The 70113-nt window shown below is 48.4% G+C and overlaps 3 protein-coding genes and 1 pseudogene across 4 annotated transcripts; 2 read left to right on the plus strand and 2 right to left on the minus strand.

The window, feature by feature from the left end:
• Positions 1-3628: 3628 nt before the first annotated feature.
• Positions 3629-3723, minus strand: LOC134364292 (U6 spliceosomal RNA; annotated as a pseudogene).
• A 17319-nt stretch (positions 3724-21042) lies between these two features.
• On the plus strand, positions 21043-23189 carry RPL8 (ribosomal protein L8). Its single transcript, XM_063079183.1, has 5 exons — positions 21043-21123; positions 21292-21580; positions 21688-21906; positions 22678-22793; positions 22995-23189. Exons 2-5 carry the CDS (start codon positions 21301-21303, stop codon positions 23151-23153), a joined length of 774 nt encoding a protein of 257 aa, XP_062935253.1. The 5' UTR covers positions 21043-21123; positions 21292-21300; the 3' UTR covers positions 23154-23189.
• Positions 23190-25328: 2139 nt separating this feature from the next.
• ZNF34 (zinc finger protein 34) lies at positions 25329-36220 on the plus strand. Of its 2 annotated transcripts, none has more exons than XM_063079181.1 (5): positions 25329-25860; positions 28815-28901; positions 29171-29297; positions 29709-29828; positions 32162-36220. In XM_063079181.1, the coding sequence occupies exons 1-5, from the start codon at positions 25831-25833 to the stop codon at positions 33517-33519; spliced, it is 1722 nt and encodes a 573-aa protein (XP_062935251.1). In that variant the 5' UTR covers positions 25329-25830; the 3' UTR covers positions 33520-36220. The 2 variants fall into 2 exon arrangements, with proteins under 2 accessions (XP_062935251.1, XP_062935252.1); XM_063079182.1 differs by lacking the exon at positions 25329-25860 and adding an exon at positions 28384-28401.
• Positions 36221-43290: 7070 nt separating this feature from the next.
• Positions 43291-66281, minus strand: ZNF250 (zinc finger protein 250). The gene is made up of 7 exons (XM_063079098.1): positions 66229-66281; positions 61665-61823; positions 60891-60978; positions 60534-60660; positions 60172-60282; positions 58264-58323; positions 43291-45214 (listed from the first exon to the last, which is right to left on the minus strand). Exons 3-7 carry the CDS (start codon positions 60930-60932, stop codon positions 43890-43892), a joined length of 1665 nt encoding a protein of 554 aa, XP_062935168.1. The 5' UTR covers positions 60933-60978; positions 61665-61823; positions 66229-66281; the 3' UTR covers positions 43291-43889.
• Between the last annotated feature and the right edge of the window lie 3832 nt (positions 66282-70113).

The raw sequence follows: 70113 nt of genomic DNA on the forward strand, positions 1-70113 counted from the left end.
AGAAAAAAAACAAGCAACCCAATTAAAAAATGGGCAAAAGAGCTAAGTAGGCATTTCTCTAAGGAAGATATCCAAATGGCCAACAGACATATGAAAAAATGCTCAACATCACTCAGCATCCGGGAAATGCAAATCAAAACCACATTGAGATACCATCTAACCCCAGTTAGGATGGCTAAAATCCAAAAGACTCTGAACGATAAATGCTGGCGAGGTTGCGGAGAAAAAGGAACTCTCATACATTGTTGGTGGGACTGCAAAATGGTGCAGCCTCTATGGAAAATGGTATGGAGGTTCCTCAAACAATTGCAGATAGATCTACCATGTGACCCAGCTATCCCACTGCTGGGAATATACCCAGAGGAATGGAAATCATCAAGTCGAAGGTATACCTGTTCCCCAGTGGTCATTGCAGCACTCTTTACAATAGCCAAGAGTTGGAACCAGCCCAAATGTCCATCATCAGATGAGTGGATACGGAAAATGTGGTACATCTACACAATGGAATACTACTCAGCTATAAAAACGAATGAAATACTGCCATTTGCAACAACATGGATGGAACTTGAGACAATTGTATTAAGTGAAACAAGTCAGGCACAGAAAGAGAAATACCACATGTTCTCACTTATTGGTGGGAGCTAAAAATAAATATATAAATTCACACACAAACACACACACACACACACACAAAAGAAAAACTGGGGGGGGAAGAAGATATAACAACCACAATTACTTGAAGTTGATACGACAAGCAAACAGAAAGGACATTGATGGGGGGGAGGGGGGGAGGGAGGAGGGAGGGAGGTTTTGGTGATGGGGAGCAATAATCAGCCACAATGTATATCAACAAAATAAAATTAAAAAAAAAAATTTAATGCCAGAATAAGAAAAGTCAGCAGAACATATTTAATGTAGTTATTCTTCTTAACAGACTGGATTATTGACCAGGTTAAAAAAAAAAAAAAAACAGAAACTTGGTCCCCACTGTGACAGTTAAGAGGGTAGGAAATGGGCCGGCCCGTGGCTTACTTGGGAGATCCGGAGAGCGTGGTGCTGCCAACACCAAGCCAAGGGCTGAGATCCCCTCACTGGTCATCGTTAAAAAAAAAAAAAAAGAGGGTGGGAAATCCTGTTACGGTAATTGAAAGGTGGAGCCTTGAAGAGGTGATTGGGTTGTAGGACCGTGCAGTAGTGAATGGATTAAAAATGGTGGTCAGGGGCGTGGTTCTGAGGGCTTTAAAAGAAGAGAGTCTGTCTCTCTCTCTCTGCTTCCACCATCTTGTAATGTGAGACCCCTGGGTCACTGTCACCACCACCTGATGGACTCTGAACTTCTCAGCCTCAGAAACTGTAAGCAGTAAATTTCGTTTTTCTTTATAAATCACCTAGATCCATGTATTTTGTTATAAGCAACAGAAATGGACTAATACAGGGTGTCTCTAGCAAAGTCTGGATTGTGGCCGAACTTTCAATCATAGATTAAAACCTAACAAGCATAAGTAGCCTTCACAATTGAACTGTTTTGTACCAAAAAAAAAAAAAAAAAAAAAAAGCGCAGTAAGTGTGGAAAAACTGAAGCTCAGTTAGCACTGAAAGCTCACATTGTTTTAGTGCCTATGGAATCCATATAAGAAGGTGATTCATGAATGTGGAAGGTTCCAGTTAAATTTGATCTGTTCAACACCAGAGAATTCCCTGGGGAACAGAATGGACTGGCAGAGTCTCCAGTCAAACCTGAGGACTCCCAGTCAGGGCTGCAGCAACCTGGGAGCGGACTATCCTTCTGAGTAGGATGCGTGAAGTGCATCTGCAGCACGCTCGCTGTGTAATCCAGACTTTGAAAGAACCCTTGCGGGAGAACTTCATGGAAACTGGCCTTGATGAGATGGAGGTTTTTAAGTAATGGTGGAGTTTTATCTTAAATGCATTTTTGGTTGGCTTCAGCTGGAACCTATAGCAAATTGTCCTGTTTTAGGTATATGGTAGATAACATTTCCCTTGGCCAAAGGCAAGCCTGCTAACCTCAGCTTTGGGCTTCGTCAGGGTGGGATGTTGTGGGGACAGTCTTGGTCTGACCCTAGTTCACTGTGGCCTCAGCTGATGCTCTGTGTCTCAGTCCTTCTGTGGAGGCTGCCTGGCTACAAGTTAGTGCATTCACGGAGTCCAGCCTTTCTTTGGCCCATGTTACCACCTTTTAGGTACCTAATTTATCCTCAATTAATTATTAATTATCCTTCAAATAACAATTTGAGAACTTTTAAGTATTCCCTTATTACTTCAGTTATTTTTTCACTCAGAACAGAAAAGATGGGGGCTGGCCCGTGGCTCACTTGGGAGAGTGTGGTGCTGACAACACCAAGGCCACGGGTTCGGATCCCTGTGTAGGGATGGCCGGTTAGCTCACTTGGTGGTGCTGACACCACCAAGTCAAGGGTTAAGATCCCCTCACTGGTCATCTTAAAAAAAAAAAAAAAACAGAAAAGATGGAATCTGACCTTCCTGTTTTGGCTTTGTTTTTCTGTTGGACACCGATGGGAAGGAGGCGGCCAGCCCTGCAGGCCTCTGAGCCTGTGCAGTTGGGCTGTGAACGGGTCTAAGTGGCGGATTTTGGGGCCTCTGTGTGCTGAGGCGTGAGAGCACGAGGTCAGGTCTCAACTGGGGAATCTCCCACAGCAAAGCAAGAGCCCTTCCCAAGGAGGAAGAGTGATACACGTACCCGTCCCTGCAAGACACAGGACCCTGGGGAAACTGAGGCGGCCTTGTTCTTTGCCACACATTCGTGTGATATTGTGGGAGAGGCCCAGGAGAAGTTGTGGGGCAGCATCCTCCAGGACAGGCTGCATGAAGTCCAGGAGACTGCACGTCTGCAGCTGGACAACTGCCAGCTTCTCTGAGAGGCTCCGTTTTCGTGGTGTTTCTGAGGAACCACCCATTAGCTGGAGTCCTGGGGCACAGAAAGGTGAAGAGGTCCTGGCTGGTTGGAGCTGCAGCCATGGACAGGCTGGCAGGTGAAGGCGGAGACAGAAGCATGGAGATGCAGCCCAGCCGGGCTGCTGGTGGCGCGGGCGCTGCTGCGGGTGGAACGAGATGAGACCGTCACGCTGCCCGGGCGTGTGTGCCGCGGGGCGTGCGGCCGTGCGGGGCAACCTCAGGGTTACTTCTTGCCGCTCACCTCTGCACACTCACCCAAGTCCTCTTCACTCTGGATCTTGTGACAGCCCCAAGAAGGCAGGCACGTGGCAGCAGGTCCAGGCCCCTCTCCTGGCTGCTGGGCCTCAGCAGCCTGTCTCCAAAGCTGTGACTGGTAGGGTCCTCAGTTCGGTCAGCTTGGGGTCCAATGTGGGGCTAGCGACTCTGCCCCAGGAGGAGGACATGGGGCAGGAGGGAACCAGTGGTGGGGGTCCTGCTCAGGCCCCCTGTGGAGTGAAGGAATTAGGGGTCACGGGGAGAACTTCAGACAGCCTAAGGCATCGTCCATGTGGCACCCCGAAAACCAGACGTCTTTTTTTTTGTTGTTAAGAGGAGGATTGGGGATGGGTTTGAAGGCAGAAGGGCCCACTATTGGGTAAGTTTTTTTGTCTATGGGGCCTCAGTTTCCCCAACTGTCAACATTAGGAAAGGAAAGCAAAATATGAAACACTTCACAAATTTGCGTGTCACCCCATGCTAGTCTTCTCTGTATCATTCCAACTTTAGTGCATGCGCTGCCAAAGCCAGCACTCTTGTCACTCTGGTGTCTGGGCTCTTAGCCTGAGGACCGCTGACAGGCCAAGGGGGGACTTTCAGACACATTGCTAGAGGGGTGGCTGCTGGCAGCTGGTGTGGCGCGAGGACTTCAGAGCTGATAGAGAAGCACAGCGGGTGGGACGGACACTCTGACCAGGGTGGCAGGGTCTCTGGAGTGGATCCTCTCCATCCTCTGCTCTGTCCCTGCCCCAGGAGGTCACCTGTGTGTACCCTGTCAGTGGGTTTTCATGACCTCTGACCTCCATCTGGGTTTGGCCAATGGGGAGCCCCTGCAGGAGACTGGAGGGGGGAGAGGAGAGAGGCTTGGGACCTGGAATCATCTGGACACTGAGGCTCTGCAAAACCTCTAGCTCTGTGAGAGGACCAGCATCAAAAGCTTTGGGATCTGGCTCTCAAACTTACAGCAAATGTTAACAGCCAGGGTGCCCTGGATTGAGTGTCCCCTCAAAACTTGACCCCCACTGTGACAATGTTAACAGGGTGGGAAATCTCATTATGGTAATGAAAAGGCGGGGCCTTGAAGAGGTGATTAGATTGCAGGACCGCGCCACAGTGAATGGGTTAATAATGGTGGTCAGGGGCGTGGTTCTGAGGGCTTTAAAAGGAGAGCATGTGAGAGTCTCTCTCTCTGCTTCGCCATCTTCTGCCATGTGAGACCCCTGCATTGCTGTAAAGCCACCACTGAAGAAGACCTTCACCAGATGTGTTCTTTGGACTTCAGAGTGCCCAGTCTCAGAAACTGTAAGCAATAAATTTTGTTTTCTTATAAATCACCCACTTACAGGTTATTTTGTTGTAAGCAACAGAAATGGACTAATACAGAAAATTGGCACCAGAGAAGGGGGTGTTGCTTATAACAAGTACTTGAAAATGTGGAAGTGGCTTTGGAACTGGGTGTTGAGAGGCTGGAAGAATCTGGAGGAACAGGCTAGAAAAAGCCCAGCTGCTGGTGGGAGTTTAGAGGACAAAACCAGAGAAAGTTTGGAATGTTTTAGGGACCGGTCAAATGGGGGTGAGCAGAATACTATTAGAAATGCGGACTGTAAAGGCCATACTGAGGAGGTCTCAGATAGGAGGAGCTTATTGGGGCAAAGACCGTCCTTGCTACGAACTAGCAAGAAACATGGCTGGCTTTTGGTCCTGCCCAAAAGTTTTATGAAATGTGGAACTTCAAGGTGCTAAACCAGGGTATTTGGCAGAAGAAATTTCTAAGCAGTAAAGCATTCAGCAAGTTGCATGGCTACTTGCAACAGCCTCCACTGAGTTATGACAGAAAATGCATGAGGTAAAGCCAGAATTTATAATTCAAAAGAAAGCAGGGGACAAAAATTGGAAAAGTTTCAGCCTGGCCACAAAAGCAAGGGTGTAGCCCAGGGACCATTTGCTAAGGACATAAGTACAGAAGAAAAGGAGTATCAACAGGGGAAAAGAGGCCCTGAAGGCACTGCAGAAGGCTCTGGGGCCAATCCTTCCATTATAGGCCCAAAGGCCTGGGGAAACAGAATGGTCTTGGGGGAAGAGGCCTGAGGTGCCCTCCATGGGCTCGCTGCTCAGGGCCACCTTGGGACACTGCTCCCCACACCAGCAGCACAGCTGCTTTGGTTGCTCCATCTGTGACTAAATTGACCCCAGGTGTTGCTGCACCTGCAGCTTTGGAAAATATAAGCCAGAAGCCTTGGCAGCGTCCATGTGATGTTAGGTCTGCAGGCTCACAGAATGCCAGAGCTGTAGAGGCTTAGGAGCCTCCATCCTGATTTCAAAGCACGTGTGGAAAAAGGCTGGGGACCCAGGAAGAGATCTGTCATAGGGGCAGAGTCACCACAGACAGCCTTAACTAGAGTAATGCCGAGCAGAAATGTGGGGTCAGAGTTAGAGCAGACAAACCCCAACAGCGTCACATCTAGTGGAGCCGTGAGAGCGGGACCGCGATGGAGATCCCAGACCTGCGGAGCTACAAGCATGCAACTCCAGCCTGCTAGGGCTGAAGTGTGCACTCAGCCCAGAAAAGCTATAGGAGTGGAGCTGCCCAAGAACTTGGGGACCCAATCCCCGCACCAGCGTGCAGAGAACTCTGAACATGGAGTCAAGGTACCTGATTCGCCCGCTTTGAGATTTAATGCCTGCCCTGCTGGGTTTCAGACTTGTTTGGGACCTGTCTCCCCTTTCTTTTGGCCTATATCTCCCTTTTTGAATGGGAATATGTACCCTATGTTAGTCCCACCGTTGTACCTTGGAAGTAGACAACTTGTTTTGAATTTCACAGATGGGACTTCGAACTTTGGACTTTTGAGTTGAAACAAGTTAAGACGGGGGATGAAATGAATGTATTTGTGTGTGGAAAGTACATGAGTTTGGGGGGTCAGGGGTGGAATGTAGTGGATTGAATTATGTCCCCCCAAAGGTCATTGAGGCTTAATCCCCACTGTAACCATTGGGGCCTTGAAGAGGTGATTAGGTTGCAGGACCGTGTAGTAATGAATGGATTAATAATGGTGGTCAGGGGTGTGGTTCTGAGGGCTTTAAAAGAAGAGGAGTCTGTCTGTCTCTCTCTCTCTCTCCTTCCACCATCATGTAATGTGAGACCCTGGATCACTGTCGCCACCATCATGACCCGCATCAAATGTGTTCCCTAGACTTTGGACTCCCCAGTCTCTGAAAATGTAAGCAATAAATTTTATTTTCTTATAAATTACCCAGTTCTGGGTATTTTGTTATAAGCAACGGAAATGGACTAATACGAAAGTATATCCCCAATTCTGTAAAATAAATATGTGCACACACACATGCGTTAGAAAGGGACACACACCAAACCATCGCCAGAGAGTGGGATAGAGGGGAATGTTTTTCATTTATTTCTTATATAAGTTTCTACATTTTCCAAATGTTCTACAATAATTTTATGTTTAGAAAAAAACATGTAGTTAAAGCGCACATTCCCGGGCCGGCCCGTGGCTCACTCGGGAGAGTGCGGTGCTGATAACACCAAGGCCCCGGGTTCGGATCCCATATACGGATGGCCGGTTTGCTCACTGGCTGAGCGTGGTGCTGACAACACCAAGTCAAGGGTTAAGATCCCCTTACCGGTCATCTTTAAAAATAAATAAATAAATAAATAAAAAATAAAGCGCACATTCCCGCCCGGCCCTGAGCAGGGCTCTGCGGCTCCCTTTCTGGCACACACTTTGTACAGGCTGAGGGAGCCCGTCCGCCTTCCTGGGGATCCCAGGCTGGTGTGGGGGGCCCGACGGTAAGGAGGGGTCACTAAGATTTCCTCATTTGCCAGCAGGCCTTCAGGGGGCTTGTCCCCAGAGGTTCTGGCGGGCATGGGGGAGGCTTCTCCAGTGAGGTCCCCCTGCCCACAGACCCAGGCAAGGCAGGTCTCTGCGGCCACACAGCCTGGCCAGGGCGAGCTTACAGACCCCCAAGTCCCGGCCTTGGCCACCGCCACACTTCCTGCCCCTGGTGTGCAAACGTCGGTCCACCCGTGACTTCCAGATGTCCCCATGACACCCGCCCTCCCACCTAAGGGGCTCTGCCCCGCCCCTTCAAACACGGTCTCGTCTTCTGGCCAATCCTAATAAACGTACAACGAAAAAGTCAATATTTGGAAAACAAATAAGTGCAAAAAGTAAACAAAACTCAGCCACGATCCGCATCTGGTTCGCAGGTTTAGAAGCGCAGCTCTGGCGGGGCGTCCGTGCTCATCTCCCGGCCCCTCCTCTGCTCTCCGCGCCACCGCGCCCCTTCCCTGCGCTCTCACGATGCAGGTTTGGGCCCCTCCGGGGTGGCCGGGCTCCCCGGGGGTCCTCTGCCCTCCTCCCGCCCACGGGGCCCCCTGCCACCGCTGTCCGGTGCTACAGCGGGCGCACAGCCCCGAGCGGGAGGAGCCCAGACCCGAGGCGCCCCCACCCCCAGAAGACATGAAGGGGTGACATGCAGGGGAGCACATCCCCGCCACCCACCAGCCTCTCCCACGCTCGAGGAGCAGCTGCAGCCGGGACCGCTCACTCCTTCCGACGTCACCTTCCCAGGGAGGCCTGCAGCGACCACCCTGTGGAGAGCCGTCCTGCAGGCTCCGAGGGGGTCCGGTGTGTGTGTGGCAGGGCTCCGTGGAAGTCCCTGTTTGTTCACCTTCGGTTGCTTGACAAGGCTTCCCAGAATTAAACAGCCTAACCTTTTGGCTCAGTATGGCTTTGGGAAATTCCCCGGAGTTTCTCAAAGGACATGTTAAAATACGTCAAAATTAACTGGTTTATTTAAAAGATATTGTCAGAGCCAGCCCCGTGGCGCACTCGGGAGAGTGCAGCACTTGGGAGCGCAGTGGTGCTCCTGCCGCGGGTTAGGATCCTATATAGGAATGGCTGGTGCACTCGCTGGCTGAGCATGGTGCGGGCGACACCAAGCTAAGGGTTGCGATCCCCTTACCGGTCACAAAAAAAAAAAACCCCAAAAATAGATATTGTCAGTACTAAAGGTGTTTTTGATGCATGTTCCCGGTATGGGTTGGCTCCATTTAATTTTGTTATTAATCTTCCTTGTTAGTGATGTGTGCATGGACCCACTGTGGCTGTGGTCATGCTCTTGTACGTGTGGAAGGAAGTTATTATGTTGGATTTCTATCCACATCCCCAGGGATACAGTGGGTCCTAGTGCAGTGGTGTTTACAACTAATTGATCACAACCAGTTACGGATTTCTTTGTTTTCCCCACTCCCACAGTTTCACTTGACTTACCAAGAACATGTTCTTTCCTTAGTAATAATAAGAATGATATAGCGTGTTTTTGTTAGTTTGAGTAGGATCATTTAACTTTTCACTTTGTCCCCTGTGCTGTTCCCAGGGTCTATTGGCAGGGAAATAAAAGGTATAAACATTGTGATTTTGATTGTAAATTAAAATGATCAATATAGAGTATAAGCAATATTAAATTGTCAAACATAACTCATCAATGTTATTAAAATTAAGAGTAGTAAGTATAAGTAAGATTAAAAAAGGGTTAAATTGTAAGTTAAGAAGGTTAAGAATTATAGTTTAAACTAAAAGTCTGATGCTCTTTCATGCCAAGCATGCTGCTATTGTATAGTTTCCTGGCCACGAGCCACAGGCTTTGGGGTGAACTATTGATGCATGAGTGGGTGCTTTTGTCATAGCGTGAGTGTTTTGGAACATTCTGATTTTCTTTTTCTATAGAGATGAAATAATAAATGTTTTGATTAAAAGATAAATCATCATGTAAAAGGTTAAGTAAAAAATATAAATAAAACAAGATTCTTGTGGTAGTTGTCCACACTTGCACTAGACATCTGTGCTCTGTCTCTTTCTTTCCTCGCCGACGCCACACCACCTGGTTAAGGTGCAACGAATCCTGCGGAGCTGGTCTCCGGCACCACCCTTTTAAGACTGCGGCCTCCCCTCTTGCCCAGGAATTCCTTATCCTCGCTCCTGGTTATTTTTCCCTACATGGCACTCTACTATCTGACATTAGACAAGTCCCTGCGGCTGCTTCGTGAGACCAGGCCTCCAGCCTGTACCCCCAGGTCTGGAGGCGGGCCTGGCACACAGCATGTGCTCAGTAAGGATTTGTGAAGTGAGTGAAGGGATCCCTGCCACGGGCGACGCTGCAGCCAGTAAAACCATGCTGTGGCACATCAGAAAGCATTCTTGTTACATAACTATGGGGAACAAGCCGACTATAAGCAGAAAAATAAACGAGGCAGCATGTTAACCCTAGTTCTTTCTGGGTCACAGAATTATGGGTGGATCTTGTTTTTCATGTTTCTATTTTTCTAATTTCTTCAAGACTTCTTTGTGTATGTACAAACGTGTATTACCTTTGTGGTTGGGGAAAAGACATTTAAAAACCAGTGATATAATTCTGCTCTGTCCATATGTACAGGGGAGGCATGCGGCCCTGGTCTCCTCAGTCTTCCCCTCGACAGACACTGCAGCTCCTGTGTTTGGGTGGAGGTCTCTGGGGCTCCCCTCTTCCATGGGGCCTGAGCGTCCTAAGTAGCTGCCACATTGTAGAGATGCTCCCCTTTAGGCATCAGTTAACGGATAGTGTGCGGCAAGAAGCACGATGACTGCAGGTGTTAATGCCATGAAGTGACATTTGGCTGCAGAGCCCTTTTGAAGTGTTAGAGTAGGATGGGGGGAGATCTCACAGGCTCGGGGTGTCCCCTGTGCCTGGACAGCATAGACGTCAAATGCACGGAGGACCAGCACCACACCATCCTCGCCCAGCCCCCACTGGGCTCTGTCTCGGGCAGTGTGTGGCAGCACACGCCTGGGCCATTGCTACTGCCACATCTGTTGTCCTACTCACCCCAGAAAGGCAAGCAGAGTATCTCAGGGATGAGGCTGCCAGAAGATGTGACCCGCACCCCTCAACACACCACCCTCCACTGCAGCAGAACTGAGACCCAGGGCTAGGAGGCGAGTAAGTGACCACTGGTTTTTGTTTACTCATATCTGGGGAGTGCATGTCCTCAGGGAGGGGCCGACTGGTTAGAGGGGGTAAAATCTGCTTTTAGTTCTACCTTTAGAACCAGAAAATAAGCTTTTAGTCAGATGATTGGAGCAGGCAGGATGCACGACAAAAGAAGGTCCCGCTCACTGTGCAGAAAATGTATCCAGGGAGGGGGCGCTAATTTAGACGGAGGATCAGGGAGGGCTTCTTGGGGTAAATATTTACCTGGGGCTGGAAGACCAGGAGGAGTCGTTCTTCCCTCCACACTTAGAGCACGAAAGCCCCGTTCCTCAGGGCCTGGGGCACTATGTCCCTGCTCCCCGCACTGCGGCCCCGACAGCCAAGGCCTCTGCTCCCTCCGCCTGGAGGTTTCTGCTCTGGGGTCGGCAAGGCTGCTCCGTCTCAGCCACCAGGTTTCAGGTCACCTCTTCAGAGCAGCCTTCCCTGACCACCCACGGCTACATGGACCCCTCATGTCGCACAGCTGTATCCTCCTGGTGTATTTTCCGCACAGCCCCGTCACAGTGTAGAATCATGTGCGTACTTGTCTATCGTCCCTGCTACGTTACCTGCTGCATGAGGCAGGGGAGCTGTTCTCCGCGGTGCCCGCAGACGCGACAGTCCTCTGGACAGTGTGAGAGCCGCATGGCCACCGACGGAGCGACTGCCGCCCACGCGACGCCTCCACCCGGGGAGGGGGCGCCGCCCACGGCGAGGTAACGGGGCGCGGGGCCGAGGCCGTGCAGGGTCGGGACCCCAGCCCGCGGCTCTCGAGGGGCGTTCTCCACAGACGCCGGCAGGCGCGAGGCCGAGGGGCCCGCACCGCGGACGGAGCCGGCCCTGCGGGAAAGCCCCGCCTCGCCAGGCCTCCGGCCCCGCAGCCTCAGCTCCGCGCGAGGGCCCTGGGGGGCGCCCCGCACGCCTCCCACCCGGCCGGGAGGAAAAGCGACCCGCGCCTCCGTGCGCCCGGACCCCCGTGCAGGCCCAGGCCGAAGGAGAAGCGGAGACGGCAGCGCCGGCTGCGGGTCAGCTCCCCGCCGTGCTCAGCGCGGAGGACCGCGGCCCTCGCTTACCCGCCCCGCAGCCGGCACCGACTCACCCTGGGCCGTCATCCGGGACAGCCCGGAAAGCACCTTAGGGCGCCGGGCGCACGGACCGCCAGGTTCCGGCCTGCCCCGGAAACGGGCCGCAGCGTCCCTCTAGCAGCCTCGGAGGCCCGGCGGCTGGGTGGCGCTCCCTGGCCTCCACGCGGTCTAGCTGCGGAGGGCGGGGCTACGGAGGTGAGGGGCGGGCCTACAGAGGAGCCGTCGGGCGAGGGGCGGGGCTACGGGTGGGGGGCGGGGCCTACAGAGGAGCCGTCGGGCGAGGGGCGGGCGAGGGAGGGGCTACGGGAGGCGAGGGGCGGGGCTACGGGGTGGGGGCGGGGCTATGGGCGAGGGGCGGGGCTACGAAGCATTAAGAGCCACACTTACAAACACGCGAGAGTGAGCTGTGCGACCAGCAGCATGTGCACGTAGTGATTCAGCCTCCCCAATACCGAAAGCAACAGCCGACAGACTGCGACAGCCGTAGCTGGAGGTTTTAACACTCTTCTCAGAAGCCGATCGAGCGGACAAAAGTCAAGAGACAGGTTTGAACCACGCAGTAAGGAGTGTCCAGGCGGCACGAGGGCAGGGTTCCACCACTGTGGGATCGCGTCCAGTGACAGGTTTGTTTCTTCCCCCCTAGCGCTGCTTCACTTGACTTGCCTTTAAAAAAAGTGTTTTTACCTAAACCTCCCTAAGCATCAAAAAATTCATACTGAAACAAAGGCCTGTGAAGGCAGTAAATGTGGAACAGCCTTCAGTGAGAGTGAAGGTCGTAATAAAAATCCAAGACTATCGTGATACCTGTGAATGTGTTGACAGTGGGAAACTCTTCAACCGGAGCTCCTCCGTTATTCGACATGAAATGATTCACACAGGAGAGAAACCATTCAAAAGGAAGGAATGTATGAAAAGCTTCAACAGGAGTTCAAACCTTATAAAACACCAAGAACTTCGTTATCAAGACAAGTTCTGAAAAAGGAAAAAATGCAGGCACACCTTTAGTCAGAATGCAGAACTCATTCAACATCCATAAATTTATGCTGGAGGGATCCCATTAATATAATAAATGTAAGAAAACATGTGTCAGAGAGTATTCTTTAAATGATATGAGAGAATTAATATTGGAGAGAGATCTGTTATTGGATAAAAGTCTGTTTGAGAGAGATTTTCCAGGCTCCCAAATGAAGCCACAGATTTGGAGTTAAACATAATATCACCATACAGGTCTTTGCCTATCGTTATTTTAATACCCTTTAAGCTCACCTTTCTCTAGTTCATAAATGGGACCTAAAGCATACTTACATTCACCTGATTTATTCATGAAGCAGATATTAGGGAGAAGCCAAGCAATACCCTTGAACTTGATATTTAATAAAAACTTAAACTATTAGTCCTCACAAGAAGGTCACAAGAAATCAGGAGCTCTTGAGAGTATAGAAGACCACTTACAAGGAGTGAAATCTCTGAATTCATGTCAAAGACTACAGTGATAGCCAGTTATTCCACCCCTGACAATATCCTTGGCTGTCCTGGTGCTGAATGGGGACTAGAATTAGGAGAAGGTTATCAACTGCAATGGGAGAGGGATGTGTTGTTAATCAAGATGAAGTCAGCATTTTTAAAAGTACTCTTTGGAATCTAGGCTGAAGACACATTTATAGCCTTAGGTCTGTCCTTTATCCCAAACATTATGAGATCAATAAAGTGTCCTTATACTCAGAAAAAAGAAAAAAAAGTGTTTGTACCTAGAGATAATGATCTACACCCCCAAAGCAGGAACACCTTAAAAAAAAAAAAAGATGACCTTGACTTGGTGTTATCAGCACTGCACACTCCCAGGTGAGCCACGGCTGGCCCAGGAACACCTTTTTAAGGACAAAGAGAACATTAGCAATAGCTGAAATCCACTAGCCCACAAAAGCCTAGATATAAAGAAATAAGTTTAGAAGTGACTAGATAGTTTAAATAAATCTTGTATGTTTGAAAACTAAATAGTGTTCTATTAAATAACTCGCACTAAAGAGCAAATCATATACAAGGTACTTAGAATTGAAATAGAATGAAAACACCTTGCAGGATATTTATAGAGAAATAAAATATATAATATTATGTGTGTATATATGTTTATATATACAACTTTCAGCATATATATGTATATGCATCATGCTACTATAAGTATTTGTGGGAAAACCAATTCTGGTTTTTGTTGGTTTAAATGATGTTCTATTTGTTTCAACATTTACATTTTCCTTTTGGTTTTGTTTTGGAGGCAGACATCTATGTCTGTCTAAGACTATATATATATGTTGTCTTAGTCCATTTGTGCTGCTATAACAAAATACCACAGACCGGGTAATTTATAAGTGATAGAAACTTCTTTCTCACAGTTCTGGAGGCTGGAAAGTCCAAGATCAAGGAACTAGAAGGATTGGTGCCTGGTGAGGGTGTTTCTGCTTTTAACAGGGTGCCTTGTTCCTGCATCCTCTGGAGGGGAGGAACATTGTGTCCTCACATGGCAGAAGGACAGAAGGGCAAGGGAGGGCTCCCTTCAGCCTCTAGCCCTTTAATAGGGGTGCTGACCCCATTCATGAGGGCAGAGCCTTCATGACTTAATCACCTCCAAAGGCCACACCTCTTAATACTGTTTCATTGGGTATTGTCAGCATGAAGTTTGGAAGGGACACCATTATTCAAACCATAGTAAACGTAACTTTACCCCAGGTATTACCTGGGTCTGCCTTTTCTCTTTGGAAATATAAGCTTGGACCCCACCATGTTCACAGCTTTTTGAGGTCTGAAGATCTCCCAGTAATTTTTATCAGGCACACTTTTTCTTTTTGGTGTATGTGGGGGGCGGGCTGGGTGGTGCTGGGATTGAATAAGCACACATTTTAAAAACACCTTTTGTAGGGGGCTTCCAGTCAAGATGGTGAAATGGATGGTCCCCAGTGTCACTCTCTCCCACAAATCAACCAATTTACAACTATAAAAATGTAACATCAGCCAAGCTGGGGCTGCTGGAGCTCAGGGGAAGAGGAGGAGAGGCCTACGGAGTTCATGAAGGCGAGAGAAACCATGATGAGAGAAAGAAAAAACTGCTCTGAGCATTTTGGGCCATGGCCTCTTTAAGGCTGAAGCTGCTGAGCACATGGAGCAGGAGCCAGCAGAAGCTGCAGCTGTGCCCTTTGGATAGAGTTACTTGGAGGCAGCAGGGAAGAAGAGGGCCTTGGTGGCCCCCAGGACAGCAAGACCACTAATAGGATTCCCGTGGACCCAAGCAGGAGCGAGGAGACAGAACAGCTGAAGAAGGGGAGCCATTCAGAGGCCAGTGAGTCATCGCAAGGGACCAGCACAGGGCCTGTCCCATGGGACATGTTTGGAGCACAGGTGGTGGGGGAGACGTGCCCACCAGGGGAACACTGGGACACAGCAAGGACAGCTGATCCACCCCCCAATCAGTGCAGGACCACTCAGAGGAGACTGGTTGGGAATGCAGAATTGCATGGGGTGCAGTTTGATGAAAACACTCGGGCCCAGATCAGAGTGTCTATGCAACACAGACCTATCGGTTCTCTGGAGAGCTGGAAGTAGCTATAAGGTCAACCATTAAACCCTGAGCTGCACAAAAAGCCTTCCCTAGGGAAACAGCAGCAAAGCAGCAATTTAGCTCAACCACACAGCTCAAGTACTGGTTCCCACAGGAAGTTCCCCCATTTCAGAAGAAAGCAAAGGACAAAAAATTAGTTCCGGTCCAGGCACGACACCAGTGCCTCAGGGCCTGCCTGGGAACAAGGGGTTTGGAGCTGGGGACTGGACTGCACTCCCACATCCAGGCATATCACCAGCACCTCGGGGCCTGCCCAGGGGCCCAGGGCATAGAGCCAGGGACCAGACATCCTCCCACAACCAGGCACACTGCACCAGCACCATGGGGACCACCCAGGGACCTGAGGTATGGAGAAGGGGACTGGAAACCCCCCACAACCAGGCACACCACTGGTGCCAAGGAGCATGCCAAAAACATCACCTCCACGTGGGTGGCCCACCACAGCCACCACAATAACCATGGCTACTGTGAAAGTGGCCAGGTGTCACAACCACCATGCAGATGGTCCAACAGCCACCGGAGTGCATTGACACAAGGAGAGTCACCAGCAGAGATAAAGAAGAGGATGTTTCTCTCCACAAAGCCCATTCCAGAGTGACAGAAGCAGCATTTGCTCTATGATAATGTTGGGGGACCTGAAAACACCTCTCAGCATTGGACAGATCATCTAGGGAACAAATCAACAGAATAACCATTACTCTTTCAGAAAGAGAAGAAATCTAGGGTAATTAGAGGGGGGAGGGAGAGGAGGAAGGGGAGAGATTGGACAAGGGGAATAAAGAATAATCACGATTTGTAACAATATATACGCCAGTGATATTGATTTAATCAACATATCTCAATGTTGAACCCCCAAAATATGTATAATCAATTTTGATTCAATAAAAAATTTTTAAAAGAAGGCCCTGGGTAAGGGGTAAGAGTCATTCCATATATCAGACGAGAATAAAGTATATTTCTTAGAGACAGGCATTTTCCTTGCTAACTTCTTTTCCTTCTTCCCTTTGTGATTTTTTGGCAAAGTTTGAGGCATCTTGAGATAAGTGACTGTGCATTATTGTTTTCTAAAAATATTCCCTTATATCTCTCATTCCTAAATAAACTTTCTTATTTATCTCAGAAAGTTAAAAAAATAAATTAAAAACACCTATTGTAGGAGTATAACACAAAGACCAAAATTGCAAATACCTTCACATCCAGCATAGCAGTGTGAAGCTTTTAAATTTTTAATGATTTTTTTTACATTCTGAGACGTCGTTGCAGTGGGGTGAAGGGAGTGGGGCGAGAGTGGCCCACAGCTAGCTCCTTCGCTGGCCTGGCTGCCCACAGCGGCGGGGGCAGCACCCCCTCCCCAGGATCCCAGGCGCTACCAGTGGGGGTTCTGTCCTCTCTGGCCTGGGTGCGGCTGGTGGCGGGGGGCTGTGGCTAGCAGGATGAATTTTCACACCCTGAATACACTGAAACTAGCACCAGGTCAAGAGATTTTGGGGGACCTGGAGGCTTCCCTCCTGCTCCTCCTGGTCACTCTCAGGTCACCTCTCCTGTCTGCACCAGAGGGTGGCCCCTCCATGACTTCTAACAGCCCTGGTGATCTTCGCAGGCACACTTCCAGGTCCTTTGTGTGTATTTGCTCACGCAATCCTCACGATAATCCTATGGTACAATACTGTTGTCCCCATGTTAAGGTGAATGGAGCACGGTGTTCCCGTTATTTCCCAAGGTCCCACCTCAGGGAGCCGGGTGTGCTGGGGAACGTGCCCTCACATCTGCACAGCACGTTGCAGGTGGTTTCGCACACACCCTTTGTCTCATGGCCTCTGAATTGTGACCAGACCCTGGGAGGAGGTGTCGGGCTCAGAGGAGGGGAGGGACTTGTCCTTTCCACAGCTGGTCAGGGGCAGGGTCACATGTGAGCATAGGACAGACTGGGAACTATCATTTTTCTTCCTTTTCATGACGACAGGAGGCACCTTGGTCAGGAGGGTGACCTGAGTTGGGGTCTCCATCCTATGTGGGCTCAGCCCAGCACCTGCTGTGGGTGGTGCTGACCTTGTGTGACATCTGCCTCGGTCCTTGTCTCTGGCCTGGATGTCTGGATGTCCCTGGATCCTCAGGCTGCTTGGGGTACCGGGGGTCTCCTGCACTCATGCTGCCGACAGATTTGCTGGGGGGTGAGGCACAGCCTGGGCAAGGGAGAGGTGCTCTGTAGATTCAGGGTCCAGCAGGTGGGACTTGTGGACACTTGCTGTATCCTGACAGCTAAAATGTCCTTGGAGGAGGGACCATGACTCCCCTCAGGGCTGCTGCACACAATTTCACACAATATCGATTTTGTGGTGAACTTAGGTGTCCAACAATTGTGTGTGTGTAAATCCTATGCTAGTCCCTCCTTGAGAAATGGAAGATCTCTGAGCAAACAAAACCACCTTTCTTTCAACTCTGATCATACGTGTGGAGTCCCAGAGCTTTGTCAGGTTGGAATGATGTACTCCACTCCACAGAGGGCAGAGGTCATGGGGACTCAGGGCTCACTAACAAACTGGGCTTCACAGTAGTTCACCTTATAGCCCTCTCAGAAAATTTTAACACATACCTCCAAGCCATCCCCAAACATCTGTAATCCTCATGTGCCCACCTGTTCCAGTGTGCATCTGTCCCGGGGGCCTCCCCTCACCACTCCTGCATGGGAAATGGGGCTCTTATAGAAAATCCCGCCCCCGGCCCCCATCCTGGAGCACACTTCTCCCACCCCGTTGCCCACAGGACAGGAACAATGCTCAGTCTCCTTCCCTGCACCTTTCCTACAGGGTTAGTCCCTTGGGGGCTGAATTCTGGTAGTGTCTGCCTGAGGCAGGACAGTGCTGGGATCTGGGCAAGCAGAGCCATGCCTTGGGCCCCAGCTTTGGGGGCTGCTCAGACTCTCTTCTGATTGCACCTTCCCCAGGGCAGAGGAGTCCCGGGCAGAAGGGAACCATGAAACGCAGATTTACTTGGTGTCCCAGGAACACAGACCTTGGTGTTACAGCAAAGTTCCTTTCAGGGCCCCCATAGGCGCCTGTTCTGGGTCCAGCTCCAGGGTCAGATCTCACTCCAGAGCTGGCTGCTTGTGCAGGTGTAAACCGAGCATGGACATATTTTGCCCTGCTACCGACTAAGCAAACAGGATAGATGAGACCCCAACATGAGATGTTCAGGTACTGAGCATGTACCCCAGACCTGGGACAGGGTCCGTGCATCCTGAATGCAGATGAAAAGGCCAGAAAAGAGAGTGTTCCCTGGGGACAGAGGGATTGGAGGCCAGGTCAGGGCCATGGCTCTGTTGCCCCATGTCAACCCCGAAGTGGCCCTATGCATCCTCTGTCTTAGAAGTGCAGATAAAAGAGGTGGCTGCTCTGCGGACTCACAGGGGAGTTACTGCTGCTGGCCAGACACACCTGCCCAAATCTGTCCTAGAGCAAGTGCTCTGGTCCTTGTAATTCCACTGTGGGAACATCACATAACCCAGGATTCAGGTTCTTGAGGACCTGCCATCACAGGCACCCACCGTATGCCTCTCTCTCCTCTTCCTGCAGTGTGTTTCAGACAGTGTGATGAAGGGTCTGGGGCAGATCCTTCTGATGGCTGCCACCTCCCTCCTGGCCCAGCTCCTTTACTGAGCAAATATCCATTTACTGGCAGCTATGCCAGGATGCGGCCAGGCCCAGGGGAGCTGGACAGGGTGTGCATGGTCTTGGCAGGAGTCTGGAGGTAGGACCCTGGGAACAGGAAAGGGACATTACCAGCTGAGCCATGGCACAGAACAGTGGCACTTCCAGATTAACAGTGGGGTAAATGGGGAAGTGGAAAAAATGGCAACCTGATGGAGCCAGCAAAAATAACCAAAAGGAGACAGAGATGGCATTGTAAAATAAATCATTCATGCAGAGCAGGACAGGAGGAATGGAAAACATCCTCAGCTATCACATGGTGAGAAGACCTGCACTTCCCATGACAAGACAGAGACTCATGAAGAAACCTAGAAAAGTGCTATTTATCCGAAACACATTTAAAACAAAACCACAAAGGAAGGCTAAAAATACAGGAGAGGACAAAAAAGCTGCCAGAAAATGAAGACAGGAAGGAAGCAGGAACAGGGATGGTGCATCACCCAGGACGGGATTTAACACTGGACTTGGCCATCAGGACAGGACTTTACCCGATGTTAAAAAGCACCATCGATGAGGACACAGAGTTCTGAACCCAGAGGCATTAAATGCACATGGGCAAGCGATTTCAGATAAGCATGATGAGATACATTTCATGAGACACAGCTCCAGAGTTATGAGACACGGAATCAGGAAAGCAAAGGGTGCATGATTAATCATTAATACCTGAAAAGTACTTAGAACAGTGCCTGACTCATAAAAAGAGCCCAGTAAATATTATTCCTACTATCATTACTGCACAATCCCACTTCAACCATCTGTGTTGGGGCACCCATATGTGGCATGAGATGATGTGACCTGGGGCACACAAAGGCACATGTCGGTTGTGGTGTTGGGATGAGGGCAGCTGATGCTGGGAATGGAGCCAAGCCAGACAGGGGACCATGGTTACTCACGTTTATTTCAAATTACTCGTGCACGTTTGTGATGAGAAACATTTAAAGAACAATTTTAAGAGAAAATGCAGTACATAAATAACTTCTAAGAGTAAAATTTGAAAAGCAGGGAAGAGATGCCTGCGGATGGCACAAGTGAGGGGTGCCCTGACACCAGCACAAGCACAGGCACCACGTGGGGAAGGAAGACGGCCCCCTCCCTGCCGAAGGCCCAAGAACCCCATGCCCAGTGCTGGCTGAGTTGCCACCATCGTTAAGTGACCCAGATCTGTGGAGCCCCTACTGTGTGCCAGACTGGGTGGCCTCAGAGGGAGGTTAATGCTCAGTTCAGTGAGATGGAGTTGAGTGACAGTCCTCAAGACTGTGTGGGACACCAGCCAGGGCCCTGTCTCTGTAAGTCCTCCAGTAGCCTGGTCAGCCTCCTGGCTGTAACCAAGGTCTTGGTAGCTACCACCAGGGCATACCTCATCCCAGGGACCCATGGGACCATCTTGAGACCCCACAGCCTGGGTGTCCAAATACTCTGACCACGTCTGTCCAACACCTGACTCTCCTTCTGTCCCTCTGAACCTCTGGCTCTATTCTGGGCTGACCCCAGAACCCCTCCCTTTGCTCCTGGAGGTGCAGTCCTGCCTGATGCTCCCCAGCGTCTGGCCCTGCTGTGGGCTGGGCTGCCTCCTGAACCCCCACCTGGCGGCTCCTCCTCGATGCCCTGTCCACCCCAGCTCTGCTGCCACTCACGCGCCAGCCCCTCGCTGCCCTGTGACTTCAGTAGGCGGCCACAGGGCGTCCCTTCCTCCCCTCTCCCGTCCCCTTCTCAGGGGGTCACCCTTACCGCCGCCCCTGCAAGCCTCCCCTGCCCCCGGGACGCCTGCCATCACGTCCCCGCCCTGGCGTCCTCCCGAGGGACCGCTGTCCCACCCGCCTCTCCAGGACAGGGCTCCTCTCAGGGTCTGGTCCAGGTTCCCTTACCTCACGTGACCCCGCCCGCCCCCTCCCGCTTCCCTGACGCTGGGACCCGCGGCTCGACCCTCCTCACTTCCCGGGCCGGCTCTCTCCCCTTCCCCCCGGGGTCTCCCCGTCCCAGCTAGACGCCCCGTCGCCCTCCCTTGGCCCTCCAAGCACAGCCCAGGCCCCGGCTCCTCCCCGACACTGACCTCCCCGAGGCCCAGCAGTGGACAAAGTCCCCGCGTCCAGGAGCGGCAGTGCCCGCGCGAGGCGGCCGCCTGCCCGGTCTTCCCGCTCCGTAACGCACGACGCAGCCCCTCACCCACAGGGAAGCCCGGAGCCCCGGACCCCGCGGCCGGGAGTGGGTCGCTCTGTGTGAGTCTCTCAACCTCTCGGTGCCTCCTAGGATGCTCAGTGGGCAACGCCCGCCCTGCGGACACCCTAGGAGGGCCGCGCCCCCCTCCGGCCTCCTCCCGGCGGCTACCCACGAGGACCCTACGGGCCCGACCTCCCCAGTGCGCCTGCGCGGAGATCCCGGCGGCGGGGAACTACAAGTCCCAGAGTGCACTGCGCCAGGAAGGAGCTGCAGCTCTGGCCCCGCCCCGGAAGATAAGGAGGCCCGCGGGTGCCGCGCTTCCTCTTTCGGCCGCCCCAGTGAGCAGGTAGGACGGGTCCCTGGCCCCGCGGCCCCGCCGCCATCCGCCGCCATCCGCCGCCCTGGGGGCGGCCGGGGACGGGGGTGCGAGCGGGGCCGGGGCCTTGGGAGGGAGGCGCGGCCTTGGGGTCGGCCGGGCCCGGACCGGCCAGCGCTGACCGCGCGCCGCCCGCAGGCCGCCGCCATGGGCCGCGTGATCCGCGGACAGAGGAAGGGGGCCGGCTCGGTGTTCCGCGCGCACGTGAAGCACCGCAAGGGCGCCGCGCGCCTGCGCGCCGTGGATTTCGCCGAGCGGCACGGCTACATCAAGGGCATCGTGAAGGACATCATCCACGACCCCGGCCGCGGCGCGCCCCTCGCCAAGGTGGTCTTCCGGGACCCGTACCGGTTCAAGAAGCGGACGGAGCTGTTCATTGCCGCCGAGGGCATCCACACGGGCCAGTTCGTGTATTGCGGCAAGAAAGGTGCGCGGCGGCCGGGGGGCGGGAGCGGCCGGGGGGCGGCGGGGCGCACGCGGGAGCGGGCGAGGGGTGGCAGGTGCTGCGCTGACGGCTGGCCCCGCCCCCTGCAGCCCAGCTCAACATCGGCAATGTGCTCCCCGTGGGCACCATGCCTGAGGGCACGATAGTGTGCTGTTTGGAGGAGAAGCCCGGGGACCGGGGCAAGCTGGCTCGGGCCTCCGGGAACTACGCCACCGTCATCTCACACAACCCGGAGACCAAGAAGACTCGCGTGAAGCTGCCCTCGGGCTCCAAAAAGGTCATCTCCTCTGCCAACAGGGCTGTGGTCGGTGAGTGTCCAGCGTCGGGCCGTGGGAGGACGGCTGGGCCCGGGCGCGGGACAGCGTGGTCTGCTGTCCTACGCTTGAGTCCGCGCTGTAGTGCGGGTTGTCACAGCTGTGAAATGGGCGCAGTGCTACCTGCAGCACCGGTGCTTTGGGGTTGATGAGGTTGCGATTAAGCCATCTGGGACTTGTCAGACGGGCGGTGTGCTCTGAGATGACCTGGGCTGCTTGATTCGTGCTTTTGGGTACAGTTGGTAAACAGCCTTTTTAGAGAAAGATAGGTTAGAGGTTTGTGGTCTTCTCAAAGATGCCTAGCAAGTGAGTGTAAAGTGTGAGAAGGCAGGTTTGTTTATCCACGGCTTGGCAACACCATCAACCCCTGTGTCAAACCCAGCCCCCCACAGGAGAGGCTCTGAAGGTGTGTTCGTGGGATAAGCAAAGCTGAGATGGGGAGGTTGGGTCAGACGTCTTGGGGGTGGGTTGGAGGTTGAGCGGCCTGCCCAGTGTCTCAGACATGTGAAGTTGGAGTGCTTCCCTGCAGAAGCTGGAGCTCAGCCAGCATCCTAGGTGACGTGGGTGAGGGTCTTGGCTTGCCTGTCCAGTGGAGCTTGAAGACACTTGATGTCTACTCCCAGGGAGTAGGGGGCTCCCTAGGGTGGAGGCTGCTTGGTGGTTGTAGGCAGTACTGTGGCTGTTGGGTGACAGTGTGTGACTAAGAGTGCTAAGAGGGTGATTAAGACACTGGCATATCCCTGAGGTGTCTGACCTCTTTCACAGGTGTGGTGGCTGGAGGTGGCCGAATTGACAAACCCATCCTGAAGGCTGGCCGTGCATACCACAAGTATAAGGCAAAGAGAAACTGCTGGCCACGTGTGAGGGGTGTAGCCATGAATGTAAGTACCCTAGAAACGGGTCGGGGGATTTACAGTAGACAAGTCCCATGCAGGGTTGTTCTATTCTACTCTATGGCAGGGGGAATCTGCAGTGGAAGGCCTGGGTGGTGGCTTGTAGTCACAGGACTGTTAGTCCTGTCCCAGTCCTCCTGAAGTAGTTGGGGTCACCCCCACTCTAATGCCATCTCCCTCTACCTGCAGCCCGTGGAGCATCCTTTTGGAGGTGGCAACCACCAGCACATCGGCAAACCCTCCACCATCCGCAGAGATGCCCCTGCCGGCCGCAAAGTGGGTCTCATCGCTGCCCGCCGGACTGGGCGTCTCCGGGGAACCAAGACTGTGCAAGAGAAAGAGAACTAGGGTTGAGGGGCTCAATAAAATTTGTCTTTTTGCCAAGTAGGCTGTGCACACCTTTGTTTTTAGAGGGAGGGGTCCCTTCTGGGAGGACTGCCATGGGAGCCCTATAGTACAGGGAGGAAGAAGATGCAGTAGGCCACTAGTGAGTGGTGGAAGCTTTGAAGGGGAGGGAAGTCTTCAGTTGGCAGGAGGAGGTGTAAGTGCCCTGGGCCTGGGAGGTGACTCAGTCCTACAACTTGCATTGCTTGGATGGAAGAACCCATTTCTGAAATTAGGGACAGGAAAGGATTAGGACCCAGTCCTGAGCCCAGTGCTCTGGGCCAGACGTTCACTCTGCCTTGGTATGGAGACTCACCAGGTGTGACCCAGCCTTCCTGGTGACTCCTACTGGGCTCACTGCTGACTTCCTAGCTCCTGGAAGCTCTCCTGTGTCCATTTCCCTCTCCAAATGGTGTTTCCAGCCCTGACCTCAATGTGTCACTGCTTGGAGTACTCAGCTTGCAGGTGCCAACCCGATAGGGGCCAGCCTGGGAAAGAACTTGGGGTGTGGGCACCAGAGGTAAGTGGGACAGATACCCTGTCCACAGATGAGGAGACCAGGCCTGGTCTGGCCTGACTATCCCACTCCCCTGCAGGCCACCAGGAGCAGGCATGAGTGCTCTGCATACGGCTGTTACCCTGGTACTGTGGTGAGTAAGTCACTACCAGAGTGGAGGTCCTTGTCACCTCTTCCTTTGTCCTTATGCTCTCCTGCCTTTTATTCTAGCCTGGCAGCAACAGGGAAGGTTGAGGCTAGTGATTGTGTTTGTGGGGTCCCAGGTCTCTGTGCACAATGGGATTGCTGACCTCCTTGCTGAACAAGGGGATGAGCTCGTGTTGCATGTACTGTGGGTCCCAGGCCACCTGAGGCTGCCCACCTGCCAGGAGTCCCAGACTGGACAGGAAGGAGCTGGCACCTAGTTCCTACAGTAGGTCAATCCACTCCTTGACTTCTGGAACCACCCCCAGACCCACACCACCCAGCACGTGGTCCTCCCTGCACTGGAGCAGGGAAGCCCACCAGGAAGGAACTTGTTTTGGGCACTTAAGAGAATGTGGGTGTATGTTGGATGTGACCTCTCCTGCTGTCTATCGGTGAGTGGTGCTCCTGGCAAACCACAGGTTAGAAAGTTCAGGGAAGCTAACTTGCCATGGGAAGACAGACCAGTTTCCACCACAGAATAGAACGAACAGGCTTCCTGTGGGCCATATCCCAGGGCATCTTGTGTGTCAGCCACCTCAGGCTGGGCAGATCCTGGGGCAGCATTAGAGGGGAAACTGTCGGTGCTTTCAGACCTGGAAGCCCCCTTACACTAGTGAATGCAGGAGCTTCAGACCACTGACTGGCAATTTGGGGACAACCTTGTGCAGGGGTGGGTGGCAGGATGCTCCCATCCTGCAGACTGGGTGGACGGGTACTGGTGGAAGGTAGCTGTGGGGTCGCAAGCAGGGCACCTCAGTGGCTGCCAGGTGACTTCTCTCAATCCACGCCTGTCTCTGGTGTGCCCCTTACGCACATTTCTCGGTCTTGCTTTCCCAGTCCTGCTCGTGGGGGCTCCACCTGCCCTTGAGCACCCACCACGCGTAGGCAGTGACCTGAGCCGGGACCTGGTCCCGATCCTCTGTCGAGGGCAGGGCCGGCCCCAGGGTCCCAGGTTCCAGGTAGAGAAAGCAGGAGGGCTGCGCGTCCTCCTGAAGGGTGGAGGGGCCGGACGCCACAATCGCCGCAGTCGCCGCTGCCTTTCCGCCCCTCCTGGGCAAAGTGGGTCAGGAAGGGCCCGCTGCAGCCCCGGGAAGACCCCGTCTCCGGAGCTGGCGCGGTGGGTGAGCCCTGGAGACAGGCGGCTTTGGCCGGTAGCGTCCCCCCGGCCGAGGAAGAGCGCGGCCTGATCCTCGGTGGCGCCTTGTGGCCCAAGCTCCTGTCACGCGTTAACCTTCGAGCAGGTGACCACGGCCTTTCACCCAGGCCTGGGGTCGCGGCTGCAGACCAATGCCGGGCGGCGGCGGCCTCCGGGACCCGAGCCCTGGGGGGCGGGCAGCCGAGACGCGGCGCCCCGCTGTCTAGAGCGGCCCGCAGCGGACGCGGCCCGGTGGACGTCACTTCCGGCCCAGCCTCGGCCTGCGGCCTGTGCGCGGCGCCGCAGTGAGTGCGGGCGCGGCCCCGGCGACCCCCGCCCGGCCTCTCCTGCCCCGCGGCCGGTCTCGCCGCCGGCGCCCCGATTTCCGAGGTCCGAGGGCTCTGTTAGTGCCGCCGTCTCGCGCTCCTCAGAGTCGTTCCGGAGGATTCTGAAGTGAGGGGTGCGGAGAGCGGCCGGCGGGCGGGGCTGTCGCCTCAGGGCCGCTACGTGCCCTGCCCCGCTCTGTGTCCGGCTCCGGCGCGGGGCTGTCGCCTCAGGGCCGCTACGTGCCCTGCCCCGCTCTGTGTTCGGCTCCGGCGCGCTGGCGTCGGTGACACCCGGAGCCGGGTCCAGGTCCCTGCCGGCCCGCCGCCCCTCCCACCCCCGAAATAGAGAAGTGAAGTGGACGCGTCGCACTGGATGTTCGTACCTGACGGTTCTGCTCGACCTCCCAGCGTCGCGCTGTCTCCTCAACGTCGCGCGGTTCACTCCTCTCGGCCACCGTGACCTTGCCCGTTCCCCCGATGGACGTTCAGGTTTCTTCTTGTACACAGGCATGTGCTGACATTCCCGTGCGTGTTAGCAGGAGTTTCTGCAGGGCCCGTTCTTAGAATTCGGTCTCAGCTCTGCTGGGTGGTGCCAGAGCGGCTCCCAGACCCACCACCGGCTCACAGTCCTGGGCTCCGAGTCTCCACGGTTCCCCGTGTCCTCAGCACTTGACGTTACGAAGCATGTTATGTTTTCCTCAATCTGTAGGGAGAGGTCTTGTTTTACTTTGCATTTCCCTAATTCTTAATGACATTGAAAATCTTTTTTAGATGTTTATTGCACAGTTTGATTTCTTCATCCGTGATTTACCATGTATATCCTGTGTCCGTTTTTTAAAAATTAAGTGGCCTTTTTCTTTTTAAAAATTTTCAATATTCTGTATATCCTTTGTTACGTATGTTTGCAAATGCCTTCTTTCACTCTGCAGCTTGTCTTTTAATTTTGTGGTGTCTTGTACAGAAGGCTTTTTCTTTTTCTTTCTTTTTTTTTTTTTTTTTTTGATGGATGGAATCAAATTAAACAATCTTTTTCTTTATGGGTTAAAAAAAATTTAGTTCTTCAACCCACCTGAAATATATATTTGTGTACTGTAGAAGACAGGGATCTAACTGTATTTTCCTAGAGAAAGCCAGTGTGCCAACACTATTTATTGAATAGTAAGTACGTCCTCGTTGGGGGGAAAGCATTGACATGTGCATGAGTCGCTTCCACTGTCGCTCCTGTGTTTACACCTCCTTTCCGTCACCACAGCCTAAGTCTTGATGTCTGGCAGGACACACCCCTGCCTCCCTCGGTTCTTTTTTGGCATCGCCTTGGTTAATATTGGATCATTATTCATTCATGTGACATGAAGTCATTGGACAGAATTCATATGTCCTTTCGAAATTTTTAGGGAGAATTGACATCTTTATGATATTGAGTCTTCCTATTTATAGATACTGCCTGTTTCTCCATTGGTCTTTTTAAAGTCCTTCAGTGGCGTTTTATAATTTTGTTCATAAAGTACACATTTTTTGTTAGGTTTTTTACATACCATATACAAGAGTACTTCAAAACATTCGTGGAGAAATAGAATTCAAAGATAATACTAGTCTTTTCATGAACTTTTTGAAGTACCTTTGTTTTTGTAGCTGCTGTGAACATCGGTTTTTGTTTGCTGATTGCTCCTGCATAGGAGTGCTATTGCTTGGTCTATATTGACCTTGTATATGACGGTGCTGTTGAACTCTTTATTATCCCAACAGTGGATTGATACTCTTGGATTTTCTATGTAGTTATCATTCTTAAATAATGGTGACTTTGCCTTTTTTTCTTCTGATCTTTGTAGTTTGTATTTCCTTTTTCTGGCTTATTGCATTGGCTAGGATGTTGATTAGCAGCAGGGAGAGGGAACATCCCTGTCTTGTCATTTGACTCTTCTGCTGATGCTTCTGGTATGTCATCTTAGTGTTATGAACAGACTTGAGTGCAGGGAACCCGATGGTCCCTGGGCCACACTCTGAGAACTACTGCTGTGTGGTATCTAACTTTTTGTTCTTAATACTATTTCCTTTCCTGTCTCTTTTCCTTACCTTGATGGGACTTGCCATGCTTGTGTGTTATTAACAGTTTCAAAGAACCAATATCAAGGTTGTTTTCTATTTCTTTCAATTGTGTTTTCTTTATTTTCTTTCCTTGAATTACTTTTTTTTTTTTTTGGCAGCTAGTGGGTACAGGTATCCAAATGGTCCACTTGTTTCTGAGGGATGTGTGTTAAAAAATCTCTCATTCCGCCTTGGTTAGAGCAAGGTCTTATATCACCAAGGTCAAGGGTTCGGATCCCTGTACCAGCCAGGCGCCTACCCCCCCGCCCAATCTGTCATTCCACAGGAGGATTTGCCAGTTTCTCTTTGGTAGATAACATACATGTTTGTAACTATTTTCTTTTGGTGGATTTTTTCCTTTTATTAATATGTAGTGTCTGTTTTTGTTTCTGTTAATGATTTTTGCTTTCAGTTCTGTTTTGATTGGTATAAATAGAGCTAAACCACGTGCAGCAGTGGGTGTGAAGCTCACAAACACCCCACTGAGGGGAAGAAGCCAGGCACAGAGGAGAATGGACTGATAATCTGTCTGCATAAAGTTCTACATAGGCACAGCTGATCTGTGCTGTTGGAAGTCAGGACAGAGGTTAACCTTTCAGAGGTTGGGGTTGGAAGTAGTGACAGCAGGGGCAGGAGGGCATCTAGGGGCAGGTCCCGCTCTTTCTTGTCCCTGGTGCTCGTTCTGTGGCGTGCGCACTTTGTGATTGTCCACTGAGCGTGTACTTAGGATTTGTTGACTTTTCTACTGTATTTCAGTAAAAAGCTTTCGAGATTCGGAAAAGGTATATAGCTGCAACAGCTTTTCTTTAAGTGGTGTTTGTCTTGTCTGTCTTTACTGTATTCAGCCTTTCTGTGTTATTTTATTTTTTTGGTGGCTGGCCGGTACGGGGGTCTGAACCCTTGACCTTGGGCCAAGCAGGTGCATCGTGTGTGTTTAATCGGAGAGTCTCCTGCATTCAGTAGGTGAGTTTAATCTTATTTCTTACCACCATTCATCTATTTAGGCTTCTTTCTACTAGTTTTGTGTTTTTATGTTCTCTGCATGGTGTTTCCATGCCTTCTGTTGTTTTTTCAAAATCTTTTCATCCTCAACCCTTAACATTCTGTCCTTATTCCTCCACGTAAAATGAATGAGTGTTGTCCTCCTGAGCAAGTCACCTCAGTGTGCCAGCAAGGAGGACGAGGACCGACAGCCCGAGGGGTTGTTCACGTGGGCAGGGGGCAGAGTCTGCATGGGAGGCCAGTGGTGCCCACAGGGATGGGTGGGGGCCCTGGCCAGCGAGGGGACAGGCAGGGCTGTTTACGGCACCACTGGCGGCCTGGGTTGTAGAAGAAGGGCCAGGCGGGACCTCCATGTGTTCCTTTTCTTCCCTCAGCACCCGAGTGACAGGCTTCTGCTCACTGCCCCCAGGAATCCCAGGGCACAGGCAATGGCGGCCTCGTTCCCGTCTGCCCTGCCCCAGGTGAGTGTCTTTCCTCCTGGGAGGTGCGAGGTCTCCACCCAGGGCTTTCCTTGGCAAACTCTGTCAGGTTTCTCTGGTTTGGGGTGCTGACTTCAGAGGAGGGGTGACCCTGGGACCCCTACAGCCACGTGTCAGGACGCAGTAGCTGGCTCAGTGGTAAAAGGTTCGGTCACCGTGTACTGCTGTCCTCAGCATGCTTCAGCTGTCCTCCTCCCCGCCGGTGCCACCCTGGGCCACACCTGTGCTGCAGCAGGGCCCTGTTGTTCCAGGCCGAGGTGACCTTTGATGATGTTGCCGTGCTCCTCTCTCGGGAGGAGTGGGGCCGTCTGGGCCCTGCTCAGAGGGGCCTCTACAGAGACGTGATGCTGGAGACCTATGGGAACCTGGTCTCACTGGGTAAGGCCTTTGCTGGGACTCAGCTCTGGGAACAGCCCCAGGGACTGAGGGTCAGCAGGGGCTGGGCTGGGGGCCTCACTGCCTGGATCCAGAGAGGGTGATACTGACCCTGGTCCCAGGAAGGCCTGGTCTGAGAAGAGCAGTGTACGGGCAGTGTGGGGACCCTTCTGAGTCAGATCCTCCTTCCTCTGAGCTTTCAGAGGAGACAGGCCTCCTGCCCAGGCCCTGAGCTCGTGTTCCCTGTACTGAGACCTGCATGTTCATGACCACCCCCAGCCCAGTCTCAGTCCCTCAGGGTGTCTAGGCTTCCATCACTCCTCTGCCTCTCTCCCTCTCACCTGCCGCCCCACGGTGGCGCTCGGTGCAGCTCTGCATCCTGGGTGCCAACCCCGGGCCCTGTCTCCTTCCCAGGAGCAGGACTTGCGGGTCCCAAGCCTGGGGTGATCTCGCAGCTGGAGCGAGGGGATGAGCCATGGGTCCTGGATGTGCAGGGCGCCAAAGGGAGAGAGCGTCTGAGAGTCAACGGCTCAGGTGCGTGGGGGGAGCTGCTCCCCCGACTCAGGTGCTGAACAAGCATTTGTTGGGGTCCAAGGTATCTGGGTTAATGACTCAGGAGTTTGGGGGAAGATGCATCAGGGGTGGCATGGGAGGTCCTGGGCACCTCGGTGGGGAGATTTGTGAGCAGAGTCTTCCAGGAACGTGGAGGGAAGGGAACAGTGCTTCGGAGGGGAATAGGAAGGGCCTTCCAGGCAGAGCAGGTTTAGAGGGGTGCGTGGGTGCAGAATAGGAGTGCGGTGATGGGAGGCTGGGGCCTGTGGGACCCCATGGAGCCCTGCCCTCCAGAGCTCATACCCTGTGAGGAGGGTCAGACGAGGGCGGAGTGATGGAAACCATCGCTTCCTTCCCCTCTTCTAAATAACCCACGTGGAGATTACGGGCCTTTATGGGAGAGTGAGCAAATACATGTCACCTGAGTCTCACTGCTCAGACTTGGCCGTGTTCTGGTGCACTGCCTGCTGTTCCTTTCTGGCACTGGCTTTTCCACACCCACATACCGACACTGCTTCCCAACAAGGGCGACGTGTGTGTTCTGCCGAAGGTATTTCTGCTTCTGTGCACATGAGTTGCAGTCGTGCTTTCAGTGGAAGTGCCAGCCGCGGGGTTGTCTAGTTTCACTGCCATTGACAGCTCTGATGATCATCTTTTTGCATATGTCTGATGATGTCCTAGGAAGCAACTGCTAGCTCAAAAGACAGAATTTTCCTTTTGTAAATTTGTTTACTTGAAAATAAATACTTGTACAAATGGGACAAGCCCTAAGTTTACAGGTTGGTGAATTTTTATGAAAAACCATTCTCCAGATCAAAATGTAGAATGTTTCCAGCTGCCTGGGAGCCCTCGGGCTTCTTCCCTCATATCCTGCTGCTCCCCACAGGGGCCTTCTTTCTGATTCTGTCACGAGGGCCGCTTTGCCCCTTTGGATTCGTGTCTGGACTCATGAGGGCATCTTTTGCTGAACATCATGAGAGTTGCCCGTGTTTCATGGAGCAGGAGTTCAGTCTGTTTTGCTGTTGTACAGCGTTCTGCTGTGTGAACACACCACAATTTATTTTCCTTTCTACTTGTGGAGGACACTTAGTTGTCCCGCATTTGGGGTTGTTGTGCAGGAACTCCTATGGACATCCTTGTGTGTGTAGAGTATGTTTCTGGTGGGTGTGTATCTGGGGTGGCGTCGTTGGAAAGTAGGATGTGCAGAGGTCACCTTTAGACTATGCTGCAGCACTGAGGGAGCTCTGTGGCTGCAGTCCTGGTGCGCACTGGTACCCAGCACCTGTGCATGTGCAGTGGAGGGGCCGGAGGGAGGGAGGACTGGGAAGGGAGCAGTGCTGAATGTGGCTGGCTCAAGCTGCATGTGTCTGAGTCCCACTGTGCTGGACGCAGAGCTGAGTGCTTGATGGTCCATCTGTTTACCTCCATGTCACTCTCATGGCAGTGCCATACAGTAGCAGCTGGCATGAACCGTGTTTTTCAGATGGGGAAACCAAGGGTCAGAAAGGTAGGTAAGTTGCCTCAGGTCACTGAGCTGGCAAGGGGGGGCCAGGACTGATCAATCCTCAGTGTGGCTGTTGGTGTCAGTTTCTGAAGGGCCCGAGGGGCCATGTGGTAGGGTCCCACTTGGGTGCTTGTCACTGTCCCCTGTTGGAGAGTGGCCATCCAGGAGGAGCTTGGCGTGCAAGTGTCAAATCAAGGAAGGAAGGAATGGAGGGTTGAAGGCATCAGGAAGCATTCTGTGGGGGTGTCTTGAGTTGAAGGAGCTTGTGGCTCACCCAGGTGGCTCCTCAGGCCCCAAGGGAGAGCCCTGGGAGTGGATGTGGCCTGCTAGGGAGAGCCAAGGGGGTATGGCCTGTGCGTGCTCCACTTTCCTCCTGCAGGTTTGGCATGAGCTTGGCCCTCTGCCCTATCAGGAAGGAAGCTGGTTTTCTTGCCATGGATTTTGGGGTGGCCTTACACTTGCTTGGACTTAGCTTCTTTGTCAGATGTCCTCTGTGACTTTTGGGGTCCCTCCTTGCTCTGGTTTCCATGGTGTGGTGAAGGCTCTGTGTTCTATCCTTTTGTCAGGAGTGAAGATGGGCAGTTCACAGCCCATTCAGGCAGGCGGGAGGGACCTGGGTTTAAATGCTTGCACAACTGCATGACTATCCCTGGGGAGGCCCTTAAGCCTCGGAGCTCCAGGCTCTCACCTCTGCAAGGCTGTTGTGACTTTGGAGATGATCACATTATGCTCCCCAGGTGGTCAGCACTGTCTCATTCCTTCCTCCAGAGTCAGAGCAGGTGATCCTCAGATGTTCTGTTTGTTGTTTCAGCTCATGGAACCAGGACTGAGTACAAGGAGTTGACCTCAGCGGAAACATTTGATGGGGAAGAACTGGACCAACTCAGGGGGACTTTTCCCCAGGCACCTGAGCCAGGAGGAGCACATGTCAGGGAGCCAGAGGGGAGCCTGGACAAGCCAGTGGGACAGACAGGCCCCAGGCCAGACACACGGAGCAACAAGGAGAGTGGCTGGGAGCCTGGCGAGAGCCTCAGCTTGGGGTCAAGCCCTGTCCCCGATCAGAGACCTCACAAATGCGATGTATGTGAGCAAAGTTTTGAACAGAGATCATACCTCAACAACCACAAGCGTGTGCACAGGTCCCGGAAAACAAGTGTAGTGCGTGATTCTGGGGAAGTCTTCAATGTAAACATAGATGTTAACGAAGATCAAAAAATTCCTACTGGGAAAAAGTTGCATTGCTGTGCTCACTGTGGGAAAACGTTCAGGTACAGTGCTAACCTTGTCAAGCACCAGCGGCTTCACAGTGAAGAGAAGCCCTACAAGTGTGCTGAGTGTGGGAAAGCCTTCAGTCAGAGCTGCGAGTTCATCAATCACCGAAGGATGCACTCGGGGGAGATCCCCTACCGGTGTGATGAGTGTGGGAAGACGTTCAATCGGAGGCCCAATCTCATGAAGCACCAAAGGATTCACACCGGGGAGAAGCCCTACAAGTGTGGCGAGTGCGGGAAACACTTTAGTGCCTACTCTTCCCTTATTTATCACCAGAGAATCCACACTGGAGAGAAACCCTATAAATGCAACCACTGTGGGAAGGCATTCAGTGATGGCTCAATCCTCATCCGACACCGTCGGACTCACACTGGAGAGAAGCCATTTGTGTGTAAAGAATGTGGCAAAGGCTTTACCCAAAGTTCTAACCTTATCCAGCATCAGAGAATTCACACTGGAGAGAAACCCTATAAATGTAATGAATGTGAGAAAGCCTTCATCCAAAAAACCAAACTTGTTGAGCATCAGAGAAGCCACACTGGAGAGAAGCCCTATGAGTGTAATGACTGTGGCAAAGTTTTCAGCCAGAGCACACACCTTATCCAACATCAGAGGATCCACACAGGAGAGAAGCCCTACAAGTGCAGTGAGTGTGGGAAGGCCTTCCACAACAGTTCCAGGCTCATTCACCACCAAAGATCGCACCACGGGGAAAAGCCGTACAAATGCAGTCATTGCAAGAAAGCGTTCAGCCAGAGCACTTACCTGGTTCAGCACCAGAGGATCCACACCGGAGAGAAGCCCTACAAGTGCAGTGAGTGCGGGAAGGCCTTCCGGCACAGCTCCAACATGTCTCAGCATCAGAGGATTCACCTCCGGGAAGACTTCTCCGTGTGACTGCAGAGGAGGGTCCACGAGTGCTGAGTCCTGTTGTCCACTTCCACCACGTGCCCCAACCCTGCCCTGCCCTTATTTATTGTCCACACTGTTTTCACAGGGTGAAAGGGTATTTCTGTCTAATTAAAATCTTAAATTAAAAGCAGTGCATGTTCATTTTAGAGAAATTGAGAGAAAAGAGCAAAAAAGAAACTCCTATAATCTCCCCACTTAGAAAGAAAGAATTCATTGCTGCTGATTTAGTGTTTCCCTTCAGACACACTGGAGAGCATTTAAAAAGGAAGATACTGTTACGCTTGTCTTTGCAGCACTTACGATCGTCACCTTTGCTATTTTCTCAGTATGAGAAAATTCATGCTGGAGAGAACTCCACTTATTGTTATATTTTTACATATTGTACATAAAAAATTAACATATCATTCATACTTTTCTACATCACTTAATAGAGTTGAAATTGCCTTTTTATTGTGATAAAATATACATAATGTAAAATTTAAAATTTTAACTGTTTTTAAGTGTACAACTCAGTGGCATTAAGTACGTTTATAGTGTTGTGTAGCCATCACCACTATGTCCAGAACTGTTTTATTATCTCAGACAGAAACTCTGTACCTGTTAAACAATGACTCCCCATTTTCCCCTTCTCCCTGTTGCTGGTAACCTCAATACTGTTGTCTGTCTCTATGCATTTGCCTATTTTAGGCAACTCATGAGTGGAATCAAAATATGTGTCCTTTTGTGTCTGGCTTAGTTCATGTAGCATAATGTTTTTAAGTTTTGTCCAGGTTATGGCCTGTATCAGAACTCCATTTCTTTTTATGGTTGAATAATATTCCATTGTATGGATATATTACGTTTTGTTTATCTGTTCATCTGTTGAACACTTGGGGTTTCCACCTTTTGATTATTACAGGTAATGCAGGTATGAACATTGGCATACAAGTATGTGTTTGAGTCCCTACTTTAAGTACTTCTAGGTATGTACCTAGGAGTGAAATTGCTGGGTCATACGGTAATTATTTGCTTAACCTTTTGAGAAATGGCCAAACTGTTTTCTATAGCAGCTCCACTATTTTAAATCTCCACCAACAGTACACAAGGGTTCCAGTATTTCTACATCCTCACCCATGTTTGTTATTTTTTGCTTCTTTGATAATAGCCATCCAAATGGATGTGAAGTGGCGTCTCATTGTGGTTTTGATTTGCATTTCCCTGATGACTAATGATGTTGAGCACCTTTTCAAGTGCTTATTGACCATTTGTATATTTTCTTTGGAGAAATGTTTGTTCAAGTCCTTTCTCATTTTTGAATTTGGGTTCTTTGTTTTATGTTGTTGAGTTATAGGAGTTCTCTATATACAAGACGTCTTTAAAAAGTTCATGGAAGGATTCATATTAATTCTATTTTTCCATAAACTTTCATAGGTACTTCAAAAAATTCATGGAATTAAAAGATAATATACACCCTTCCATGAACTTTTTGAAGACCTCTCGTGGTTTGGATATTAATCCCTTATCAGATAATATGATTTGCAAATATTTTCTTCCATTCTGTGGGTTCTTTTCACTCTCATGACAGTGTCCTGTAATGCACAAGAGTCGCCTTTGATAAAGTTCAGTCTGTCTATTTTTCCTTTGTTGCCTGTGCTTTGGGTGTCATGTGCAAGAAATCATTGCTAAGTCCAAGGCCATGAAGCTTTTCCGCTATGTCTTCTTCTAAGAGTTTTATAGTTTTAGGTCTTAAATTTTGGTGTTTGATCTGATGTTGAGCTAATTTTTGTATGTGGTGTAAGGTGAGGGTCCATCTTCATTCTTTTGCTTGTGGATATCCAGTTTTCCCAGCAATATTTGTCTCCCTTCCCAACTGGATGCAGTACTATTCAGCTTGAACTGCCAAAACAAAACACCACGGACTGGGCAACTGAAGTGTGTTTCTCACAGCTCTGGAGGCTGGGACGTCCAAGACCAAGGTGCTGGCCTATTTGGTTCATGGCGAGGGTTCTCTTCTTGCCTTGCAGATGGCCCCCTTCTCACTGTATCTTCACATAGAAGAGAGAGATCTCTGGTGTCTCTGACTCTCATAAAGGCACCAGCCCTATTGGATTAGGGACCCGCCCTTATGACATTTAACCTTTATCACCTCCTCATAGGCCCTGTCTCCAAATACAGTCACATTGGGTTTTAGGGCTTTAACATGAATTTTGGGGGAACATAGTCCATAACAAATGGTCTTGGCATCCTTTGTGGGAACCAATTGATCATATATGTGAGGGTTTATTTCTGGGCTCTCTATTATATCCCATTTTATATGTCTATCCTTAATGCCAGTACCACACAGTTTTGATAGTGTGCATTTGTAGTAAGTTTTGAAATCAGGAAATGTAAGTCTTCCAACTTTGTTCTTTTTGAAGATTGTTTTGGCTGTTTGAAGTCATCTTAGATTCCATATGAAGTTCAGTTTCTTTATCTGCAAAAAATACCATTGTGATTTTGATAGGTAATACATGGAATCTGTAGCTCACTTTGGGTAGTAGTGTCACCTTAACAATGTAATATTGTCTCCCACTCACTGAACGCAGGTGTATTTCCACTTACTTATGTCTTTAGCTTCTTTCAGTGATCTTTTGTAGTTTTCAGTGTACAAGTCTTTTGCTTCTTGGTTAAATTTATTCCTAAATATTTTATTCATTTTAATGCTTTTGTGAATGGAATTGTTTTCTAATTTTATTGTATTTTTTTATGTATTGAAATGCAACTGATTTTTGTGTCTTGATTTTGTATCCTGTGTCAACCACAGAGCAGGATGAGAAGATAGGTACACAGGGGAGGTGTCGATGCAGTGTCTGGTGTGTGAGAGGCATTCTGCCATGGCCCTGGGTGTCCCTGCACCTTCTTGCAGGGTATGCCAAGAATGCCAAGACCACTTTACCTGGGCCACTTAGCTCATGTGTGCAGCCAGCAGTCTTGAGTGATGAGGTAATGTGTTCCTCAGGGACAAAGAGCAGGCTGGCTTACTGCTTTGTATAAAAGAGGTGTATTCCCCAAGCTCCACATTCTTCAGCTGTGCTGCAGGCCCACTGCAAGCCCAATATCCACTGGGGCCAAGTTGCATCACCCTTGTGGGACTTGGGGGCAAGAGGAACCCATGCAAATGTGTCGATGCTCAAGCTGCTTGCCATGCCATGAGCAGTAGGTCCTTTGTTTCTGACCCAGCAGTTTTGTCTTCTTCCAGCATCCATGAAACAGAGTAGGCTAGCTTATTAGCTTGCAAGTAGGATAAAATCAAATCCTAGACTTGACAACAAGCTGCTTGACGGGATGACTGAGAACAGGCTGACCACTTCAGGATAGCAGGGTTGTGCAGGGAAGGCAGCTGTGCTGGGCTACTGGCACATGGCAGGCAGAATCAGTTTTGAATGAAAGTCTTCACGTTCCTCCATCAACTTAGCTGGTAGCTACTGTCCCTAGAGCAACCAGAGGCCCAATTGAAGAGCACCAGCAGGGGATTCACCTTTGTGAATCTCCTTGGGGTGGCCACCCCATCAGGGGTCAGGTTGCAGGCATGGCTTCAGTGACACAACCACAGTGTGAAAGTTCCAAGAGTTTTTAGTACTTACAGACCCTGGGGAGAGTGTGGGGGTACACAGCATGCCTGGAGGCCACATACATTGGGCTCAGCGAGGGGGGGCAGCAATGGGCCAACACTTTTGCTGTTTCCAGTGCATTATCCAAACAGGTTTCATGTGGGAGCTTTAGTTGGTGGGTTTAAAGCAAGCAGGCACAAGTTTCGGAAGGTCATGCTGCGACTGAGAGGTGGTCCCTGTGGCGTATCTGCATAGTCCATTTGGGGTGTGGGGTCAGTGGGGCGAGGTAAGCAGGCTGTATCTAGCGATCCCATAGGGATGTGGTCATAGGAGGAGGATGTATGAGGCAGGTGTCTGGATCGACCAAGTGAAGAACTGGGAGAAGGTGGAACTGGAACTGTTGGGGTGACAGGCCTGCTTTTGGTGTGAGAAAATCCAGCTATTTCCACAGTGGGTGCTGAGGCAGGTTGGATGGCAAGAATTGACTACAGAATTCCCTTCCTTCTGCCAAGTCCTCAGCCCAGCTTTAGCTCAACCAGTGTATTAAGGGCAGTGGTGAGGGTGTAAGAAGACCTGAGTTGCCATGAACTAGGCACTGGTCTGGACATCCTGCAGTGATTTCATCTAATTCCCCCAGTAATTCAATGACATGGATGGCATTATCTTCTACAGATGAGAGCCTGAGGCTCAGGAAGGATATGTGACTTCACCGAGCTCATAGAGCGTTTGGAGGCAGCTCTGGGCTCTGACCTACTTGTGACCACCTGTGCAGAAAGGATTAACCTGACCCAAGAAAGGACTGGCCTTTGCCCTCTTCTCCTGGGTGGTTAGACTGTTGTGCCTAAGAGTGTCTTTGTTCACCAGATCATCTATGCTAACAACGTGATTTATGGCCATGTGGTATTAGCTTGACCTCTGGAGAGGCTGAAGACTAAGCCATGCAGTTGGCTAACCAGTCTATTTGACTGAACCCCAATAAAAGCGCTGGATGCAGAGGCTCAGGTGAGCATCCCTCCCTCGTTGGCAGTACTCTGTGCAATCATCATGCAGCAGTGCCATAACCATGTCAGCTTTCAATGTGAGTTCTCATAGCAAATTATTAAACCTGGGGTGATCTTGGGAACCCCTGCACTTGCAAGTGGTACCAGCAGTGAGAGCAGTCTTGGGGACTGAACTTCACATCACCTCACTTGAGTTTCTCAGCTTGGGAACTTACAAGCATAAAACCAAAAGTGCTCCCAAGATTCACCCAGATGGGCAAGTACAGACTCCCAGCATGCTGCTCTCCTGCTACCCCCAAAGGTTTCCCTCAGCCCCAGGGCAGACCCAACTCTAAGACAAGATCCTTCTGGCCTCCGCCACAAGCCCCTCTGTATACTGAGTTACCGCTGGTGGCCTGAGTTTGTCCAGCCTGTCTGCTAGAAGTGCCACTCTCTCCCTTGGGCCTGTCCAGCATCTGCCACACTGTCATCTTCCTCCAGAGAAGGGATAGGTCACACCAGCACATCCTCACACTTGACACAGGCTGGGCACAGCATAAGCCACTTTGTGGCCCAGAGAAAAATTATATATAGCCATTAGATTTCTTTTCTTTTTTTTTTTTTTTTTTGGTAGCTGGCTGGTATGGGGATCCAAACCCTTGACTTTGGTGTTGTGACACCATACTCTAACCAGCCAGCCCCAGACTTCTACTTTTGTTTAATAAAGTTTGCATGTTATGTAGGCAAAAAGGATTGTATTAATTGATAATGTCATGAGCAATGCATGAAGTCACCTATTTTCCCACACCTGCACAGCCGTGGGAGTTACAGGATTATCTTTACTGATTAGGAGGAAGTGTCATGTTTTCGTTTTGGAATTCACACATTTCAGCCATTTCCAAGCTTCCATGTTTGTATTTTCCCATATTGGGAGTTGCCCGCTCATGTCCTATGGTCACTGATTTGTAGGAGATCTTTATGTCAAAGTTATTGATTTCCCTTGACCCCAAATACTTGTTCCAGTCACTGCTATTTTATTGGAAAATATCAGACTGTACACAGTACACAGAAATAAATTCCAGGTGGACTAAAATGTTTTCCAAAATAATAGAAAACCTTGAGGAGAATTAAGCATCAAATTATCGGTAGCCATTAGGAGAAATAATGTAAAGATTTAAATATATAAAATGTAAAGACTTCTGAATAAAAATTAAAAATCCAAAATAAGTGGAATGCTCCTGACAGGTGAGAGCTAGGAGGTAAGGGCTGAGAAGGCTGTTATTAGCATGAAGGGGACCCTGAAGGTCATTTTAGCCTCTGATGTCATGTACCAAAAAGGCAAACTGCCCGGTGTTGCAGTAGGTCATGTGCTGCCTCCTGCTGCTTGGAGAGGAGGTGAGTGGCAAGAATGCACAGCTGGGACTCCTGCTGGGGACAGGGGTGCTGCAGCCACTGCCCGGGGGGACAGGGGTGCTGCAGCTGCTGCCCGGGGGGACAGGGGTGCTGCAGCCGCTGCCCAGCTCCACAGACACCGAGCTGGACGCTCACCAACGGATCAGCAAGAATAGGCAGAACGATATTAAGCACATCGTGTTGAAGGTAGGAAGGCAAACTATACATTACGGTAATATTTCCCTGAAAATGCTAGGTTATTTGGCAATCCAGAATAACTTGGGGCCGGCCCATGGCTCACCTGGGAGAGCGTGGTGTTGACAACACCAAGTCAAGGGTTAAGACCCCCTTACCAGTGATCTTAAAAAAACCAAAAACTTGTACTTCAAAAAGTTCCTGGAAAAATAGAATTGACGGTTAATACAAATCTTTCCGTGAACTTTTTGAAGCACCATCATACATAGTCTTTCTAAACAAATACTCCTGTGTATTGAATTTAATTGAACTCTTATTCTCATGTTGATTGCAACATGACTTCGTCTCTAATTCTGCCAAATGATTAGAAATCGTGGCCTGAGTGGCAGTGGGCTCTGAGCAGCAGCCACGGAGTCAGATGCCAGCTGTGGACTCAACAGCACAGGTTGGTAGCTTGCTTTTGTGGGGACTTTATGAGATAATACTGCACTGGTTTGATTTCCCCTCTGAAGTAATGTCCCAGCCCCCTCAGCTTCCTGGACTTTCACCTCAGTGGTCTCAAATTCTCTGATGTAACACCTTAGTGACCTCAGCCCCTTCTGAGGTCACGACTCAGTGATCTCAGCTCCCTCTGAATTATCAATTCAGCAACCTCTGCTCCATGCTGAAGTGACATCCCAGTGATCACAGCTCCTCTCTGCAGTAACCTCTGTCTAATGCATCACACCCGGCGATGACAACCTCTCTCTGAAGAATGACCTCAGTGACCTCAGCCATTTCTGGAGGAAGACCGGTGTGATCTCAGTTCCAGTGAGGTGACTCCTCAGTCACCTTATCTCCTCTATAGAGTAGCACCTTAGTGATCTCGCTGGGTCCTGGCTGTGCTGCTTCATTCTCTGTTCACTGTGCAGAGGCGGCTGCCTGGGCCTGCTGGCTGGAGCTCCTTCTTGGCCACGCCTGGCTCCTCCCCACTGCTGGGGAGGGTGCAGGGACGGCCAGCCCCAAAGAACGAGGACCCCGGAGCAGGCACCGGAGCCCACAGCCCTGGGGTCTTGGTGCCCTGGCTGCACCCATGATGCAGGTCCCAGCCCTCCAACCCTGCTGATTGCACCTGGCGCCAGCTGTGTCTGTTTTCATTTTTCAAGAAACAATTCAAATTGTTGCTTGGATTTTGAAATTTACTTTGACAGTGTAGGAACTATGTTGGGATCCTGTTTCATTTTTACACCAACTTGGTAGAACTGCTCTTGATGCACCAGCCTCCCCAAGACTCCCCAAGGCTCCCCACAGTTAAACTATATGTGAGCTCTGGGGGAAAAACAACGTAGTGATTTCACCTCCCTGATGAAATGACACTCCAGTGGCCTCCATTCCTCTGGGGTTTCACATCAGTCATTTCAGCTCCTCTGAAGAAACACCAAAGTCATCTAACTTCTCCAAAGCAGCACCTCAGTGAGCCCAGCTCCTCTGCAGTGCGCAGTAGTGACGTCGGTTTCCTTCAGAAGTAACACCCAGTGACCTCATCTCCTCTCTGATGTGACACCTCAGCATACCCAGGTTGTCTCTGAAGTAACACCACGGTTACCTCATGTTCTTTCTCGAGTAACACCTCAGAAGCATAGGCTTCTCCTCGGTGGGGACCCACTTGCGGTCCATCTGGTGGAGAGGTGGCTCAAGGTCTTCCCGCACCCACTGCACTCAGAGGGCTTCTCCCCATTGTGCACGTTGTGGTGCTGAAGGAGGACCGAGTGGTCACAGTGATCCAGCTCTTCTCCAAAGTGACACTTAGTGGTCTTGTCTTCTCTGAAGTTAACACCTCAGTTATCTCAGATGTCTGAAGTTTCATTTCAGTGATTTGTCTTTTGGAAGTGACACCTCAGTGATGTTAGTTCCACTGGAGTTTCAGTTCAGTCATTTCAGCTGCTCAGCTGTAAATCAGCAGTGACCTCAGCTCCTTTCTCCAGTTGATACACAGGTGGCCAGTTCCCCTCTGAAGTCAAGACCTCAGTGTCATCACCTCCTGTATTAGTCCATTTCTGTTACTTATAACAAAATAACCTGGAACTGGGTGACTTATAAAGAAAACAAAATTTATTGCTTACAGTTTCCAAGGCTGGGAAGTCCAAAGTCCAGGGAACACATCTGGTGAGGGTCTTCTTCAGTGGTGGCTTTACAGCAATGTCGGGGTCTCACACGGCAGAAAATGGTGGAGCAGAGAAAGAGACTCTCAGGTGCTCTCTCTCTTCTTTTAAAGCCCCCAGAACCACGCCCCTGACCACCATTGTTAACCCATTCACTACAGCACGGTCCTCACAATCCAATCACCTCTTCAAGGCTCCACCTTTCAATTACCATAATAGGATTTCCCACCCTCAGCAGTTACACTGGTTATTAATCTTCCAACATATGAACTTTGGGGGACACAGTTCAATCAATCCACAGCAGCTCCTCTCACCAGTGTCTGCATAGACAGCAGGGAACAAGCTTTAGTCTGCTTCATGGTGTATTGCTGTAACTGAAGGGTCAATGCTCTAATGCCTATTTTCTCCAAGGAGCTGATAAATGTTGAGAGAGAGGAACAACCGTTCTCCATCAGGCACTTAACAGTTAGGATTTGAAGTGGCTTGAGTCTCATACGTTTGTTTCCTCTGCAGCTGGCTGCTGCTAGAAATGGCTCTGATAAAATTTAAATACATATTTACATACTGATTACCACATTCATCACATCATTTTGTTTTAGCCTATATTTGAATTATTTATTCCATTTGCTTTGTTTTCATATTGTCTTCATTTTATATTTTGTTGTTACTCTATTATATTTGAAGGCCATCAAATTAGAATTCATTGTGCAGAAGAAACTGATTTGGTACTTAAACTGTACAAAGGTAACTGGAAAGTTTTTCCTTTTGTCTCATTTAAGGAAGTTAGCTTTCTGGACCTTAGCCTTTGATTTTCTTGATCAACCCAACTATATCATGAAAGAGTTAGAATTTCTGTAAAAGAAGAAACATTAAGAGTTCCTGAAGTTTACCTGGTATATGGATAGGCTTATATTCAAAACATCTTAGTCACATAGCTATAACTTCAAAGCGGGATCACTAAGTAGTTTTCACTGAATTTGTAATATGACTGCAGCTGGGTATCAAACAGAAGACAAATGCTGTTCAAGGAAAGAAGAAACTGACAAGCTTAAGGTTAAACAAAAATAAAATTACTTTTCATTTGTCCTAAAAAAAAAAATCCCTCAAATACAGGAATGGAAATATTAAGTCAAGAAGCTCTACCTGAATTTGAGAATTTTATGTCTTTTATTTCTTAAAAATATGCACTAAAGAAATTTTTCATAATTTTTTTTGAAACACCATACAGTGTAAAGAGGCACCCACTTGGTACAGAGCTCTGAGGTCTGCTCTGAGTGTGGATCTTCCCTCCTATGCCTGCGTGGGACCTACAGGTCCAAGACATCCCACAATCTTTGGGGCACAGGTCCTGCAGGTCATAAGAACAGGTTTTAAGGACAATACCCATCTCTGAGTTGAATTTTTACTAAAGAGTTAGGACAACCCTTTTGATCTTGAATAAAGTTAAACCACCAGATAAAAGAATTTTCTAAATATACATCATTTCTCACTAATGGATCTTGACTTTCTTCCTTTTTTTCATACATAACAGGTGTTTCCACACACGAGATTTCCAGCCATTTTACATGATGATGCTTAATGACAATCTTCTTTTTGTATCACTTTATCCACACAGCACTTCAGTGTTTTAACAGAATACTGAAAATAGTCCAACATTCTAAGTGCAATAATTAGAACGGTCAATTGTATTTAGGAAAGGCAAGTAGTGTTCTAAGAAAAAGAACTTTATTTGGAATGTAACAAAGTTTTATAGGGACAATAGTCCTTATGCCTTTTGCTCACTTCAAATAAGCTAACGTTAATGAAAGAATTATAGCTGTCTTTACCAAAATTCACTACAATTGTATGACTACTCTCTAATACAACTGCAAGATGTCGAGGAACATAAATCAGGCATTCCCTGAAGTTTTTGCACAGGAAGAACACGCCCAGTGCTTCTCTTTGGAGTTATTTTGTGACACTGAACCACCAAATAAGGGCTTCCTGTACAACTGACAGAAGCATCTCCTGGGCTGAAGGCTGCCTGTGGCCCCATGTGCAGAGTTTCTGTGAGTATGGATTCTCATGGCGGCCGCAAGTCACAACTTCCTGTGCACTTTCTGGTGCTGGATCAGGTGCCCGTGCTGGTTGAAGGCACGCCCACACTCCCCACACTCGTAGGGCTTCTCGCCCGTGTGGATCCGCTGGTGCTGGATAAGCACTGAATACTGGCTGAAGGCCTTCCCGCAGCTGTTGCACTCGTAGGGCTTCTCGCCCGTGTGGGTCCTTAGGTGCACAATCAGAGTTGCTTTCAGGCTGAAGGCTTTGCCACACTCCGTGCACTGGAAGGGCTTCTCGCCTGTGTGGATTCTCTCATGCTGGATCAGGGACCGGCGTGCGCTGAAAGCATGCCCGCACTCACCACACACATAGGGCTTCTCCCCAGTGTGGACCCTCTGGTGCTGGATCAGGTGTGAGTGCTGAACAAAGGCCTTTCCACACTCGTAGCATGCATAGGGCTTCTCCTCAGTGTGGATCCGCTCGTGGTTCATCAGGGTGGAACGGTGGCTGAAGGTCTTCCCGCACTCGCTGCACTCGTAGGGCTTCTCCCCGGTGTGCACATTGTGGTGCTGAATGAGGACTGAGCGATCGCTGAAGGCCTTCCCACACTCGCTACAAGCATAGGGCTTTTCCCCAGTGTGGATTCTCTGGTGCTGTAGTAGTGTCCTCTTCACACTGAAGGTTTTCCCACACTCGCTGCACCCGTGAGGCTTCTCCCCAGTGTGCACCCTCTGGTGGCTCCGCAGGACGGTGCTGTGGTTGAAGGCTTTCCCACACAATGGACACACATATGGCCTCTCTCCTGTGTGGATCCGCTGGTGCTGAATGAGATGCGAGAGCTGAGTGAAGGCTTTCCGACACTCCAGGCATTCATGAGGCTTCTCTCCTGTGTGTATCTTGTGATGCTGTGCAAGATCCGAGCTCACTCTAAAGGCTTTTCCACACTCGTTACACTCGTAGGGCTTCTCGCCTGTGTGGATTCTCTTATGTTTACTAAGGACTGAGCTCTGGCTGAAGGCCTTCCCACATATACCACACACGTAGGGCTTCTCTCCAGTGTGGATTCGCTGATGCTGAAGGAGATGGGAGCTCCTACCAAAGCACTTCCCACACTCGATGCACATGTAAGGTCTATGTCTGCTGGGAACCGCTTGGTGTTGAATGAGTGGCACACTCTGGCTCAAGACTTGAACCTCCTGGTGGCCAACAGGGTTTGGACTCATACAGAAGCTTTCCTTTGTTTCATTATTTTCTTGATCAGTCATCCCTAAGGGTGTTTCCCCTAGAATCACTGTTATTTTCTCTGAAATCAATGGCTTCAGACTGAAGTGTGTATTTTGGTTCTCTCCTTTGGTTTCACATTCTGAAACAACAAATCCAAATGAAAACATTAACACTACTTAAAATTACTGCAGAGAAAGTGCACCCCTGAGACCGGCTTTGCTGATGAAGGTGCAGTCTCTGAATACATTTGGCTGTGAGCTGCAGAGAAACGGAACTCCACAACCGTGTCAAACAACTAGAAGAGAAAGGAGTAAACTGTAGTCTGAGGTCACACCCCTGTGTGGAGCACACACAAGGCACATGGCAGTGGGGAAACATCCTGGTGCTGCCTGTGCCCTGCCCTCCCGGGAGTCCTCTTGTGGACTGAGCTTCCAAAGGCCACGTGGGGCAGGCACAAATGCAGGCCCATGGCTGTCGGAACCCACAGGGCAGACAGCAAGCAGCACAGGCTGGTGGGGAGAGGTGTGAACTTGTGAGAATAAGTAGGGCGTGTCATCCTGGAGCCAAAAGGCTTGTACGTGGCGGGTGGTGCTGCAACCTCTTTGTGGAAAATAACTTCATGTGGAGAAGGCACTGGGTGGGGGTGGGGAACCTGGAGATGCAGAGGAACATGACAGGGATTTGCTGCCAGGCCTAGTCCAGAGACGAGGCCTACAGAGGTGGCTGTGTGGATGGGTGGAAAGGCTGGGGTGGAGACACTTCTCTTCAAGTCAAGGGCTGTCAGCTGACTGTGTGAATGGGGAGGCAGGGGGTGCTGAGAAGACAAGCTGCCACTCAGATCAAGACCTGAGGTGGGGACAGGTGCTGTGTTGGGAGGACGGCTGTGGTCAGGCACCTCAGTTAGTCTGCTGACCTGCCCCACCTCAGGGCAGAGCAAGGGGCTGACTCTGCAGGGAAGCAGGACATGTGCTAGGCCCTCCAGGGGTGCTCCTGTGGCACAAATGACGGCCAGGCCTCCCAGGGCCAAAGTGTTCAGTCTCAGCACTGGGGCTTCTGATGCCAGCCCCACCCTGATGCTTTACCACTGTCTCCTAAAGGCCTCTGCTGGGCACTGCTCTGAATGCACAAGAAGCCCCAAGGCACAAAAAAATCTGAGAAGTGAATTCTCACTTTTCTCTTGTTGAAGGACACTCCCAGGGTCTGCAGCAGGTGCCAGTAGGGTCAGCAACCCCTGGGGGAGAGTGCAGATTTGGCGAACTCTGACCCAGAGATGCCAAGAGCTCATGGCTGGGACAGCATCAAAGTGCATGTGTTTGGTAACAGCTATAATGAGATATAAGCTTTAGGGCTGGCCCCGTGGCTCAACTGGGAGAGTGTGGTGCTAATAACACCAAGGCCACAGGTTCGGATCCCTATATAGGGATGGCTGGTTAGCTCACTTGGGAGAGTGTGGTGCTGACACCACCAAGTCAAGATCCCCTTACCGGTCATCTTTAAAGAAAAAAAAAAAAAAGAGAGATATAAGCTTTAATTCTTAACTGGTTCAGAACTTGGCTTGGGAAGACAGGCACTGTCTAATGGGCCTCCTGAAACCCAAACAAGAAAACTTGAAAAATAAGAGACTCTGAATCTAAAAGGTCCATCCATAATGCCAAGAGACCTTCTAAGATAGGCACGAACATCTATTAAGTGTTTTATGACTGAGGTGTCTCGAGAAAGATTTGAGCAAAGGTGGCAAGTATATAAAACATGTGCTTGATTTGATGTGTGATGTCTTTTGACATCTGAGGAAGTTACCTCGGAGAGACTAATGCATACCACATGCTAACATTTCCTGCAAAACAAGCAAGTGTGGGGGTGGAGAGACTCCCTCAAGGATACCCCCCCAAAATAACACTGAGGATGAGGGGTCCCATGGTAGTGGTGCCGAGGCTGGGTCCCTTTCCAGGCCTGATTAACCTGTTCCACCATAGCCACCCTGAGCTTCAGGGGCCCTCTCAACATGTAGACACCAGACTGTTCTTCAGGGGTCAGTGGGTCCTCTGCCAGGACCTCTCTTTCTGGAAGGAACTCAGCTCTTCCCTCCTGCCGTGGCCAGTGGGCCTTCAGAATTTGTGTCTCTCTTCTGATTCCTTATCTTTCTCTTTTCCCACACCAGCATCCAAGCCCTTGTTCCTGTCACCAGGCCCACAGCACACTGTTGTCAATCCTGACATTACCTGGTCACTCACAGGCACTGGATGGCCCTTCACCACGACCAACAGAGGCACACAACCCTCAGCCTGGCATGCAAAGCCAGGGTAGACCAGCCAGTCCAGCTGCATATCCTGTATCTCTTTTATTATTATTATCTTCAGTACCCCACAAATATACATAATCAATTATGCTTTAATAAAAACTACAACAAACAAAAAGAAAGTAAAATAAATAACTAAAAACCAAAACAAACAAATGAACAAAAAACAATGAAGAGAATTCACAATCACCAAATCTGCACTACAAGTTATGTTAAAGGGCGTTCTTCAGACAGGAGAAATATGATACTTGACAGAAACTTGCATTTACACAAAGAGATGAAGATCTTTGGAAATGGTTAAAATGGTAACCATTTTAAATATAGGAAAATATAAAAGACTATGAAAAAATGTTCTACATCACTCTACAAGATAATTGTCTAAAGTAAAAATAGCAGTAATATATTTATTGTGACTTTACAGCATATGCAAGAGAAAAATATGACAATATCATGGAATCTGGGGTAGAGGGATAGGGAGGTTGTTAAGATCTAAATGCCTGTGTTCCACCACCCCACCACCCCCAGATCATATGTTGAAGCCCTAACCCAGCATGATGGTATTTGGGGATGGGGACTTTGGGAGGTAATTAGGGTTAGATGAGGTCTCAGTGCTCTCAAAAGAGACAACAGAGAGTTTGTTCTCTCCTCCCCCTCCACATGTGTACAAAGAGGTCATGTGAGCATGTAGCAAGAAAGTGGCTCTCTGCGAGCCACGAAGAGAGCACTGACCAGAAAGGCTAAATTGGCCAGCACCTTTATCTTGGACTTCCCAGCCTCCAGAACTGTGAGAAACAATCTCATGTTTAGGCCACCCAGTCTGTGGTATTTTGTTACGGCAGCCTGAACAGACTAAGACACGAGTATATCGTTGTAAGACTTACACTACATATAAAGTGGTAATACTATCTGAAGGTAGACTACAGTTAGGGACATATATTGTAAGCCCTTAGAGAAGCCACTAAGTGTTCTTAAAAAAAAAGAGGTATACGGTGCCAAGAACATCAAGGTCCAGGGTTCTATCACTGTACAGGCCAACTGCCAAAAACAAACAAACAAAAACAAAACAAACAAACAAACAAACAAAAAAAGAGGCATAAATGACAAGCCAATAGCAAACATAAAAGTAATCAATAATCATAAAAGTACTCAATCCAAAAACAGGCAGAAAAGTAGGACGAGAAACAAAAAGGAGATGAAACCACCAGAAAATCAGCCAGAAGACAGGTTTTAATTCAGTGGTATCAATAATTACTTTCACTGTAAATGGCCTAATCACATACTAAAACTTCAGTCAAAGAGAGCTTTGACTCATTACTTTCTACATACCACTGGAGCTGGACTTAAGCCTTACAGATTTACTACATCTAGAACCAGAGGATTCCAAATGGCAGGTTTTAAAGTTTGACAGCAGAAGCTGCAAGGTAACAGGTGCTGGGACAATGAGCTCATAGTCTCCCTGAGCTGTGTACAAAAATACGCTCCTAGATAATGGTGGTTACAACAATGGCAGCAGTCTTCTCTCCTTATCAGTGCCCACAGGACACAGTACTGATCATGTTTTCTATACCTTACTGCCAAACCTGACAATACTGTAAGGAACATGTTATTATCCCTGTTTTGGAGAAGAGATGGGGGCTGAAAGGCTCAGTAACAGGGCTGAGGCTGGAGCAGGCATTTGGACCACATCCACAGAGCTCCAAACCCATCTTCAGCCATCACATTTCAAGGCAGGAAAACTATCCTCCTACAACTTGCAGGTACAGCAGGCCACGACAAATCTATAGCAACAGATTTAAAGTTAAAATGTGCTTTCACAATGGCTGGCACAGGATCTGTGGGAGCTGGGAGAGCCCATGTATGCAACGCTTGCTGTAGCCTGTTTCCACTCCCAATCTCATGCCTGCCTGTCTCTTTCTCCACCACCTGCTGGATCTTCTAGGTGTGAACTGGGTCATCTTCCTCACTGCCTTCAACCCTTGTGGCTCACCCTTCACCCAGCCTATCACCGAACTCTCACATCCCCCAATTCTACTTGCAAACACTGCATCCATTCTTCAAGGCATACTGCAAACGCCATCTCTTCACACTGTCCTCTCCCAGACTCATGGGGCAGCTTCTTAGTAACCCCAGAATATTTTGCTGGTACTATTTTTATGGTATTTTGGCTTTAAGTCAGTAGGTATGAAAAACTATTTTCAAAATACATGTAAGATATAAGGGATATGGAAACAACCCAAACGTCCACCAACTAATGAATGGATAAATAAAATGTGAAGTCATAAAATGGAACATTATCAGGCAATTAAAAGGACTGAAGTATTGATAAATGCTACAACTTGAATCAACCTTGAAAATAGCACGCTAAGTGAGAGAAGCCAGTCACAAAAGGCCACATATTGTTTAATTTTATTTATATGAAATCTCCAGAATAAGTAAATCTATACAGAAAGTAGATTATAGTGGTTGCCTGGAGCTGGGGTGCTAATGGGTCTAAGGTTTCTCTGAGGGGTCATGAAAATGTTGTAAAATTGATTGTGGTGATGGTTGTACGGCTCTGAATATACTAAAAACCATTTAATTGTACACTTTACATGGATGAATTATATGACATGTGAATTATATTTTAATAAAGCAGTTTAAAACAGATATAAAGAATGAAAGAATGACTACTCATGTGCCCAGTTTAAGAAAAAGAATGGCTCACCTACTACCAAGAATAGGGTAGAGAAAAAAAAAAAACCAAAAAACCAAAAACGTTACTACTAGCTTGGACATCCTGTGTGCCTCTATACCCCAAACCGTATTCCTTGACCCTCAGAGGCAACCACTACCCCAATCTTATTCATTACTTGTTTTTATAATATTGTCTTCCAGAAAGTGTCTTTTCACTCTATCAATAATGTCTTTCAAAGTGCAGGAGTTCTTAATTTTGGAAAAGTTCAATTTATCAGTTTATAAAATAGATTGTGCTTTTGGCATCTTATTTATAAAATCTTTGCCTAACACAAAATCACAAAAAATTTTTTTCCCACTGATCTTCTAAAAGTTTTACAGTCTTAGGTTTTATACTGAGGTCTATGAACCACTTCAAGTTAATTCTTATGGTGCAGGGTATGAATCAAAATTCATTTTTGGGGGGGCATAGGGATATCCAGCAGGATTTGTTGAAAAGAACATCCTTTCTTCACTGAATTGCCTTTGTGCCTTTGTCAAAAATCAGTTTTTGACTATGTGTGAATCTATTTCTGGACTCTTCGTTCATTCCATTGTTAAAATGTTCGATTTTGATTTCAATACCATACTGTCTTGATTGGTGTAGCTTTATAACAAGTTATGATGTTATGTACCGTGTACCCTACATTTTTTTTCAAAGTTTTTTAGACTATTCTAGGTACTCTGCATTTCCATGTGAATTTTAGAATCAGATTATCAATTTTTACAAAAAAGCCTGCTGGAATTTTAACTGGATTTCTACTGAATCCAGAGATCAATTTGGGGATGACATCTTAGCAGTAATGAATTCTGATCCACGAACATGATGTATTTTAAATTTATTTAATTACTTAATTTCTCTCAGGAATGAATGTTTTGTGGCTTTCACTATATAGGCCTCCCACACCTTTTGCCATATTTTTTCCTAAGTATTTTTTACTTTTTGACAGTATTATAAATGATAATACTTTCTCTTTTTTTCCCTGTTGTTTTAAGTTTCAATTTCTGATTGTTCACTGATAGTATATAGAAATACAATTGATTTTTGTATATTGATCTTATATCCTGCAAATTTGCTAAACTCACTTATTCTAGTAGCTTTTTTGTAGATTCCACAGAATCTTCTATGTAGATGATTATGACCTTTGCAAATAGAGATAGTTTTACTTCGTCCTTTACAACCCGGATGCCTTTTTTTCTCCTTTCCTTATTGCTCTGGGTAGAACCTCCAGTATAGTGGTTGAACAGAAGTGGGGAGAGCACATATTGTTGCCTTGTTCCTCATTTTAAGGAGAAAGCACTCAACCTTTCACCATTAAGTACGATGTTAGTTGTAGGTATTTTGTAGATGCCTTTTTACCATGTTGACGAAGTATCCTTCTAATAGTAGTTTGCTGAGTTTTAATCAGGAATGGATGTTGGATTTTGTGAAATGCTTTTTCTGTGGTAACTGAGATAATGATACGGATTTTCTTTTTTAGTCTGTTAACATAGTAAATTGCATTGATTTTTTTAAAAGTAAATTCTTAAAAACATTAGAAACTTTTTTGGTTGTACATATTTGTGGCAAACATTTTATTTTGGAATAATTCTAAATTTACAGAAAAGTTGCAAGAATAGTACAAAAAATTTCCTTGTACCTCTCGCCCAGTTTCCCATATTGTTAATATCTTACATTACCAAGGTATATTTGTCAATGGTAAGAAATCAACACTGGTATAGTACTATTAACTAAATTTCACACTTTATCTGGATTTTGCAGTTTTTCCAGGTACCACACTGCATTTAGTTGTCATGTATCCTTAGTCTCCTCTTCTTTCTGATAGTATCTCAGTTTTTCCATGTTTATTGTGACTTGACAGTTTGGGGAGTACTGGTCAGGCATTTTCTAGTATGTCCCTCATTTTGGGTTTGCTTGTCTTTCCACATGCTATTCTGTGGATATGAATCACTAAGTCTAGCTCATTCTCAAGGGGGAATGGATTAGGTTCCACTTTCTGTAGAGAGGAGCTATCTACATATATTTCTTGAAATTCTTCTGTAAGATTTGTCTCTTTTCACTAGTATATTTTAGCATAAAATAATTTATTTTTATCAGTATGGACTCATGTATATTTTATACTTTGGGTTAATAGTGCAAGATGATGTTATTTACTTTGTTGTTTAAATTGTTCCAGCTTTGACTCTTAGCTGCATATCACAAATTTTGATATGTTTTCATTTTATCCAGTTCAAAATTCCTTTTAATTTCTTCTTTACTCTCATGAGTTATTTAGAAGTTTGTATCGAATTTCCAAATATTTTGGAGTTTTCCAAAGATCATTCTGATACTGATTTCTAATTTAGTTCCATTTTTGTCAGAGAACATACTTTGTATGATGATGCTTTTAAATATAATGGGAGGGCTGGCTGGTTAGCTCAGTTGGTTAGAGCATGGTGTCGATAACACCAATGTTCAGGGTTCATCCTTATACTGACCAGGAACCAAAAAAAAAATCAATGGGACTTTCTTTTTATGGCCCACAATATTTTCTTAATAAATGTTCATGTGCTATAAATGCCAATCAAGTCAGGTTGGTTGATGTTGTTGTTTGATTTCACTACACCCTTGATTTTCTTCCTCCTTGTTCTATGAATTATTGAGAGAAGAATGTTGAAATCTCTAATGATACTTATGGATTTGTCTATTTCTCTTCGCAGTTCCTTCTGTTTTTGTTTCATGGATTTTAAAGTTTTGTACTTAGGTGCATAAATGTTTATTATTGTTATATTCCCTTGATTAACTAGGCACTTTGTCATTATATAAAGACATTCTTTGTCACTGTTAATATTCTTAGTTCTGCAATCTACTTTGTCTGAGATTAGTCATTATAGGATTCTTTTCATTAGTGCTAGCAAAAATCTTTTTCCATTTTGTAACTTTTAACCTATTCATATCTTTATATTTAAAGTGTATTTCCTGTAAGCAGCACGAGGTTTTTTTTTTTTTTAATTCGATCTGGCAATCTCTTCTTCTTTTCTTTTCTTTTTTGGTACATGAATTTAACACTGGATGTTGGTGTTACCAGCATCATGCTCTAACCAATGAGCTAACCAGCCAGCCCTCTCTGTCCTTTAATGAGGGGTTTAGATCACTTGCATTTTAATGCAATTGTTCACACAGTTTAGTCATTGTCCCTGTCCTTTGTTCCATTGTCTCTTTCTTGATTAGGTATTTTAGTTGTTCTTGGTATCTCAGCTATAACTCTTTGTTTTTTAATTTTAGTAGTGGCTGTGGATTGAATGTACCCCCCTCAAATGCAATAAAGCTTAAACTATGTCCCCCAAAGTTCTAGGTATTGGAAACTTGGCCCCCACAGTGACAAGTAGTAAGAAGGTGGGAAATCCTATTATGGTAACTGAAAGGTGGGGCCTTGAAAAGGTGATTTAGTTGATGGTTTAATGGTGGTCAGGGGCATGGTTCTGAGAGCTTTAAAAGGAGAGTGCATGAGGAGCTATTTCTCTCTTTGTTCTGCCATGTGAGACCCCTGCATTGTTGTAAAGCCACCACCATAGAAGACCCTCACCAGATGTGTTCACTGAACTTTAGACCTCCCAGCCTCTGAAACTGTAAGCAATAAATTTTGTTTTTTTTTACTAATTACCCAGTTCCATGTATTTTGTTATAAGCAACAGAAATAGACTAATACAGTAGTTTTAGGGTTTATTGTATGCATCTTTGACTCATTACAGTCTACCTTTGAATAATTCTATACTATTTTGCACATAGGATAAGAAACTTACACCACACTTCTATTCTTCCCTCCCAGCCTTTATGCTAATGTTGTCATACATTTTATTTTTACATGTGGCATAAACCCCAAAACACGACATCATTATTTTTGTTTGAGCAGTCACTTATCTTTGAAAGGGATCTAAATAATATTAATAACAAAATCTTGTTTACCCACATAGTTACCATTTGGGGACTCTGTTCCTTTGCACAGATCCAGATTTCCATTTCATATGAATTCCTTTCTGCCTGAAAAACTTTAACATTTTGGGTTGTCCGGGTCTTCTGGTGATGAATTCTCTTACCTTATGTATGTCTGAAAGTGTATTTTGACTTTACTTTTGAATGATATTCTTACTGGGAATAAAATTCTAGTTGACAAGTGTTTTTTCCTTCAGTACTTTAAAGGTGTTCCACTGTCTTCTCATTTGTACTGTTTCCAACAAGAAATCAGCTGTCATCCTGTGTTCCTCTGTATGTGGTATGTTTTTCTTTGGATGCTTTAAAAATGTTCTTTTCTTTATCACTGGTTTTGAGCAATTTGATTATCATCTGATTTAGTGTAATTTTCATCATGTTTATTATGCATAGGGTCCATTGAGGTTCTTGGATGTGGGTTTATAGTTTTCATTGATTATGGAAAAATTTCAACCATTAGTTCTTTTTTTTTTCTCCCCCCTGCAGCTGGGCAGTGTGGTGATCTGAAGGCTGACCTTGGTGTTGTAAGGCTGCATTGTAACCAACTGAGCTAGCTGGCTAGCTCTGCAATCATTAATTCTTATAATATTTTTTCTGACTCTCCTGCCCCTGCTTTGTTGGCTCCAATTACATGTCTATTAGGCCACTTCAGGTTGTCCCACAGCTCACTCATCTCTAGTCTTTTCAGTCTTCTGTTTCCTTTTCCATAGTTTCTATTGCTTTGTCTTCAAACTCATTAATCTTATGTAATGTCTAATCTGTCATTAATTCCTTCTAGTGACTTTTCTATCTCAGCATCATTTTCATCTCCAGAAATTAGATTTGGTTCTTGTAGTGGATTGAATTGTCTCCCCAAAACTCCTTGAAGCTTGAATTGTGTCCCCCAAATTTTACATATTAGAAACTTGGCCCCCACTGTGACTATTAATAGGGTGGGAAATCCTATTATGGTAATTGAAAGGTGAAGGCTTGAAGAGGTGATTAAATTGTACGACTGTGCCATAGTGAATGGATTAAAAATGGTGGTCAGGGACGTGGTTCTGAGGGCTTTAAAAGAAGAGGAGAGTCTGTCTTGTTGTCTCTTCTCTCTCTGCTTCCAACATCTTGCAATATGAGACCCCTCGGTTGCTGTTGCTACCACCAGATGGACTTTGGACTTCCCAGCCTCAGAAACTGTAAGCAATAAGTTTCATTTTCTTTATCAATTACCCAGTTCCTGGTATCCCATTAGAGCAACACAAAACAGACTAATACAGGTCTTTTAAAATGTCTTCCATACCTTTGCTTAGTAAGTCCAGTATTTCCTCTAGCTTCTTGAACATATGGAATAAATTTACTCTGTTTCAGTATCCTTACATTCTATCATCTGTGTCACTTCTGGTCAGGCTCACTTGACTAATTAGAAGTTTTTCTTCTAATTACGGTTGTAATTTTTTATTAGATGCCAGACAATGTAAACTTTATTTTGCTTGGTGTTGGGTATTTTTATATTCCTACAAATACTCTTATACTCTGTTGTGATATGAGGTTAAGATACTAGGAAGAAGCATTATTCTTTTGGGTCTTGCCTTTATAAGCTTTGTTAGTGGGCCAGAGTAGTGTTAGAGGCTGTTTTTGCCCACTATTGAGGCAAGATCCTTCTCAGTACTCTAATGCCTTGTGAATTATGAGGTTTTCCACTCTGGCTGTAGGGAACAGATAGTATTCCCAGCCTTGTGTAAGCACTGAGCACTGAGCACTGTATTAATTTGCTATTGCTGTGTTACAATTATGACAAATTTAGCAGCTTAAAACAACACTCACTTTTTAGGTCATAGTTCTGCAGGCCAGAATTTCCCATGGCATGGCTGGGTTCTCTGCTGAGGTTATCACAAAACTGAAAAAAGCGTCGGCCAATCTAAGTTCCTGTGTGGTGGCTCAGGAGATAAATCTACTTCTAAGCTCATTTTTATTGTTGTCAAAGTTTAGCTGCTTGTAGCTTTAGAACCCAGGTGACTGTTTCCTTGCTGGATTCCAGCTGGGGACCACTCTCAGCTTCTGCATTCCTTGCCATGTGGTCCCTTCCATCTTCAAGGTGGCAATGGTGTATCAAATCTTTCCCATGCTTTGAATCTCTGACTCCTCCTACTGACCTCTAGAACCAGATTTAAAGGACTCTCCATTCTTTAAAGGCAACAGTGCCTTATAACATAATCTAATAATGAGAGTGAAACCCATTCTATTTACAGTCCTGGGGAGTATGCAAGGTGGGCATCTTAAATTCTGGCACCACAGTTACTACTCCCTCTGATTTTTTCTGATGGCTCTTTCCTGGCTTTGAGCAATTTCCTCACATGCATGTACTAATCAGTACTCAGCTGAATACTCAAGGGGGATTCTCAGCAGATCTCTAGAATTCTCTGTGAAACTGATTCCTCTTTGTTACTCTTCCATGTGACTTCCAGTAACCTTGGCTTCCCTGGACTCCCAGATGTCTCAATTCAGGGAGACCAAGGAGCTCTGCCAGGGTTCCCCCTCCTTGCATCCTGACCTTCTCTAAGCTGTGAGTTGGGGCAATTGTAGGGGTCCTCTGTTTCCTGTTTCTCAGGGCTCATTTTCTTTTGTTGTCTGATTTCCAATGACAGACTGATGTCCAACATCTTGAGAGCTGTGTTTTCATATATCTTGTCCAGTTTTTCAGTTGTTTCGAGTGGCAGGGTACCTCTGGTCCCTTTTACTCCATCTTGATTGAAACTGGAAGCCTTCTCACTTTTTTTTTTTAAAACAGTTTTACTTTAGAAGTTTGCATCTCTAAACACTAATTTAGTTTCTGAGCTTTCTATAATTCCATGCTGCAGTCTTCTGCAACTTGCTGTCCCCTCTTGGCATTATGTTCCTGACATTCATCATGTTGTTTCATAGCAGTTATTCAATCATTTTCACTGTGGTATATTACACTGTATTAAAATATCATAGTTTATCTGTCATTCTACTGTGGATAGACATTTGGGTTATTTTCAGTTTTTTCAATCATGAAGCATGCTTTTATGAAGATTCTTGTATGCTTCCTGGTACTTACAAATGTCCTTACTGTGTGCATGCAGGAGTGGAGACCGTGAACATATTCATTATTTTCAACTTCATTTGATAATGCTAAACTGATTCCAAAGTGGCTGTGTGAATTAATACATCCCCATTAACTGCTCCACATCCACACCATTAACTGCTCCACATCCACACCATTAACTGCTCCACACCACACTTGAGATTGTCAGATCTATCTTTTTTTCATTCTGAAGATGTTACATGATATACCATGGTGGTTTTGATTTCCATTCTACTGATGAATAATGAGGCTGAGCACGTTTTCTTTTTTTTTTTCCTCTTTGGTTTTCCTCTTCCATCATGAACTTTTTTTTAAGTCCACTTTTCTTTCTGTGTATTTCTGTGCCTTTTTCTTCTTTTCAGAGCAATTTATCTGTTAAGTGTGTTCTGTATTGATAAATTAAAACAGTGAGGATTTAACAGATTCTTCATTTAAAAAATCTGAATTCACTGTCATCTGTTTAACAAGATTTTAACATATCTTATTTTAGAAAGTTATATTATGTGTTTTTTAAACTGATAGACACCAAGTTTTAGTTGTTGATTTTTTTTTTTTACCTATTTCATCTTCACAGAAGAAAAGCCTGTAGGCCAAAGAAATAATTCCTCATTTGTATTGAAAAGTATCATTTCCATTGTTTGAAGTTTCTTGAATGGGTGGCTTCTGACTTGATGCCAGAGTAACAAGAGCAAAATGACTTTAACAATAAAAAATAAATCGCACATGAGGTTACTCACTTAATAATTCATGGCATAAAAGCATTAGATGATTGCGAGACAGACTCAAGCTGCTGTGAAGACTGCCAATACGCCACACCCGCTAGCACCTTGCATCCACACTGAGCAGACACTGTCCAGAAGCCACCTGCTTTTGGAATGATGGCTTCAGTTGTCTTGAGTACAGGGTAGGCAAGTATGTTTTAAGTGTGACAAAGCAAGTAAAGGGGAAAATAAGTGATCCCACTAAAACAAAATTTTAATCAAAAAAAACCCTCCCTGGTATTTTGTAGGGAATTGTATAATGAGCTTCATAGCACCCTGAGGAATTTCTTTTCATCCTGGTGAAACATGAACTTTAAAACCTTCAGGGATTGTACTGAATTAAAAAGATCAGACATACACTTACCCCATGGACAAAACCTGTCTTGCTGCATATAGGTTGTAGTGCGGTCACGTTTGAGGTTGTCTATAAAAGGAACAGAGAGTTGAAGTGATAACAAAACACTTCCCTGTTACAACATGTAAGTGCAATTTACTGAGTTAAAACAGCAGGTGTGGGGCTGGGCAGGCACACACACTTATTCATTCTAAGGAACTGCTAGGGCAAGGCACTGGTGCACTCTGCTCCTCACTGGCTCTGATGCCTATGGCAGTGACCCAGGCTGTGGCAGGTGGCTTCTGCTTCTATGCACATCATTTATCTAAAACTCACTCAGTCCCATCCTTCTCTGTAGCCTGTGCCAGAGGCAGAGCAACCAGGAGCTTCTGTGCAAAAATTTGTCATCTTCAACCTCCCACACACTTTGAGACTTTCACAGTCTCTTCAGCATCAAGTTCAAAAGGTTCTCAAAGGGAGTCTAAAATCTCCATCAGGTGAGAGCACAGGCAGCCCAGGGAGCTCAGGTCTGGTTTGGCAGTGGTGGCTAAACTCCCTCCCTGTTTTCTTGCCTCCTATGGTAGCAGTCAGCAAACAGTCTAAAGTTCTGTGCAAGATTTCCATGACTAATGTTGTCTTCTTGTTTACAGTCGCTGGAAAATTAAATTCCTGTGAGGCTGGCAGATCAATTGTTCCTCAGAGACATTTGAGTTTGCAGGCTGATAACAGGCAGATTGCCTGTAATACCTAGTGCCCTGAACACAGAGTGTCTAGAAATAAGGAATAGCTTTCAAGAGTAAAACCACCACACCTGAGATGCTGATGCCAATTAGTCCATGGAAGTATTGCCTGTGCTGTCCCGAATCACCCCAGGGGGACACATCTTGACAGGACAGGCTGACTGAAGTTTTCCCCAAGACTCAGACCTTGCAGGCAGCGGTTGTTGCCTAAAGCAACTGTGAACATGGCCTTCAGGGTTGGATCTGTCTGTATCTACACCATCTTCCCTTTTATAATTTTACCTATAAAAGTCTTGTACATCTTTTGTTATATTAATTACTGGATACTTTACACTTCTGATGCTATTATAAATGTTATCTTTTTAAAAATTACCCCACTGTTTGTTGCCGACAAATAGAAATACAACTGGTTTTGTATTCAGCAGCACTGGTAGATTCTCTTCTGAATTCTAATCAATCTTTCGCCAAGTTGACAATCACATGAAGTGCAAACACTTTTCTTTTTCCTTTCCAATTCTTATGGCTTTAGTTTTATTGTTGTTTTAATTTGCCTTATTTTGCACATGGGACCCTCAGTACAATGGACATGGGAGGGCTGGCCAGTTAGCTCAGTTGGTTAGAACATGGTGTTTTAACACCAAAGTTGAGGGTCTGGATCCTTGTATGGCCAGCCACCAAAAAAAAAAAAAAAAAAAAGGAGGACACAGGAATAGTCGGCTCCTTTATCTTCCTCTTGACATCAAACAGTGAGCTTTCGGCCCTACTACGAGTGCCAGGTTCAGAAACTTCCCTTTTATGTTTAGGGACTTCATTCTTTTCTAAATCAACCAGGTAACCCTCAAAACCTGAACTTCCCATTAGGACTAGACCTGGCTAACCAGTCTGTCCCTCTGGGCAGGGACAGAATCACTACATCTTGCCCCAACCTTGCTTTTACAAGGCTTTGCATGTCTGTCCTTCTATCTTTGCACCCAGCTCTACCATACTGTCTGGATTCACTGCCATGCTCACTTTCTGCCATGGACTGCTACCTGGCCCAGCAACCATAGACAGCAGACTCCTTTGCCAGGTAAGGCCTGACATGTCTTGCCCTGGGTGGAAGCCACTCCTGCCAGTGGCTCAGTCTCAAATAAGCCTACAGCTATGTTTGGGATCTGCTTAGCCCTCAAGGAAGAAGGGGCCGGCTCCCCTTACTCACCTGAGTGGCCAATCCCCAGGCCCCAGCTCTCAGCCCACTGCTTGTCCAGGACCCATGGGTCTTCCCCTCGCTCCAGCTGGGAGATCACGTCAGGCTTGGATCCTGGAAGTCCTGCTCGTGGAGAGGGAAGTCCTTTGTTTAGACAACACTTACTGAGCCACCCTCCCCCTGCCCATGCCACCTGAGGACATGGAGAAGGATGGGACCAACCTCCTGCTGGACCTGAGCACCCAGGGTGATAGAGTGAGCCTCCAGGACCAGCCTGCTCTGAGGCCTCCACCCCACAGCCGCCTTTCCTGGGAAGCCCCTACCCCAGTCCAACACATATAGACACAGAGACAAGGCCTGCTGAGGGGCCTTACCCAGTGAGACCACGTTCCCGTAGGTCTCCATCATCACATTTCGGTAGAGGCCCCTTTGAGCAGGGCACAGGTGGTTCCACTCCTCCTGAGAAAGGAGCACAGCCACATCCTCGAAAGTCACCTTGGCCTGGAAAGACAGGGACTGATGCAAGTAAGACCAAATATTGACACGTGATTGGGAGTGGGTGCAGGCCACACTGGTGGTTGGAGGGAAGGGGACCTGTGAGCTGAGGGGAGTGATGGGAATGAGCCCTAGAGTTCGGGGGATGCAGTAAGGGCCAGGCTGCTGCCAGGAGCCTGGGCATGAAAAGAACCTCAGGGCCTGGGGACACTGTAAAGGCCTTGGGGACAGCTCACCTGGGGTACTGCCGGCAGTGGCAGGAGCCTGGCCGCTGCCATCGCCGAGTGTTCTGGGGCCTCTGAGGAGGATGGAAATGGAAGAAGCCTGTGGGGCAGAGGAAGAGGGAACACATGAAGGGCCCGGCCTTGACCCCGGCAGACCCTAATTTCCTGGGGGAGTCTCAGGGGGTCCCTGGTCCTCATGCAAAGAGTCAGTGAGGTACATGCCAAGATGAGGCCTAAGGAGCCGTGGCCTCTACAACCCTGCTCTTTCCTGTCATGAACTCTGATCCTATAGTTCAGGAGCCTTTCCTGGCCCTAAATAAACACATGGTTCCTGAGTTGGCGGTGGGCCCAGGAAGGTCCCATTTAACAAGTGCCTGGTGTCTCTGATCACCAGGTGCAGGGAACATGTTGCCCCCCCGCCTCAAGGGCTCAGGGTCCTAAGCCTTCACTCTCCAGAATCCCGGGTCTGCGTAGTTGTCCAATCACATGTCTGCATGGGGGAGCCGATAAAGGCCCTGGGTGTCTGCCCGGCTCACCTTGGCCCCACCCCATGGTTCTGCACATATACAAGGTCAGTAGCTCATCAGGGCCCTGCATGTTCTACAGCTGAGGCACACACAGGTAGGATGTCAGCAGGTCAGAGGAGGTCTACAGGCGTCAGGCCAAGTTGCCTCCCAAAACATCTTCCGAACAAGGAGAGGTTCAGTAACCAGGGTGGGAACTGGATGGTTTTGCTTGATGCCCACATTCCTGTGGGGACCCCACCCCCCAGGCCCTCAGTCACACCTGAATATCCTCTGGCAGCTCTGGTGCTCCAATGAGGCAGGGGCTCTCAACTTTGTGGCTTGTCAAGGGTGTTGGCAGCAGAGGCATGAGAAGTGGTCAGTTCTGGGTGAATTGAGTCCAAAGTGACTTAGAGATCTGGTCTCAGCACCGAAGGAAGACCTGCCATCAAGTGAGAAGGGGAGGCCTGGGGGTGGGTGGGTGCTGGGGACACACCAGAACAAGGAAGCTGAGGTGTCTGACACATACCCAAATGGCTGGGAAAATGGTGGGCGGGGGGACGATCGAGAGCTCTCCTGACACATTTGGTCCTATAGAGGATAGGGTTCAGATTTCCGGAACATTCAAGGGGAGTATGCATCAGGGATACAGAAACCCAACAGGTGACCAAGGCAGTAGATCATTCCAGAAAAAACGTGATACAAGAATACAATCAACCCTCTTATGCACTTGGCTCAGCTGGGCACCACGACAAAGAGGCTGCTTCAAGAGTGAAACAGTGGGTATCATGGGTCACCAGGAGGAAACAGCCAGAGGGCAGGCAGTCAGGGACATCATAACCCCATTTTCTTTAGAAAACATCAGATATGTGTTTATATATGCATAGGCAATTTTTGGGAAGATAACACAATAAACTAATAACAGCTGCCTCTCAAGAACAGGACAGAGAGACTCAAGATGGAGAAAAGCTGACTCAACCTCACCCATCCTGTTCTCCAAAAATGCCCAATCCCCCTAATGTATGTTTGTGCATTTCTCTGTAAGAACAATGCAATTCTAGTTAGAATTCCAACAGGAGTCTTTGAAAGGAGTGAATAAAACTACCTTAGAATTCATATGAACAGATGCTGGAGAACAGGCAAGAAGGGAATTTAGAAGAACAGGGATTGTGGCCCGCCTTGCCAGGTGTCAAAACCAACAATAGGAAGCTGGAAGCCAGTCACACAGATATATGTGGGAATTTAAAAGATGACAGAAGTTGTAAATTTCATTTCAGTGGGAAACTGATCGTCCACTTTAACTTATATGTATCTAGAGGGGATATGCAATAATCAGTTTCAGATTAAGTAAAGATTAGGTGTGAGTAGTAATGGCCTCATGTGCTGTCTCCTGCCCTCCCTGTCCCCATATCTGGCACTGGCCCCCCTCAAGGAGCAGCAGCACCTTCTCTCCTGCTACAACCTGTCCTTTCTGTGGGTCTCCACCAGCACACAGACCTGCCATCTCTTCTCATAGTTCAGTCATGCTCCTGGGGACTACACCCTTGTCAAGCTACCACCCCATGGGAGCAGACGCTCCCTTGATGGTCTCTGTTCCCTTCTCCTCCTCCAGGGGGAATACCATCTTCACAGGGTGTCATCCTCTCCTGGCCCAGAAGTGGCCGTGGTCAGGGTCTCCTTTGATCTGCCAAATCCAATGTCAATCCTTGGTCTTTGTCTACTGTCTGCAGTAGGGACACGGTTGGCTTCCTGGGTGCTACTCTCTCAGAGGGGCCTTCTCTTGTGTGTCCCTCTACTACTCCCTCCTTGTGTACCTAGGAACTGACCTTGGCATATTGCCAAGTAAAAAAAGCATATTGCAAAGTATGGCTGTATTCTGGTAAAAAATGAACAAAATAAATTTATAAAGTGGCATTAATAGTTTAAAATTTTTCATTGCTTGCACTTTGGCAGATAAAGGTCTGGATGTTCTGGAACAAGCCTGCTGCAGCATGCAAAGACAGGCAAATAACGCATGCCTCAACCTAAATCTAACAGATTCACAAGTTAGGGAAACAGAACTATCTGGGGTGCTGGGAAATGGCTTTTAAGTAGCCACCTCTTTTGCCTCCCAGATTCTGAGGCCCAATTCCAGGTTTTGTTCAACTGGAACACAGGAGTTTAGGTGTGAAAGGAGAATGGTGTGAACAGTTTTTTAAAAATTAAAAGATTGGCTCATAACAAGTCCTGAACAGATGTTGGGCACCAGGGCTGGGAATCACCATCAGAGTATCAGAAAGGGTACTTGGGGTACCTAACACTTGGGCAAATCCAAACAGCACCCACTCAAGGTGCTGCCTGTCCATGCAGAGCCTTGGGCGAGCAACAATCCCACCCACCCACCAGTCACACAGTGGGCAGCATGAAGGGTTCATTCTTCAGAATCAGGAATTTCCTTCTTGGAAATCTCCCTAGGGAATAATCCAAAACAAAACCAAGAATAGAGTGGTGTTCTCAGCAGCAATGAGCACTTAAGAAGGGAAGAAGCCACACTGCAGTGAGACACTCTCTGCCAAGCAGCGGGGAAAGGGGAGTCTGGCTCTCATGACCACTGTGAGGCAGGATCTAAAAAAGGGACCACAATGACAGAGATTCAAATCGAAAATTTATTTATTTACTTATTTTGTAAGCTAACCTTTAGAAACCTATCACTCTTTTTGGAATTCCTGATGATCTTGATGTGACAAAGCAAGCGTACCTGTCCTTTCAAAGGACCCTGCACATGGTAATATGCTGTGACAGGCACTTACCTAGTCCCTTGATCTGAGATGAGCTGCCAGGATCCGCCCCCCAGAGCCACCGCCCTCCCTTCCTCCTCACCATCCTCAGTCCCTTGGCTTCCTGCTAGCAAACCCTGCTCTCTCTTCATCTCCACCTCACCATCCAGGGTGGAGGTAACTTCAGAAGCAGCAGCTTCTAAGCCACCTGTGAGTGCAAAACACTCTAAACACAACCACCTGCAACCTTTCCAGAGTAAATGATCAGAAATATGTAGCCAAATCAATACCTTTCCTATACACCAGCAACACCTAGTCAGAAAACATAAAGGGAAAAAAGATTCTATTCACAAATAGCAAGAAGAAACAAGCTTAAACTTTAGAAATGCACAGGATCCCTATGAAGAGAACATTATGGACAAAAGAAGACAATCTGAAAAGCACACACGACAGGTCTCAAAAAAAAAAAAAAAAAAAAGACACCACAGATCACGGCGATGTTAATCTGTCCACTTCATCCACAATGTTAACACATTTCTTACTCCTGGGGTGGGTGTGGGGGATTTTACAGACAGCAAATACTTCTACATTCATCTGGGAGAATAAACACACACAGGGGCATCTCCGAGACAGTGCGAAAAAAAGAGGACTGAGGGGCTGCCACAGGGCCACAGTGACAACAACAGAAACAGGGCAGAGCAGGGTGAAGTTTATAGAAACTGATGGTGGGGATGAGGACATTCAAATGGCTAGGGGAAAGATGATTCATTAAGTGGTACTAGGATGATGGGTTAAATGCTTAGGGAATATAATTAAACCTTTATATAAAGCTCATCAAACTCCCAGAAAGTAAAAACAAACAAATAAAAACTCCCAGAAAGTAGAGCAAAGACAAAGAGATTTTTAAAAGATCAGATCATCTCATATTATATACTGAAAGTCTAATGAATCCATTAGACTAACGAATAAATATGAGTTAAAATTTAAAAACTACAGAAAGAGCACTTGAATAAAAATTCAGGTGAGTTTTTATTGTTTGATGTGGGAAAGACCTTTCTAAGCAAAAAAACCCCAAAAACAAATGCAGAAAGCCTGGGGGGCAGAGACCCACAGACGTGAGGTGTGCAAATCAAACCTGATACACATAAAGTCACCATAAAGTCAACAAATGGGCCTAAAGATACGTAAGGATTTAGTATAAAACAAAGGAGTTTTTCAAACCAATAGAAAGATGAATCATTGTGCAGATGGTATTAGAAATGGCTATTATTTAGGAGTGAAAAAAAAACCGAAGCTGGATTCGAAACATCCCACACCAGAATAAATTCCAGATGGATCCAACATTTTACAAATACCAGAGAAAAACGAGAGCTTATTTTAAAAGTAAACTTGTTGTGAGGGAAAGTCCTTTAAAATACATCCCAAAGCCCCCAAACCTTAAGGGAAAAATATTTGACCATTAAAACCCTAAAACCGTGTATCTCAAAACCCCAAACCGGAACAGAGCGTCGCCTCACAACCAGCTGGGAGGCGTCTTTTCCGCGCAGGGGGAAGCAGGGGAACGGCGCGGCACGAACGAAACGCGAACGGCTGCGTCCGCCGCTCGCCACAGCCGCCTGCACCCAGGCCATCACCGCAGGCTTTCCTCTGTCAAATAATTAAAAGTGACAAACGGAAAACGGCTGCCACTTCGAGAAGGTTGGTCTCGTCATGACGACGGGGCTCTTGCGAGCAGCGAAGCGCCGGCGGCAGCGCGCGGGCGGGGGCTCGGCCAGCGCCCCGGGACCGGCGCCTCAGGCGTCGCCGCGGACAGGACGCCCGCGCCCCTTCCGGGCCGCCCCGCCGAAACCCACCCGAGGGCGGCCCTGGAGCCCCGCCCGCGCCCCCCGGACCCCGACCCCAGCCCGGCGGGCGTGCCCGGGGGGACCACCGAGGGGGAAGGGCGCGGCCGGTTGAGCGGAGGGGCCGCTGCGTGGCCGTGAGGGAGGCACCGGCACGAGCCGAGGGGCAGTGCGTGCGCGCGGGGCAGCGTCCGCCGGGCTGGACGGGGGCGGTCCCGCGGCCCGGCGCCGACACGCACCCCGCACTCACCGTCCGCCGAGGCCTCAGGCGCGCAGGACCGGCAACCCGCAGCCGCCTCAGACAAAAGGGCCGGCCCACACCGTCTGCGCAGCCGCCAATCCCCAGGGGCCCCGCCCCCTCGGGCCCCGCCCCCGCCGCCCGGGCCACCAATCATGGGGCATGACGCCTGCCGGTCTGTCCGTCGTCCCGCCTCCCCGCCCGGCGCCTTTCTCAGTGACCGCGCCCCGGAGTCACCGAGAGCTGAGACCTCCGCGGTGCCTAGAGAGGCCGCCCCGCGCGTCCTGCCGCACTTCCGGACCCTGCGGCGGCGACGGCCTCCAGGGCTCCGGACCTTCGCCTCTGCGGTCCCCGCTGCCGGGAGCGGCCTTCCCGGACCTGGACCTTTTCCAGACCTTCCCCGGCCTTCCCCAGGGGCCTGGCTGGTCCCTGCCGCCGCTGCGGCTCAGATGTCACCTCCCTGGGCCATGTCCTCCATCACAGCACCGAAACCGTCCCGTTCGGTCCCTGCGTGCGGCCATTTCCGCGCAACCGAGGAGGGTGCTCGTGGGGCGGAGGCCCAGCCTCTCGCGCCGCGCCGCGCCCAGGGTCCCCGCATGGCCCCGCAGATGGTCGCTGGCGTGTGGTAGGCATCCGCGCCGTCGCCCACTCTGCACGGGTGTCCCCAGACCTTGTGGTGTGTGCGTTTAAACCGTGCGCCGGGGGAGGCTGGGGGGCGGCTTCGGCGCGGCCCAGCGCTGGGGTGCCCGGAGGAGGGGCGAGGGCCGGTGGGGAGGGTGCGGGGAAGGCAGGAGGCGGCGGCCGTCCCGCCTCCCATCTCCTGAACATGCTCCGCGTCCGGCGCATCTCAGGAAGGACTGGGCATGGCTGCAGGCACCAGCGAAGGTGTGCGGGCCTGAGCCGGTGCCCGCCCGAGCCGGCGCCTGCCTGTGGCGCTGCAGAGCCTGTGTCCGTGAGCGAGACGCAGGCAGTGATCCTGTAGCTGCCATGCACGGAGTGAGGGCCAAAGCCGGTGCTGGTGCATCCACACGTCTCCCCTTCACAGCCTGCTGGGCAGGGGTTCCCGCTTCATGGGGTGTGAGGGCGGCTTCCCTCCGTCTACCATACACACCCCAGGGTAACAGGAGCCCCTCGGGACCAAGGTCGTCGGAATTCCGCCCCGTTATTGGATTGTCCTGGAGTGTTGTGCCAGTTGATGGCGATCGAGCTCTGTCCTAGCAACCTTGGTCCCGACAGAGAACGGATGCTTCCAGGGCCTCCACCTCAGTGCATCCTGTTTTCTTTTCTCCTCCGCACCTTTTATTTTGCAAATGTTCATATACTCATAAAGATTGAAAGACTGACAGCAAGAATACCTGTTGGCCCTTCACTTAGATTCAACAGCTAACATCCTTCTGGCATTTCTCTTCTGTGCTCAGCCCGGCCGACTCTTCTTTGTTTCCTTCAACAAGCAGTGTTCATTGAGTGCCTGTGTGTGCTTGGCACTGCTCCAAGTGCTGGGGCTACATCAGTGAACAAAACCAACAGCACTCCTAATGAATCTCTCTTTCTGGACCTTACATGTGAAGGGGAACAGCAGGCAGTACACAAAACAAATGGGAGAATTACAGAGTGTGTCCAGAGGTGATAAGAGATGCGGAAGGTCCAGGCAGGCGCTGCTGCAACTCACACTGGTCTGCTGGCTCACCTGGTGGCATGAGGCAGCAACAGCCTGCAACTGCTCCCCTTCCTCTGGCTCCTCCTGCAGGACAGCCTCATCACCAAGGAAAACAAAGGGTTTTGGCCCAATCTCTTGGGTCCAGCTCGAGGTCACAGGTCCCAGCTTATCCTTGCTGTCCCTGATACCAGAGAGAGGGCCTGAGAGGTCGGGTAGCCAACCTCAACCCACTCCATCCTCTACCAGGTTCTTAACTCTGCCACAGGAAAGAATTCAAAAGCAGAGTCACAGTAGAAAGTGAAAATAGGTTTAATGTAAAGAGGAAGAAATACAGACTTCACAGGGAAAGTGTGGCCTAGCTCCAGAGTGAGCAGCAGCTGCAGCAAGTTTAATACAAAAGTAAGAAATACACACTTTACAAAGTGCAGGCTGACTCCAGAGTGAGCAGCAGCCTGCTAAAGGCAGGTTTAACACAAAGTTAAATACAAACCTGAGGCCAAGTGTGGGCTGGCTCCAGAGAGAGTGAACAACACCTTCACCTTCTTCCTGGATTCAACTTTTATAGTTTCACTAATACATATCCATGCTAGGAAATGACTATTCAACTAAGGGGGTGGTTCCCAGTTATGTAACCTAGTCTTGCACATGCTCACTTGGTCTCTTTTAGAGCATGCTCATTGGTCAAATTCCACCACAGGCATTTGAATATATATATTCAAATAAATCCAGTGCTCTCTATCGCCTCCAGGGGAATGTCATTTAAGGAGTAAATGCCTTTTTACTGAGCATGCTTGGCCACCAAGATTACACAAGTCTGCCTCCTGTGGTCTCAATGTCCACATGTTGGTGCCAAAACTAGGTGCTACAGGCAATCCCGGCTCAGGACTCAGAGGTGGGTCTTGAGTCCTAGGGGAGTGGTTTGGGACCTAGGGGAGTGGCCTGAAGCCCAATCCCAGGGGGATTGAGCACCTGTCTCATCCCCACTTTACATCCATCTTCCCTTCCCAACTGCCTGCCCTGTGCCAGCATCAGATACAAAGACAACAGCCTTGCAGGAACCGTTAAATATGACCCACAAGTGTGTGAGGTCCAATCCCTGTAACAATCGTGTGTACATAATGTCTCTGCTTCTCTGATTGGACCCTGATAGAGTATTCATATAAACAACACTCTCCTACTTGTTAAAACAAATAGAGAACTAAACATTCAGTCTTCCTTTCTATTACAGCTACTTTTTTGTTTCCTTTATTGTTAAGTCTTTTGAGCACATAATGAATTCAAGGCCTTTCACCAACTTTACCTGAGACAATTAACTGCCATTATAATTAGTAGTTATTTTTCAAATGCCTGAATCATCACAGTAAGTCAGAGGGAGCACTGAGCTTGGCTAGTCTGCCCTTTCAGCAAAGTCCCTAGCATCCGTGAACCTTCTCCAGATTTTGACCACAGGGTGTTCTAGGGCTCCTGTGCTTTTCTAGCATGGACTCAGCCACCTCAGGAGCCCTCAGTGCTTTTGGTGGAAAAAAGAATTAGAAGCCAAATTTTGGGCTCTAAGGGTACACCTGAAATTTTTGGTGCATTGTTACAGTGCCATGCCAGAAACTATCCTTTTGAGGTTGTTATTTATTTATTTATTTATTTATTTACCAGTTTAACATATTATGTTACTTTCCCAGGATTGGCATTGACTATGTGCAACAGAAACCTGATTACAGTGGCTTAATCAAATAGGTGTTTTATTTTTTTCCAGGAACAAGAAGTCCACAAGTTGGCTGTCTAGGGCCCCAAGATGCCACCAGGCCTCTAGGCTCTCCCCTTATTTCCCATTGTCCCTCTTAACACATGGTTTTCATAATTTTTTTTTTTTTTTTTTTTGCCTCATGATTACAAGAAGGTTACTCCATCACTAGAATGACATCCGCATCCCAGGCAGGATGGAAAATAAAAGCCTAAAGCAAAGATTTGCTCAGTCAACGCCATGTTAAAGAGCTTTTTCAGTACTTCGTGTTGTGACTTTTACTTATAATTCTTTGGCCTGAAGTGTGTTACAGGACCAGCTATAGTTCCAAGCAGGGTTGGGAAAGTGTGGTTTTTCAGCTCAGTAAAGTATCATGTGGAACAAAACCGGGGTTCTATCTATAAGAAGTTGGAAATGGATATTCAATCGGCAAACGGTAGTGCTGACCACATTCTACCCCACAGTTCCACAGGTGTGTGTTTTAAATGACCACTAGGGCTCC

This window comes from Cynocephalus volans, chromosome 15 (genome assembly GCF_027409185.1).
Source record: "Cynocephalus volans isolate mCynVol1 chromosome 15, mCynVol1.pri, whole genome shotgun sequence".
NCBI lineage: Eukaryota > Metazoa > Chordata > Mammalia > Dermoptera > Cynocephalidae > Cynocephalus > Cynocephalus volans.

Excerpts from the sequence above, each read along its gene's own strand:
- RPL8 (XM_063079183.1), top strand. The coding sequence starts at position 21,301 with ATGGGCCGCGTGATCCGCGGACAGAGGAAGGGGGCCGGCTCGGTGTTC. Across the intron at positions 21,581-21,687 it reads CGTGTATTGCGGCAAGAAAG|CCCAGCTCAACATCGGCAAT; the intron begins GTGCGCGGCGGC and ends CGCCCCCTGCAG. Across the intron at positions 21,907-22,677 it reads TGCCAACAGGGCTGTGGTCG|GTGTGGTGGCTGGAGGTGGC; the intron begins GTGAGTGTCCAG and ends CCTCTTTCACAG.
- ZNF34 (XM_063079181.1), top strand. The coding sequence starts at position 25,831 with ATGGACGTTCAGGTTTCTTCTTGTACACAG. Across the intron at positions 25,861-28,814 it reads AGGTTTCTTCTTGTACACAG|CACCCGAGTGACAGGCTTCT; the intron begins GCATGTGCTGAC and ends TTCTTCCCTCAG. Across the intron at positions 29,298-29,708 it reads TGGGAACCTGGTCTCACTGG|GAGCAGGACTTGCGGGTCCC; the intron begins GTAAGGCCTTTG and ends TCTCCTTCCCAG.
- ZNF250 (XM_063079098.1), bottom strand. The coding sequence starts at position 60,932 with ATGGCAGCGGCCAGGCTCCTGCCACTGCCGGCAGTACCCCAG. Across the intron at positions 60,283-60,533 it reads CGGGAACGTGGTCTCACTGG|GACTTCCAGGATCCAAGCCT; the intron begins GTAAGGCCCCTC and ends CTCCACGAGCAG. Across the intron at positions 58,324-60,171 it reads CCTGGGGATTGGCCACTCAG|ACAACCTCAAACGTGACCGC; the intron begins GTGAGTAAGGGG and ends TTCCTTTTATAG.